Source organism: Cyprinus carpio, chromosome B5 (assembly GCF_018340385.1).
Source record: "Cyprinus carpio isolate SPL01 chromosome B5, ASM1834038v1, whole genome shotgun sequence".
NCBI lineage: Eukaryota > Metazoa > Chordata > Actinopteri > Cypriniformes > Cyprinidae > Cyprinus > Cyprinus carpio.
Genome location: NC_056601.1, coordinates 24045778 through 24106285, shown reverse-complemented (window position 1 = coordinate 24106285; position 60508 = coordinate 24045778). Strand labels below are relative to the sequence as shown.

Sequence of the window (60508 nt, the reverse complement as noted above, 5' to 3'; positions counted from 1 at the left end):
TTTAAGACCACTTTGATGAGCTTTTTTGATCCACCTCACATGTCGACTGTGTTGCAATATACACATACACAGGGTTTATATCTTTATAAAGTAATTGTAGTTTAATCCATCAAGGTATGCAACCTTGTACCTTTATATTTTTCATATCTTTTAATTTTGAAATACAAATTAAAATTGCATATGGTATGTTGTGATTTATCTTGGAACTGGTCAGTTTAGTTTTTGCCTTAAAAAAAAAAAAGATCCTTATGGAGAAAATGAATGGGAAAATCACTGTCGCTGATAAAGTATGCGGTCACTGTTGTGCTCTACAGCGTCACAGATGGGGAGGGGCAGATTGGAGCCGAGTCACATAAGCATTCAGCAGTTTTTCTTGCGAAGCTACTGCAGGTTTCAATTCTGCTGTTGATTTCCATTTTAAACAAAAAGAAAAGTAAAATCCTACATTTGTAGATATTTCACCCATTTCAAATGGGCTCTGTTCAAGTAACACTGGGGAAAAAAAAAAAGTTAAAGCTTTGGGATATTTAGCTTTTTTTTAATGACAAGGTCATTAAAAATCATGCACGCTGCAAATAACCTCATGCAGTAGTTATGGTAAACCATCCAAGCACTTTTTATTCATTAATATTCATAAATACACACAGCAGCTTCATTAGAGAAGGTCTCTTGTTTCCCCTTCAGTTTTTGAATGTGGAGTATTTATAAGGAGAGCCTTTTGCAAGACACAGGAAGCAGAGGTCTGCCACAGATACCTACGCTCGCCTGCTAAAGGAAAAAAATTAGTTATGTGGAATTGATTATCAACTTATATATATTTATTTATATATTTATATTTCTTATTTTTTCTCTCTCTCTCTCGTTCTGTTTATCGGTTTCTCGGTTTTCGCTCACTCTCTCACACGCCTGTTCTGATGTATTTTGATTTTTTTTTTCCTCTCGCTCTCCTTTCATGGATTTATACAATGTAACAAAGGTGACAAACCTGAAATTACAATCACCAAAAAAAAAAAAAAAAAAAAAAGGGAAAAAAATTAGAGAGAGCTGTGTTTTTTGCCCACCGTCATTGGCAGTTACAGCACAGAGGACATTGTCTGCGTTGTGGTGGGATATCATCAAAGAGGAGGTGGTGGAGGCTCCTTGCCTGTGGAGCTCTCCTTCAGGTTGAGGCTCTCCAGAGCCACATCTAAAGGCATGATGTCCACGCAGCCCATGGCGCCGAAGTCAGCAAAGTCTCGCCTTTCGTCCTCGTCGGAAGACGAGCTCTCTTCTCGCATTAGTGTGGACAGCAGCAGCTCCTGCACGAACAGGCTGCGGTCCGCGCGCTCACTCTCCAGCGCCTGCCGTTCTGCCTCAGACATTTTCGGCTCGTTCAACCTAGTGGAATTAGATAGACAAATACTAAACTAGAAATCTAGAAAATGTTTTTTAGTCTATTTGATTTCTCTTTTCTGGAATTCCGTTTTTAATGGTTAATTACATACAAATAACCAAAGATTGTGTCTAATTCAAACAATTTCTACAATTACAATTTGAATGATACAGGGCCCTATAAAATTTCACTTTTTCAGGAATTCTGTTTTTTCTGGATTTTACATTACATTACTTAATCTACATTATGAAAAATGTTATTAATCAAATGTATGCATAAAAAATTGTTTCATTGACTTTTTTAATCAAAGAAAATGCTGCACAATAGAGGTTTTCAGTCTAATTATGCTGTCAACATTTACAAAAAATGTTGTGATATTCCTTAAAATTATATTTTAAATTGTACTTTCATTATTGTTGTTATTTTGAGAAGCAAGTAATATATTTCTGTCATAATTTCAAGTGAAACCAAAATTTTATTTTGGCAGGCCATAGAAGACTTTGGGCCAGGTTTACTAACAGCTTGCGCCAGCGCAAACCATCATTTGGAGTTAAAATAGTTCTGTCAGGATTTACTAAAGACGCACAGTGATAAATTTACGCTGAATAGTGTGGACAGTTATTTTTGTGACTTATTGAATATGCATTTGTAGGAGTTTCCCTTTCAGACCAAAATTTATGGGAGGAGAGTATTAAAATGAATCATGGAACGCGATTTACTAACATTTGCGCTATTATTTAACACCCAAAAAAATGCATGTCTTAAAGCAGGCAGTAATTTGTGCTGCTCTTGGTAGATTGCGCTCTTCATTATGGTAATGATCTGGCTGCGTCTGTGTTCTGTAATGTGCGCATTGTCAGTAAATCACCCACAGAATTTTCCTCTCCCATTGGTGCTTTTATGGAATTGCGGTCTAATGCTAATTTGAGCTATTTAATAAATCTGGCCTTTTTAAATCTTAAATCTTAACATTTTCTTGTTAAATTTGATTATTAATTTATATTACAAAATTTTCCTTGCTCTTCCAAGCTTTATAATGGCATGGGCAGGTGTTTTTGTTCAACAGTCCAAAAGTAGTCAAATAAAGTGCATCCATCCATAATAAAACATGCCTCACATGGCTCCAGGGGGCTGGGGGAGGGGGTTGGTGATGAATGTGGTCAATGTGTTTTTGTAAGAAAAATATCCATATTTAAACCTTTATAAACACCTTTCTTTCACTTCTCCTAACTGTAGTAGATGGAAGCTGTTCCGGGCAGATGAAGTAGGACATATGCATAGAGTAAGTGCCGGTGATTAGTGACGAAAATGGAAGCGCAACACGCACATGTGCTATGCCTATATCCTACATCATCGTGAACGCACATACAACAGTTAACGGAAGTTACACAGGAATGTTTATATTGTTTTAAATGTAGATATGTTTTTAAACAAAAACACATCAATTTGCTACAGCAGGCCTTTATTCACCCCCCGGAGCCATGTGAGGCACATTTTAATATGGATGGATGCGATTATTTGACTACTTTTGGACTAAAACACCACCATGCCATTATAAAGTTTAGAAGAGCAAGGACAATTTTTAATATAACTCTGATTGGATTCGTCTGAAAGAAGAAAGTCATATACAACTAGGATGCCTTGAGGATTAGTAAAACATGGGCTAATTTTCATTTTTGGGTGAACTAATTCTTTAATAATACATAAACAACCTTAAGTGTATGGTTAAGTCCGAGCCATACCGTGTGAGAAGAAACTGGGAGCTGTGGGAGGCCAGCGGGTTGCTCTCAGTCATGGCTGTGTTTGTGGCGGTGCTGGGTGGCGGGATGCTGGCGCTGATGTTGCTAGGGTTGCTGCGTTGGCGTGTAGCGTTACGGGCCGTCTCCAGCTGTTGGCGTGCCGCCTGTGCCTGCTGGCGCTCCAGCTGAAGCTGCATTTGTAGCTGCTGCAGCTGTGAGGCCGAGGGGCCAGAAGAGTTGAGCTGTCCTCCTGCGGAGCGCCGCACACCTGACAGCTGAGAGAGCAACTCTGGTGATGTAGTCACAGTGAGAAAGAGAAAGACGGCAAAAAAAAAAGAGTGTGTGAGAAGACATTCAAAACAGCACTTGCATCAACAAAATTAAAGTCCATAAGCCAATTAAGTTAAGGCCTGTATTACACACCTGCTATGGGGTCCATGGCTTCCCTATTGCTTGGAGAGTAGGAGGAGCTTTGTGAAGAGGAGAGCCCACCAGTGGAGCTGCTGGTAAAGTGCATGTTAGTCCGGCGTGCCCGCGGACCTCCCAGTCCCCGCCCAGGGTGAAACATCCGACGCACGTGCCGTACGCCGCTGCTCTCATCGTGCACACACTGGTTAAGGAGCAACTGGTTAAGAATGTGTCACAACACACAAATCACCTCTCATCCTGAATCATCTAACATAATTTCAGGCTTGAGTCTGATAATGTATCGTGATTTTATTGCTTTTTTGGAGAGTTCACCCAAAAATGAAAATTCTGTCATTAAATACTCACCCTCATGTCGTTTCAAACCTGAGACCTTTGTTCATCTTCGGAACACAAATTAAGATATTTTTGATGCATCCCCAGAGTTCTCTGACCCTCCCAAAGACAGCAAGGATCCTGACACGATCAAGGTTTACAAACATAGCAAGAACATCATTAAAATAATCCATGTGACATCAGTGGTTCTACAGTAAATTTACAAAGCTACGAGAATACTTTTTGTGTGCAAAGAAAACTAATTTTGGAGAGTATCCACTGAACGTAAACGTTTGTATGCGGATACGTAGTTTACGTTCAGATCAAAGTGTAAACAACGTAAAAACACGGTTGAACCGCTGAGGTCACATGGATTAATTTAACAATGTCCTTGCTATGTTTCTGAGCCTTGGCTGCAGCTGCCGTTAGAAGTTCTAGTTGCTATAGAAACAATAGGGACTCTTGCGATTGCACATGCACGACTTTAAGTGCTACTTAATGACGTGAACATTGTAACGGTCTACTACGGGAATAAAGCTAATTTGCCGTAGTCTCTACTACGTGACAGATTAAAAGGTGAATATATTTTGCATGATAAATCTTGCTGTTGCTTAGTGATTTTTGCGCTCTTTGGGTACACCAGTTAACAGTTTACGTCAGATCGCTGTTGCCGTTCTATCAGCTGTTGTTGCTTAAAGTCCCTAATCAGCGTTCTGAGACATGCGTTCAGGACTGCGCATGGTGATCTAGCCTGAAAAAATAAGCTTTTTATGTTGCTATTTGAGCAAAAGAAACATTTTTTATGAAGTTGTTGTTGTATTTTTTTGTTGGTTTTTTATATTATATGTTGTAGTAGTATTATTGGTGAGTTTTGGAGAATTTGACGTTTCCCCATTCAAAGTGATAGGAGCTGCACTTGTATGCCCGAGAGGCGTTTCAAAGATGGCCACCGAGTGACATGACTTGCCTTAAAGTGACTCTGACTATACTGGCCACAGTTGTTAATGGATTTATAAGCTGTGACTAAATTGTTCAAGATTCAAATAGGACACAAAGACACCACTGAAATAATATAACGATTTAAAATTAAGATTTAAATTCACTGACAATCTTCAGTTCCAGTGAGTTTTTTAACCAGATCAGGTTGAGTGAACTGAAGCTTGATGTGCGAATCAGCCCAGTTTGTGAACAAATAATTCAGTAAGTTTTTGTAAAGATCCAATTCAAAATCATTTTCATTCATGAATTAGACATTGACATTCTTTTAGAAGCTTCCCCCATTCTTTCTCATTGCACAGAAAAGAGCAACCATAACTACTCTTTGAAATATTTTTTGTAATACATAGAAGTAAAATCATAAAGGTTTGGAGTGACATGAATAAATAGCAGAATTTTAAGTTCTGTGAGAAGAATCTTTACATTTCATAAAGATGTACTGACACAAAACCTCAATAAACCTTTGTAAGGTTATATCTGAAGTGACTTGAACACACAGTCCTCAGTCATTATACATGAGCAGAACCAATGAGTGTAAACTGAAAAATCGTTCTTACGTAAAGAATGAATTGAGCACCCAATGGAAGGGTTTTATGAAAGAAGTCCATTATACGTATACTCGGACATATACACATAAGGTTAAGATAAAAGGATATTAAATCTCTAGGTGCTCTGTGTTCAAGTGTGAGATGAGCAGCAAAGTCATCTGTCACATGATTGGGGTCGCCACCAGGCAAAGCTGCACAGATTGGGCAAATCTGAAACAGAGAATAGATACATATTAGTAATGAATTATCGCAACCTCACATCGGATGGACATGCTTATTCATGGTTGCATTATTTTCATTACAATTAAAGCTAATATTTAAAGGTAACAGAACATGGTTGAGCTGTAGTGCATAAATAGTATTTCATGGATTCACTATTCACTATAATATTACTAGTCCACATCCACCTGAAACTGAATTAGGTCTACAGGGTGGATTCACACAGAGTGTAAACTGAACATAATGCATTGCTATGGAATCCTCCAAAAAGTGGGTTAGACACAAAAGGTTTGTTGTTACATAGCATGGGCTTTATTTAGAAAAAATAAATAATAGTAATAATACTGGAAAACCAAATCTTTGTTGTCATGTGTCTGTAACCAGGGGCCCGTTCTTTGTACGTCACTTATTACATCCGAGATGAAATGTCACATCCAGGATGATATCATTGCACTAATCGGGATCTGGCTAATTTGGTTCTTCGAACGCACCTGTTGTTGATGATTAGTATGGCTGGATTGAGTTATCTGAGATAATTGCATGTTCATGGGTTGGTTTAAAGTGGGTTATGTATCAATACTCGAAACCACGATCAGCAATATAGCGATTGGCTTGCAGCATGACCGCAATGTGATGACATCATATAATTATAAAAGACACCTGACGAAAAACTTGACAAATTTCTAGACTTTTATAAGGAAACAGCCAAGCGAACAAAACTACATAAATGTTATAATAAGATAAATGAAATGTGAAATGTGTTTAAATTTTTATGATTCCCAATTATTTATATTCACCATTTCTAATATTTGTCCAGGCTTTACACTTTTATTTCAATGTAGTAATTAGCAATTCATAAAAAAAATTATTTTAACAGATTTGTTATGTGAAAGCATTAATTAAAGTTTCTGAAGGGTCAAGATCATGTAATTTGCATCGCTTGTGCTCCATCAAGCCCCTCCCATATAGCTGTCATCACTCAAATTGATGCACAACTCTACATTATCTGTATAGCATGTGTAAGTCTTCAATACAATTATAATTACGACAAATAAATCTTTCAGTGAGTAAAACTGGCTGTGTCTATAGTATTAAAGACTACACAACATAATTATATTATCTTTAAATTCATTTTTAAATGATTATTATTTAAAATTATTGTCGCTGGATCAGTAGGATACACTTATAATAAAATAGCTGTGGCTGGGACAGATTTTAAGTATCAATTCTGAATAAAAAGATGCAATCTAATCCTGTTTACATGAAATAAGCTGCTCCCGAGCAGGTTTAAGCTTACGGACCAGTTGCTATAACAGCAACTCCGAGATGAGCTTCGAAGAACCAAACAATCCAAGATCATGCCAAATCATCAACAATCAAATCCAGCTAACTGAGTTAGAGATGTACGAAGAACGGCCCCCAGCACACCAGACAGACAAGAAGCTGTTGATATTCTTATAATTTTATGATTGAGTGTAAGGTTGTAGAGTCAAGGAGTTAAAAGGTGTGATATGAGGTGATATAAAAAGCAATTGCAGATTATTATTATAGACGAGTATCATTATTTTGCGGTAATATATCCCTATATCTCTCTATTATATTATCCATCTTCCATTCCAGGAGAGCTAGAACATGTTTAACATTTTAAAGCAAGTGCATTTTGCATTAAAGCACATAATGACTAGTTCAGGAGTTTGACTTTTTGTATTTCACTTTCTTAGTAAATATTTTTGGTATAAATTCCTGCAGATGATCTGTGTTTGCTGTGAGGAGGCATTATTTTAAATACTACATCAAACTTTGATGGTAAGGTCTTAAGAAAACCTGACATTGCTTTATGGTAGGGCTGGGTTAAAAATAATGATTTTACGATTTTAATCTATTCCTATTTTAATGAACCAACATTGATTTTTTTAAATCCCAAGACTCTATTTATGCTGAGGGAACTGAGGGAAATTAGTAGCAAGCCTCCCATCCAAGCTTTGTGCTTTGTTACTTCTGATATGACAGTTTCATCTTTCAAATTCTGTCAATTTTATTTTGAAAATCAAACAATAAATACCATTTTGGCACTCTTTAACAGCATGATATGACATTACCTTATTTCAAGCATGAAATCTCTTACTCTTCATTATCAGTTAATGCACAAAATAACCATGAATGAAAATCAGAAGGTATGCTGTGATTTTAAAACACAGAAAGACATCATCGAAACAGTTCACGTCATGTATTAATATTACATTTTCCTCAGAAAAGCTATTTAACGTAAAAAAAAAAGCTGACTTGACTGACTGTATATCCAAATTAACTAATTGATATCGAATCAAATTGAGATGAAACCTGAATCAAATGCTAAAATTTGTCTCGGTACCCAACCCTACAGTACAGTAGTCATCATGGGATAAAACCATGTCGTAACCAGACACAACGCGACTCTGTGATGCACGATAAAAGGTTTCTTTACCAGTTGCAACAGTTACACTGTGCGAACCAGGGATTCTATTTCTGAAATTGTTTCTACTATCTCAAATACGGATTATGTGATTTATATAATCTTAAAATGATTTAATTTTAGTTTAGTTTTATTTTTTTTGTATCGTTGAGCTTGACTCAGAAACAGTCAATTAAAGTGACAATGGATTATTTATCTCAGATACTGAAAGTAAATACAACTTTACATGTCAAAGCTGTGAACTCTATACAAAGATTGTATCAGTAAATATGTACATAGTTTTAATTTTTAAATGGTTTAGTTTTTATTGATTTATGTATTCTAGTGCAAAACAGCAAACATTATCCTTTTGGTTGATTTTGTTGCATCTAATGTGGACAGACAATGTGCTTATCACTGGAATCTTACCACATCCCATTTAGTTAAGACACTGTGTAAAACACATGATTTCAACAAAGACAGCATGTGTACTCACCACCTCTGTAGAGGTCTCTGCGTGCTCTGAGGTCACGTGCTCCTGTAGAGATGTTTCCGTGTAGCCCATTTTACCACAGTAAGGACAAGTAAATGACTGAGGCTGCTCTACTGAGAATGCCTCCCCCCCATAATACAAGTCTGCAGAGAGTTCAGATAAAAGTCAAACACAATCTCTTCATTTACCATCACCATCATTATTATGATCAGGGCTCAACAGTCAGGATGGTCTGTTCATATTCAATAATGTTTTGAACATTACAATAATATGTTTAAGAAACATAAACTGACACTGCGATATTTAGTTTTTCTGTGATATAAAAAAATACAGGAATGAACCATTATAGAATGAGTTGGGTGATTTTGTTCTGTAGTGCAAAATATAAACGGTAATTAGTAAAAAGAGAGAATCTTTTTTTGAGGGGGTCTCCACACTTGTGTTTACTTCTTACAAGATCCAACTAAAGCCTCTTTCAGTAACTACAAAGTAAAGTTTTAAAAATCACTCTGACAAGTTTTCACAGGACACATTCCACTGTTTTTAAACAAACCTATAACATATTAGAATTAGAATATAATAATAATGAATTTATTATAATTATTAATACAAAATATATTAAATCGTATATTGTAATGCTGTAACTTCTGAAATGTATAAAAATATTTTTTTTTTGTTCAATTAAAATTATTTTTAAAGATTATAACTAAATACATCACATAAAATTACAATACTAATATTTATGGCTTGATTACTTCATTTTTTTTTAAATGTTCAACCAATCACCATTTTTTTGACAAGTCGCCTGCAAAGTATACATACATATACATACAACAGAGCAATTGAGCCATTAAAAAAATTAAGTTATAAAGAGTGAAAATTATGGCATTATTGGAGATCACAGCTTACCAAAGTCTACCCTGGTTAGTATGCACTGCATTGGGTGCTCCGTGGTGTGTCTAGTTGTTGTGGCTCCACTTTCGTAGCAAGATGCACAAAGGTCGTAGTCGTAGCAAATTAAACACTTGTATCGGCGCCCTCTGAAGTTCCCTTTTAAACACGCATCACAGCTCACACCTGTGGGAGAACATGGAGGCATTTAACTCAGAACAACAGCAGAAGCCCCTATGAAGACTCCGATCGCATTGATCACAGACAGGGTACGTCTGGTTAGTTTCTATCCATTCTAAAAAATAATAAAAGATCAACATTTCACATGACTCGCAGCAGACACCAGGGCAGAAAACTCATTCAAAGCAGCTCTGCCTTGTTATGGGTGACGTGCGTGTGCGCGTGTGTGTGTGCGCGCACAAAACAAGAGAAAACCATATCACAGAACTGACCACTAGATTTTTTGGACATTTGGACAGTGTACTAAAAGACGGTTACATTTACACTGTCAAGTAAATGAATAAGGATTCTTATTGGAACTCTCAAACTAGGGCTGTGCATAAAATAAAAAGGTTTAAAAATTTAAACTATTAAGTCTTATTATCCGGTCCTACTGAACACTGTAATAAAGCAGATATGTACCATGAACTTCTGAGTAAAACTGATCCAGTGTTGTGATCCAAGTGATGGGTTTTTTAGTGATTATAAAGGGAGTGCTCTTTGTGTGATTTCTAGGATATATGTAATCCATTCAGAATTTGTATAAAAATTAGTTTTTCAGCCATATACACGCTGAAAATGGGGAATGAAATCCTCCATATTAATGTGGGATTCACACTCGAAAGAGCAATGGACGGGACAAAAAATGTTAGAGCACACTCTCTAATTTCTGAAGCACCCTAATTATTCAATTCTGGAACCGGGCCTGGATAAAACTGTGTTTGAGCAGATTTCATTATCAGTAGTTTTATGTGGCAGCAGGCTTTACTAGGCTATACTTTGAAGTTGGAAAAATAAGCAGTGGTGAAGAGGAAACCAGACCGCTGCTAAACACACACTGAAACATTTAAATAAATATTCTCATCAGGTGTGAACCTACTCCAATTCATTAAAGCCAAATTAAAAGAACGTCTCTTTATATTAATCAACACAACGGCCAAAATGACTACAGAACTAGAAGAACCAAGAATGAATCTTTCTGTAACCAGAAGCAACATTTAAAACACTTAACTCTTAGATTAGACTCTGGTGTTGACTAGGCAAAGCCTCTTCAGTAAAGTTAAAGTGTTTCAAGAAATAATGTCATACTGCAAGTTTGCAAATGAAGGCTGCAGCACAATTTGCATTTGTTTACTATGCACAATGACCGTTTGATAGCTCCACCCCCTTTGGCTACTGATGTTCAAACAACTTTACAGAACAGCATGAACAACATGAGTCTTTATTTATTTTGTCAAATTATTAATATCTCTAAGCTACGGTGTCTGCCAATTTTTTTTCATACTATAGAAGTCAATGGGTACCGTCAGCTGTTTGGTTAACAATATTCTTCAAAATATCTTCTTTTGGTTTTGTTGTCAAGCTGTTCAAGTCTTACATGCACAACCCCTAAGAAATGCTTCTGATCAACTGAAGGTGAAGCCCAAACCCCGAATTATACAGGGCTTTTTTTAGAATGATTAGTCTGGGTAGCATGTGAATTAGGATGCATCGTCAAGTCTAATGTGCATCCGAAAGAATGAGACAAAAAGCAGACAAAAGATTATGAAAAAACAAAGCAGACAAAAGCTTCTGACAATAATCGCTGGGAGAAATTAACAAAGGGAATTAATCCCAGTAGTGATGACACAGTACCAAAATTTCAGTATTCAGTACCAATACCAGTGAAAATCCACGGTTCTCTGTACCAATTTCAGTACCAAAGCAAAACACAAGAAAATGCTAGTTTATATGTTTGAATTTAATTTCATTTAATCCAAACTGTGTACATATTTAATTTTAAAGGGATTTTGAATTTTGATTTTGAAGAATAACAACTAAGTTAGCTAAAAAATGTAATTTAAAAAAAGCCCAGAACTGCTTTTCTGACCGATATGACACAAACAATGTTAACCATTTGTAGATTCTCTAACACGTATATTTTAGATTCACAATTCATTAAAAAGCCTCTGGTGTGCAAAAATAGTAAATATCATCATGCCACCCAGTTTTTTTACCCTAATAAAAGTTCTAGGAGCATTAAATAGTTAATAAAGAAACTTAATTATAATGCTCATTATATTAGCGTTAGCCACACTTATGCTAACGATTAACTACTCTAATAACAGGGTTCATTTCAATCCGACATTCAAATTAAAATATTTCATAGTATTTATAACAGAAGCAGCATTTCCCACAGCAGCATATGCAAATTCATTCTCTGTCAGCAGGAGATGCTTGTAGAGTGTGCGAGAGAGCAGTTTCCCCGGTAATGGCTGTAATCAAATAAACGCTGAGCCTGCGCTCACAAACACTGCTCAGGCATTACAGGCAAGATGACATCCATAATTTTCTGAAGACAGTCGGTTTTCTTCAGAAATACAGTGATATAAAAACACCTGCACCGGGTTTAGACTTTAAGTACCACTGGTACTTAAAAAAAACTGGTACCGTAACATTTTGGTTTTTTTAGTACCGACTTGGTACCGAAGTACCGGGTCTTTTGACAACACTAAAACCCAGATTCAAATAATGAAATGTTTGCTTGTAAAATTGAATCAGATAGCGTCTTATATCCCGAGAGAAGAGATTTTCATTGTTCAGTACAGACCACATTTTTAGTCTGGTATTGTGGTTTCACATATTTCTGGGTTGGAAATTAGGTTTGGCGAGTTATAACTAGCATTTTCCTTTCTAACCTGCCAAATGACCTCTGTGGTCTTTTCACAGTAAAGTGTTTTTTTAAATGCAGAGTAAAAATTAAATATAAATTAAAAAAGGAAGATATCCATTTGCTCCAACTGAAAAATGTGGAATGGGCTTTCTATGCATTTCAGTTTCCTTTTTTTTCCATTGACAACATCAAAGTAAAAAATGCAATAACTTCAGTGGTTCACAATGTGTTTGACTCCAAGGTCCCCCATAAGAAACCATATTACAGAAGCGTTGTCAGATTTAAGTTAAACCGCGTCCTAGCGAGTGCCGAACCGTGTGTGAAGAACCAAACAGTTAAATTTTTTTCACAAACAGAAACAGAATAAAGTTTTAATGCTGTCCATTGCTATGATGCAAAGAGTGCTCCATTTATAATCACTTAATTATGTCTGTCACTCATTTTTTTATCATTTTAAGATGTTTATATTTTGTTCATTGAAGTTTTATATGGTTATCAATGAATCTCGTTTACATTGCATTTACACTTTGTTAGAATGAGATGAATCATGATGAACATGACACCTGAACAAAAACTCCAGTCATTTTACCAGTGAGTGGATTTTAACTTAAAGACATCTGATTGGCTGTTGGGATCAAGAAATCAACAGTTATGTCTGTGATTGGCTACACTGCTCAACACTGCAAAAACACGCTGAAATAGAAACCAATCTCCAAAGTGCAAATGCACTGGATAGTTTGCCAAATCTGCAACGAAATGCCATCATTACAGCTTTAACTGAGAGTGCTATTGATTTCGTTGGAGGAACCGGGTCTGGCTAGGGCTAGGTTTAAAAAAAAAAAAAAAAAATTCTCAGATCAAGTGAAGTGACAGTGCATGTGAACTGATCATCTCTTTCGCTTTACTAGTGGATACTCGCCTGTGCATAATCGAAGGCATAGCAAAAGACTCATGACAGTTTTATTTTTGTTCTGGAGGCTGATGATCCCGCACTCTCTGCTGCCACACTGGAGCGCACTCGCCACCAACTGGACAGGAGTGGCAATTACATAATTTACAATAGATCACCCTCAGTGTAATCTGTCAAAGTGACGGATGGCCTTCAGATTTTCCGTCACTGCTAAAAAAAAATCTGTAAATTATAGAAAATTTTTGGTTAACGCGACCTCTAATGTATTTGTATATGTGTGTGTAGCAGTGTTAATTTTGGCAGGCGTTTTTGATTTAGTCTTAGTCTTAAGACGAAAATGCTTAATAGTCTTAGTCACATTTTAGTCATTTGAGTCTTTCATAGTTTTAGTCTAGTTTTAGTCGACGAAAAGTCATTGCATTTTAGTCAACTTTTAGTCACTACTTTTAGTCAATAGTTTTAGCCAAACTGTAGTTACCAGAATTTATTTTGGTAGCGATTTTATATGTAGTTTTCAAATTAAATTAATCATTAATTCTTCTCTCTTTAGACCAAATCAATTAAGCTTATGAGAAATTTGAATAAAGGACTGAATTTGGAAAATCTTGAATAAATTATGACAATTTTCATTTTTGGGTGAACTTTCTCTTTAAGTGAAAAAGGAGTAACTTATATTTATAGTATATATATATATATATATATATATATATATATATATATATATATATATATATATATATATATATATATATATTTTTAATTTTTTCACTATCCCTCTAACAGCAGTGATAAAGTAGAGATTTATATTAATGTATTTTTTCAGATACAGTGGGTTTTACTTAACATGTATACATTTATTTAACATCTTTTGTTGGTTAACATTAAAGGGATAGTTCACCCAAAAATCAAAATCATGTCATTAACGACTCACCCTCATGTCGTTCCAAACCCGTAAGACCTCCGTTCATCTTCGGAACACAGTATAAGATATTTTAGATTTAGTCCGAGAGCTTCCTGTCCCTCCATTGAGAATGTATGTACGGTATACTGTTCACGTCCAGAAAGGTAATAAAAACATCTTCAAAGTAGTCCATGTGACATCAGAGGGTCCGTTAGAATTTTTTGAAGCATCGAAAATACATTTTGGTCCAAAAATATCAAAAACTACGACTTTATTCAGCATTGACTTCTCTCCCGGGTCTGTTAGGAGCATGTTCACAACACTGCAGTTTAGTGATATCCGGTTCGCGAACGAATCACTCGATGTAACCGGATCTTCTTGAACCAGTTCACCAAATCGAACTGAATCGTTTGAAACGGTTCGCGTCAACAATAAGCATTAATCCACAAATGACTTAAGCTGTTAACTTTTTTAACATGGCTGACACTCCCTCTGAGTTCAAATAAACCAATATCCCGGAGTAATTCATTTACTCAAACAGTACACTGACTGAACCGAGCCAGATAACGAACAAAACATTGACTCGTTCTCGAGTCAAGAACCGTTTCTGTCGGACGCGTTCGGTTCGAGAACCGAGGAGCTGATGATACTGCGCATGCGTGATTCAGACTGACACACAGTGCGTCTGAACCGAACTGGTTCTTTTGGTGATTGATTCTGAACCGATTCTGTGCTAATGTTATGAGCGCGGGTAAACCGAAGGGTTGAATCAAGGGCAATCATCGCCAATGAAGTCATTACGTCGAGCGCAAAAGAACTGGTGAACCGTTTTCGGCAACCGGTTTATTGAATCAAACTGTCCGAAAGAACCGGTTCGCGGAGAAGAACAGAACTTCCCATCACTACCGGTGATCCGAAAACCGATGCAACCGGTTCTTGACTCGAGAACGAGTCAATGTTTCGTTCGTTATCTGGCTCGGTTCATTCAGTGTACTGTTTGAGTAAATGAATTACTCCGGGATATTGGTTTATTTGAACTCGGAGGGAGTGTCAGCCATGTTAAAAAAGTTAACAGCTTAAGTCATTTGTGGATTAATGCTTATTGTTGACGCGAACCGTTTCAAACGATTCAGTTCGATTTGGTGAACTGGTTCAAGAAGATCCGGTTACATCGAGTGATTCGTTCGCGAACCGGATATCACTAAACTGCAGTGTTTGTGAACTCGCTTCTAACAGACCCGGGAGAGAAGTCAATGCTGAATAAAGTCGTATTTTTTGATATTTTTGGACCAAAATGTATTTTCGATGCTTCAAAAATTCTAACGGACCCTCTGATGTCACATGGACTACTTTGAAGATGTTTTTATTACCTTTCTGGACGTGAACAGTATACCGTACATACATTCTCAATGGAGGGACAGGAAGCTCTCGGACTAAATCTAAAATATCTTATACTGTGTTCCGAAGATGAACGGAGGTCTCACGGGTTTGGAACGACATGAGGGTGAGTCATTAATGACATAATTTAGATTTTTGGGTGAACTATCCCTTTAATGACAGATAGGTATTTAATTTGGAATGCTGTCCTTTTAAGACGGAAGGCATGCATGAAATACTGACACACGTTCAGTTTTCACCCACCTGTTCACGTTCACTTAATCCATTACCTACTGTATTTACGTGAGATACTCTACACGATAAACATTTGGACTGCTGTGTGTATTTGAGCGCTGAGAACTGATCGCGCGCTGTATTTGAGAACTGAGGAAGTGGAGCGTGCGCGCGCGACAGAGAGAACACTTTTATCAGCGTGATTTCGCCTATCCCGCCTTCACTAACTTTAAGTTAATCGACAACGAATTGTGACTCCCGGGAAAAACGGGACGTCTGGTTACCTTATCCATACCCCTTCGGGTGCTGAGGCCATTGTTTCAGATCGCTAGTTTGCGTTTTTGTAGTCTATCCATCCACTGCGGCTGCTATACTGACTAGATATGCAAACGCCCCTTATCCGATCGCAATCCAATGACAGGGACGCACATTTTGAAAGACAAAAGCCTATAGGATGCATTTTGAATGTCTGGTAGTCCTCAAATAACATTATAGTCCAGTCTCGTCTAGTTAACGAAAACGCGGCATAAATTTCGTCATAATTTCGTCATCAGATATTATTTTTAGCTCGTCAACGTCTCGTCTTCGTCACAGAAAAAATGTTCGTTAACGAATATTTTTCGTCGTCGTCTTCGTTAACGAAATTAACACTGGTGTGTAGATCGATAGACCAAACTTGAAATTGTTAACCAAGAATCATTTTAACCCTGGGTTCTCATAGTCATGGGTTTTCTTGTTCTATCCCTCACATTTATAAACCTTGAATATTTACAAGGTTCATACCAACAACGATAATTCTCCAAGTTGTCCATTAGTGGGAATGTTGCAAAGTTATTTCCAATTTTTTTAAACAATTTAAACTTTTTGTTAAGGGGTAAAGCAAGAAAATACACTTTCTGATAAACAAGCTAACATAATGGATGCCACTTGTGGAGGTAGAAAAACAAAGTTCAGGATTTCTTGCAAAATAAAAGACGAAATTTGCCTTTTTCTGTCAATTATACACTGTAATTTATATCGTTTAACAAGAAAAGTAGGCTATAGACTGTTCATATGATTTTCAACTTGCTTGAGCAATTAAAAATATAAATCTACATACAGTAGAAGTCAAAATCATTGAATAATACATTGTTTATATTCACTGCATTTAAACATGAATAGGTCTATGAAATATGGTACTGCAGAACTGTGTAAAAAGAGAATCTCAATGCTGAAAGCATTTACAGTAACAACATTTGGATTTGAAATCAAAATAATGGGTAAATGTTGTGTTTGTGCAGCACAAAGGGCCCGTTCTGCTTCCGCACCGCATGCCTACTGCACACGGACTGCATAAGAACAGCATCATTTTTGAAACAGGCATTAGAAATGAAAAGACAAAAACAGAAACAGAAATGTTTGTGGTCACCGTTCAACACTTAACCCCTTTCCTTTAAACATTAAAAGTATTTAGCAAGTGAAAGTTAATGTGACCGTACAAAGTTTGAATATTTAATGAGCCAAGCATGGTGCATGATTGGTTGTCTGTTGCACTTTAACTTTACAGAACTGCTTCACACTGTTAGCACGATAATCTCTCTCAGGGAAGTTGTGCCTTCAAATTCATTCTCTTTAAAACATTACAGCTGTCATCAAAGCACGAAAGTCTCTGGCCACTGCATCTCGAGGCAGCAGTGCTGCGATTCACAGACAGCATGTCAAGTCAAAAATAGTTTAACTTCTAAAAACATGTCACACAATCTACTGGCTAGATGATTATGAAAAATAATTTTGAGCATTCTTTGTCTGTTATCTTGTTTTCTTTTAGACTAGTTAGCTAACTTCACTATAGCTGTAACACTGTACAATAAGGTTCTTTTTTTAAATATTAGTTAACTACATTTTTTAACATGAACTAATCATTTATTCATCTCAGTTTATGTTCATTTCAACATTTTACTAATACCTTATTAAAATCAAAAGTTGTAGTTTTAATATTTAATAGACCTGACTGAGATAAAAACATTAGCTAGCAATGAAAAGTATTTTTATTAACTAACATTAACAAAGATTGCTAAATACTGTAACAAATGGATTGCTCATTGAATCAAAATTAGGCTGTGCATTTAATCGCAATACAGTTTTGATTTCGGCCTCCAACGATTCTGAAAATACAATAATTGAGAGAAAACTATTATTGCGCCCCATTCCGCTTTTTTAGCCCAATTTCATGTGCAAATCAGCAAAATCATGTAACTTGACTTTTGCAAAATGGGACGTGCTTGATTTATTAAAGTTGATTAAATTTATTCATGTTTTTAATAAATTTAGCACAAAAAAGCGCAAAAAAGAAATTGTGCTGCTCCTTGTGAGACATGTAAAGTCATCTTTTAACTCAAGGTGCATGCCTACATGATCAGATACACGTAAAAACATGCCAAAATGCGGTGCTTAGTGATTAATCACGTAAACCCTCATCGATTATGTAATAAAAATCTACGTAAATGAAATGAAAATACGTGTGTAAGAGTAAATTGGATCTGTGCGGCTCTTAAAGTGACAGCAGGCTATATTCCTACTGCAGAATAAATCATTCCTATAAAGTTTTGGTCATATGGCCCACTCACAATCGAGTTAAATAATCGTTATTAAAATATTGACCAAAATAATCAAGATTATGATTTTTTTCATAATCGAGCAGCCCTAATCAAAATGATAACTAATGGGACTGAATTGTAACCTGTTACCCAAATAACAATTAAAACTGCCTGGACAAATCACCATTACAGCAGTATTATGAACTTCAAAAACTATTATTTTCTAAAACTATTATATTAAGTACACTGCCTGCCGGCTAGGGCTGGGTGATGAAAACAAATTATATCTCGATAGTCAAATTTTTTATGATATTCGATATATATCTGAATATGTTTGCATTTGCATTTAAATAATAATAAAAAAAATTTATTTTGCCCCATTAAAAAAACAACAACAAAAAATATTTAGATTGAACAGCTAATTTAAGCTGTTAAAAAAAAATCTAGACCAAGTGATAACTTACTGCTTTTTATTAAATGAACACATGTAGGCCTATATGTAACTGAAGTAGTGCAAAACAAGTTCAGAAAGTGCATTCTGTCAACTTTTTCACAACTTAAATTATGCAACTGAAGGAAATAATTAAACAGGGATAAGTATTTAATTTTTTTACAAGTTTTTTAGCTAAGAACACAAGTCTGTCAACTGTCTGCAGTTTTAAGAGAAGCTCTGTCGCATGAAACTATGTTTCCACTGACACTAAAAACCCTCTTAAATGCAGAGCGCTAGTTGCTGAAGCACATAGCTATTTCTTATATATATAAATGAATACCAAAGACTTTTGCACTCTCTCTGTCTATATTATGAAAGCTGGTAAATAAAACAGTAAAATTCCCTAATAGTAATTCCAAATGGCCATAGCCTATGTTTCTCTATTCAAACATCAGTGGTCGAGTAAGTGCATTTATTCAGTGATCACAATCGCAAACAATACAGTCGAGATCTCATGACAGAACACAGACCGGCTGACAACGCTAAACTCCAGCTTGTTAGTGTTTTCAGATCATCGTCAGCGCTTCCGCAATGAGTTACATGTTCCTTTTTTGAATGTTCAGCATGTTTTTTTACATCATCGTCAAAATTATTCCGATATTATCGCTAATATTCGATATATCACCCAGCCCTACTGCTGGCATACACTGCAGACACCCAGCCCTGCTATTTTAATGCCAAGGTTGTGTGGCACACTGGCAGAGGCTTTGTCTATCTCACCTGTTTTTGTCATTTGCCAAATCACATTTGATCTAGATGTAATGAACCTCAAATGCATCATAGCAACTTGCCCTATCAACCACAAAAACCTTTAACTACCCAAGAGTAACAGGGCAAAAGTAAAGTTAAGAGTACCTGTCTGTGCTGTAGTGGACACATCTCCCGAGAGAGTCAAAACAGCACCATGGCTACAGGTGAGCCTGGGGGACTTCCTTCATTCACTTGCTTATTTCCCAGTACAGAGGTTGTGAGTTCAGTTCTCACTCAGAGCAAAATGCAGTCTGTAACATTGGTGCCATGACCCAGATGAGGCAGTGTGATGAGCACTGGACAGGGTTTTTTTTTTTTAAATCAAATTTAAGACTTTTTAAGGACCTGCAGAAACCCTGATGGGAACAAGCTAATGCAAACAAGTTTATCATTTACTATGCACTAAACACAACAAGACACTTGATTCATTGGATACTTACTCAGCCTCACATATCAAAAATCCAAATTTTGCTTTATGCAAAAGTGAGGTCGATCATATGACATCATCTCTTTTGGCTTTCAATGAATCATTTATAAAACAGACAGTTCCAAATTTACATTCTGACTGTCCAAATTCTATTCTGTATCAATGTGTTAAGTTGATATAGTTGAATATAGTGCTAGCAGTGGCAGGGTTCAATTTCCAGAAAATTCCTACACTGACAAAATTTAATGGATTCAAAATTTGGATAAAAGCATCTGACAAATGTATAAAATGTAAGGGGTGTCTTAGTATCCATAGATAATCCACACTAACTAGTGTAATATAACCTAGTAGAAAAACTGTGTATTCTCATATAAAATTGGATCATTTTGTGTAAAAAATTTTTTTCTTGTTTTCTTCTTATTTGTTTGTATATTTCATTATTTGTAGTTAATTTTCTCTTATTTTTTTTTTTTTTGCACAGTCTAAAAACAGTATGCCAGACCTACATTTCACTGCTTGTTGTATGCCATATAACTTGTACATGACAAATAAAATCTTGAATCTTGAATTTACAAAGATAATAATTTATTTTTTTTTTTAATCAAATTGCTGTTTCTGTCATTATAAAAGTAACAAGGTTTTAATAAGGCCTGACATGACTCCAGATTGCATCTAGGGTTGTGGTTCTCAACCAAGGGTCAGGGGCCACTAGAGGGCCTCAGTAAACTTTCAAGAGGGGTTACTTAAACATATTTCAATAAATTATTATTAATATATTAAAATAATGAAACTCGGATCTAAATTAAATGTCAAAGAGCTAAAGTCAATTATCTAAATTAAATTATTTTTTTCCTACTCAATAATTACAGCTTTTATTGAAGAACAGAGTCCTTGAAACTTATGAAATCATGTTTCAATAAACTGTTCTTAATTTAATGTATAAACTCTCTCAGTTTGTGTTACTAAAAAAAGTTTGAAAACAAGCAGAGTTTTAATAATTGCAGCAGAAATCATGAAAATTTATAAGAGGCTTCAAAATATTGTGCTGGAGAGTGGGATGACTGAATCAAAACCATTGGTCTCGGGTATGAAGTGTACAACATTTGAATATTAATAATTATTATTAAGCATGCCAGGCTGGCAAAGTGACAAAAACACAGGTAAATATGGTGCAAATAATTGATCAAATCGAGACAAATCTGGCTTATACAAAATCAGAATACTTTCATGTAATGATATAGAATTTTTTTTGTTTACGTTTGTGGTCCTAAATACTATATTCTAAAATAATAATTAACTAGTTATATTTGTGCTTTAACCCCTTAATTGTAGAAAAGAATTTTTTATTGTAGGCATTAATTTTTTATATAGGAATTTAAGTTGTTTTTTTTTATTTAAATTTTTGTATTTTGTGAACACTTTGGTATATTTTTAAAGAAGAAAATAAGCAGATTTTGGCAAAAGTGGAATTTTTTGTTTAAATGTACTGTAAATAAAATGCAATATATTAATTTTATTTTATTTTATTATAAATATTTTACATAACAGGTTTTACTCTTAAATTGGTATAAAATTAAAGCCTTGTGTCTAAATAAGTTATGTTCCAAATTGGAAGTTGATATGAAAAAAATTGAGGTTCCTGTGAGATTTTATTTAGGGCGTCATACCACAAACAGCCACTGGGAGCCATCAAAACTCCTTTGAATTTTGTTTAATGAAATTTTCCCTAGATTTCTCTGTCAATTTTACTTCAATACTCAAAATAACCACCAAATATGGAATCCTGAGACTCAGGCCTTTCCAATGATATGTTTGTTGCCAAGATTATAAAAAGTTTTGATCCTAAAGGCCGTAATGCATTTTGTAATATGACACTTGACACTGCCCACTAAGGGGGAGGAGACCGCCATAAGATTTTAAAGTACCATTTCCATGGTAACGCAAGGTCCGATTTCAAAATGGTTTTCACAGGATGAATCTTGGGCTTCTAACCTTTCAAATGATATATAATTTATGATCATTACTAAAAGATTTTATAGAGAAAAAGGACAACAACAAAAAAGAGCACCAAACGTCCCAAAGGTGGGACGGTGACAGTTAAGGGGTTAAACTCCCTCTCCTCCATCATCTCAGGGTGTTGTTAGTGTATTTATGTTATAATAATAATGGTTTTTTTTTTGATTGTTTTTTTCAAAAAGTTTAACTTGTATATTATATTTATTCATTACACACAGACTGATATATTTCAAATATTTATTTCTTTTAATTTTGATGTTTATAACTTACAACTAAGGAAAATCCCAAATTCAGTATCTCAGAAAATTGTGAAAAGGTTCGATATTGAAGACACCTGGTGCCACACTCTAATCAGTTAATTAACTCAAAACACCTGCAAAACCTTTAAATGGTCTCTCAGTCTAGTTCTGTAGGTTACACAATCATGGGGAAGACTGCTGAATTGACAGTTGTCCAAAAGACGACCATTGACACCTTGCACAAGGAGGGCAAGACACAAAAGGTCATTGCAAAAGAGGCTGGCTGTTCACAGAGCTCTGTGTCCAAGCACATTAACAGAGAGGCGAAGGGAAGGAAAAGATGTGATAGAAAAAAAGTGTACAAGCAATAGGGATAACCGCACCCTGGAGAGGATTGTGAAACAAAACCCATTCAAAAATGTGGGGGAGATTCACAAAGAGTGGACTGCAGCTGGAGTCAGTGCTTCAAGAACCACTAAACACAGACGTATGCAAGACATGGGTTTCAGCTGTCGCATTCCTTGTGTCAAGCCACTCTTGAACAACAGACACCGTCAGAAGCGTCTCACTTCAAAAAGGACTGGACTGCTGCTGAGTGGTCCAAAGTTATGTTCTCTGATGAAAGTAAATTTTGCATTTCCTTTGGAAATCGGGTCCCAGAGTCTGGAGGAAGAGAGGAGAGGCACACAATCCACGTTGCTTGAGGTCCAGTGTAAAGTTTCCACAGTCAGTGATGGTTTGGGGTGCATGTCATCTGCTGGTGTTGGTCCACTGTATTTTCTGAGGTCCAAGGTCGACGCAGCCGTATACCAGGAAGTTTTAGGGCACTTCATGCTTCCTGCTGCTGACCAACTTTATGGAGATGCAGATTTCATTTTCCAACAGGACTTGGCACCTGCACACAGTGCCAAAGCTACCAGTACCTGGTTTAAGGACCATGGTATCCATGTTCTTAATTGGCCAGCAAACTCGCCTGACCTTAACCACATAGAAAATCTATGGGGTATTGGGAAGAGGAAGATGCGAAATGCAAGACCCAATAATGCAGAAGAGCTGAAGGCCACTATCAGAGCAACCTGGGCTCTCATAACACCTGAGCAGTGGCAGATTGATCGACTCCATGCGACGCTGCATTGCTGCAGTAATTCAGGCAAAAGGAGCCCCAACTAAGTATTGAGTGCTGTACATGCTCATACTTTTCATTTTTATAATTTTTAGTTGGCCAAGATTTCTAAAAATCATTTCTTAGTATTGGTCTTAATTTATATTCTAATTATCTGAGATACTAAATTTGGGATTTTCCTTAGTTGTCAGTTATAATCATAAAAATTATAAGAAATAAACATTTGAAATATATCAGTCTGTGTGTAATGAATGAATATAATATACAAGTTTCACTTTTTGAATGAAATTGATGAAATAAATCAACTTTTTGAAGATATTCTAATTATATGACCAGCACCTGTATGTGGATCATATATATAATAAAATATCTTTATTTTTAATAAATTCCAGAATTTCTCAATTCTGAACAAAAATGTACGTCTCTGTAAAAGAATCGCTACATAGAAGACAAAACTGTACATTTCTTGGCAGCTGACATGTGAATAACCCAAGGGGACTACTTAAGTATGGACTTTTCTAGTCATATCTTAAATATCTACTGTATAAAATACCTTCAATCTGAGTGAACTTTAAGCATTAATTACAGAATCCAGGTCCTCTATTCATACGTCAGAGTGATTCTGCCATTGAGCTTGAATCAAAGAGCTGAACAGCTGCCAAACTATCACCAATCCAGATATTATACCAATAATTATCTGAGGTGTCACACAGCACTAGGATCCTCTGATTAAAAGCTACTCTCAAGCACTGTGTGCTGTTTGCAGAGAAACTAGACGCATATGTAAGCAGTCTTCATTCACAGGCAGGTGACAGCCACCGTCTTGAAATCTAGTGAGCTGCCAACCCAGACAGCATATTTGGGAATCACAGGCACATATGATGCACAGATATGCTGTCTAGGTAGGCAGCTCATTAAGATTTGAAAAGGACATTAAGCAAGCACTTAACAAATGTCTAAAATTATACCTTTAATAATTCACATTAAGTTACTAAGAATTTGGTTCAATTCAGACGTATGTAAAATAATAATAATTAATAATATGTTCTAGGATTAGTTTTGGACATGAACTTTGCAGTATCATTAATAATATGGTACATTAATATCAAAAAAGTATGGTATTATTACCATCTACCACGCAATAAGCATGACAAGATTCTCAAAACGAACCACTACAAAACAATACAGTGGAAATACCATGGTGAAACTAAAAGATTCCAGTGTAGAGTGTCCAAAAACATAGTTTTACCATGGTACTATGTAAAAAAGCGGTAATTATTTAATGACATAAACTATGACGGACTCAATCTGATATGTCACCGCAATGTCAGTGGTACGTTATTAAGTATTACTATCTTATTAGTTGTAAACTTACAGTCGTTACTGAGGTTCTACCGACGTTTACATACACTTAAGTGCACCCAAAGTGACTTTTAACAGGACAAATGTTTCTGAAGCCACATGTTCAAGCCAGTACTTAAATTCTGAATCTCTTCCTTGTATCCAAAGGTACTGGTTTGACTAAATACTGAATATCTTATTCACAAAGGGAGCTAAAAATATAAACGCGTTTCCAGAAATAATAGAGTGAGATTGGTAAGCAATCAAAGCTATGGCTTCACTGGCACCGGCTAATGCTAAATCGAGACGTGCAAGTCATTCACTTGTGCTGGCCTGAAACATGACATGACTCAAGACGGCTCAGATACGGATTGAGTGGCTAAGGATAGTTCTGGATCGGGACAGACCGAGCTCCACAACCGCTAAAGCGGCTGAGTCCAGGCCCTCGGTCGTCATTCTAGCAAGGCAGGGTAACTTAAAGCAGAAAGCTTTAAAAATAAGTGTCTTAAATCAGGCCCAACCGAAGCCCTGACCTCTCCACGGGCTACCTGCGGGAACACACTCACCCTCAGTCCCGCGGCCGAGGGAGCCGCAGCAGGCCAGGCCTAGCACACAGGCCCAGCTCAATATCACACCGAGCGGCCAGAAAACGCCCTGTGCGCTACCGATGCGGTGTAAGTACATAAAATGTTGCAATATTCACGGCGGCCGCCATGATGAGTCTTTCCCAGTGCATTTGAATTGAAAACATGGCAACCCCGCGGGTCAGCACTGGCCTACAATTCAAGGCAACGACGCAGCGATCGGCGGTTTTTTCGCACCTACCTTCATGTCGGGACATCCTACAGACAGTGACACAGCCCCTCCACGGGCTCCCTAACGTCTATGAGTCGGAAAGGTGCCGCTAAAAACGAAATAAAAGTGGTACGCGGTCTTTCTTTCCTATTTTCTCTCTTGAAGATGGATCCGGGGCTTACTTCTCTCCGCTTCCCCCTCCCCGTCTGTCATCGAGCGCTGTGTGAGAGAGAGAGACGGAGCGGACGCGGTCTGCCGACAGGGGCGCCCGGCAGGGGGCGCAGGACTCATGTGGTTTTTGTTGTGTGGTGTTTTAGTGTAGCTCTTGATTGGTGTTTCTGTTGGTTTTGTTATTTTAGTGTTGTGTTGCTAAAGGATTTTTATTTTTATTATTATTATTCAAATGTAGAAATACATTGGAGCCGAACGTATGTGGAATTTATAAACGTGTGAATTCAAGCGCACTGATAAAAAACAAAACCAATTGGTTTTTATTTTAAGACTGCACAAGCACACCAGTTTTCTCAAAAGAGTTTGTTAGGTTTTAATAAATAAATGAATAATAATAACCCTGTGTGAAGGTTGTTATTAAAAATGTCAGACAAGTACAGTTAGTTCTGAGAAAAAGTCTAGAATGTTTGCTTACAGATGGTTTCATATTTTATTGCAATAAATCTCAGACTATTTTAGTCTCTTCTGGCTTAAACTTGCACTTAAATGTTTGGGCCGGGGCCACTGTAGATTGAAACTACAATTTAGAAAATCCATAAAAACTATTAAATAAAAACAAAACAAAAAAAGTCTTCATAAATTAGCCTACTTATTTGGATTTTTTTTTATGAATATGCATAAATGTATATATTCATTTAAGTTTTAAACTTGAACAATTTATAGTTTTAATCTGCCTTTTCAAGAAATGCTGGTTAAAAAACACTGGGAGTATAATATCAACCAGCTACATATACATATAATTAATAATAGTAGCCTATATATCATTAATGAATGATCATAAACCCATTCAGAACTTATGCAGTGATCCAGAAACAGTGACTTTTTTTCTTCTTTATTTCTGCAGGTAATATTCAGTGCTATCTTATTGGCATTTTGAGTCCTTAGATAAGAAACAGGCAGATAAACAAAGTTTTCATGTACAAAGTGACCGTCAAATAGCCTCCAATATCATTATGTTAATTAGACAGCGAGTTTATCTGTAAAATTCAGTGCATTTAAAAAGACAATTGCAGCAGTTAAGATAACATTCCTACATGCAAAACATGAACCCCTTTATATCCACATTACATTCCTTACATGTGATTATCAGATTATCAAACAGCATTCCCTCATACCATACATTACAAGCATGCTTTAAAGAATATTGAATAGGTTAAAAATGATCCTCCATGTTCTTCTATGTGTGTTTAAATCACAGACTCATTAGTAAAGCACAGAATGTTGAGATGAATTGTGTTGCCAGTAAGGCATTTAGATAAAAACCAAATAGTTTTTAATTATTTTAAAGGAAAATTCCTAAATTAACAGAACTTTTTATATGAGATGATAAAAAGTCTGCTTAAAATGAAGAACATTTTGGCACAAGGGAGTGTTTTTCATTGCAATCTGTGTGTGTGTGTGTGTGTGTGTGTGTGTGTGTGTGTGTGTGTCAGATAGGCCTAATATCATGTTCTCAACACAGATTTAAATGAAAGTAAAGAAGAAATCGGCATATCCCTATTTAAGCAAAGTACAATATGCTTATTGTCTAATTTTAAGATGATTTGCTTAGTAGAATTTTTTAAATGTTAATTTTGAATTAATTATAAAAATTTAATTAAATTCTAAGTTGTTGATTTTGTATAATTTTGTTTTAGTGTACGGTTCTTTATTTAACATTTAAAAATATTATGTAAAAAACCTTAACGAATAAAATGATTTCAATAAAAAGCAGCACAAATGTGATTTATACAGCTAAAAAGCTAAATATATCCTTGAAAGTACTATGATAATTTGGCAATTATCTAAAAAAAGCATGATAATATAAATATTAACTGCCATAGATGTAATGATCATCTGAAGACATTTGGTTCTTCTCATTACCATCTAATGATGTTCATTCACTGTACAAAATCCCAAGTTACGGACTTATCAAATGTTGGCATGGTATGGCAACTGGCTGAGTCACAATGTGGGACGTTTCTATAGACAAATAAGTCCGCATGCAGGAGAACCAAACAAAGCCCATCGGTTCTGTCCTTTATGAGCCCCACGCCCAATTGCGAAAAGCAAGGTTCCTTTCTTGAAGGGAAGAAGTTTGAGTTCCAGTGAGGCTCTGTGGAGATCTAAGAGCCTTCATTCTGAATTTGAGGCTGTTCAGTGCCTGGCTGATCCTCTGCTGTCTTCTCTTTGATAGAGGAAGGGCTGCTGTCGGTTTTGTTGCTGTCCGGGTTGCCGTGGCTTCCTGCGCTGCCCAATCGAGATGAAGCTACCACCGCTTTGACCGCTGCCTGCGGAAACATAAACACAGGGGTGTGCATTGTTTAGAATTTCGTAACTTTTATATTCAAGCACATTTTGCTGTATTGATTATTATTTGTTAATGTTTGGGTTTAATTCATGTTAAACAAGCAGTTCGACCAAAAATAGAAATTTGTAATTGAGTTTCTCCATCAGAACAGATTTGGAGAAAAATTTGCATTACATCACTTGCTCACCAATGGATCCTCCACAGTGAATGGGTGCCGTCAGAATGAGAGTCCAAACAGCTGATAAAAACATCACAATAATCCACAAGTAATCCAAATGACTCCAGTACATCAATTAATATCTTGAGAAGAAAAAGAGCTGCGTGTTTGTGAGAAATAAACCCATTATAAAGGCGTTTCAACTTTAAAACATTGTTTCTGGCACACATGCGACTCCATAATCCATAATAATGTTTCGTCCAGTAAAAAAGTCAATCACCTGTTGTCCTTTCCCATCAAAATCCACCAAAATATTTGTTTAAAACTGTTCTGGGCTATTTTTGCTTGTCAACAGTGCTTGATCTGGGTATATTTCACTGAAGAAAGCAATATAGTGGATAGAGGACTCCAAGCTAAGTTTGAAAAGTCTTAATTATGAATTTGTTCATTAGAAACATGCAGCTTTTCATTTCACAGGACATTAATTGATGGACTAGAGTCATGTGGATTATGCATGAAGCTTTTGTCTCGTTGTCAGTATCCACTGGTGAGCAAGTTATATAATGCTTAATTTTTCAAAATCTGTTCCACTCAAGAAAGAAACTCATCTACATCTTGGATGGCCTGAGGGTGAGTAAACTCAGCAAAGTTCATTTTTGGGTGAACTATTCCTTTAAGGAGATGTGTAAATTCTAAGCCACCAGTAGCATCAAACTTGAAAAAAAAAACGTAATTTTTACATTTCTGAGGATGTGTGAGTGATACTTGCTTGTGCACTATGTTTGAATTTTTTAAGCCTTTTTAATATGTTTCTATGTGGCTAATAGGTTATTCTGGCCCCAGTCAAATGTACATATTTCTGATATTCTGGTTTATGGTCTAAAGTCTATGGAACCTTTTTTTGCCAGGAGCAATGCTTTGAGGCTTTTATACATGTTTAAGTTGTGAATAAATTTATCATTGTCAACCATATAAAGCCTGACATATACATATACTCATATAGTATGATAAAGGAAAATATGGAGCTCATAACTGAGGAAAAAAAACCCCACCAAACTAAGAAAAAAATATTCAGTTTTGTGCAGTTGCTAATATTTGTATGTCCAAAAAGTAATATGAAATTCTAAAAGCTAGTAATGTAAATCAGTAAGATATTTATAATGTAGCAGACTATTAACATTAAATGCAGGTAAGTATAAGCTGTCACTCCCCTGTCAAAAAGTCTTAAATGATACTTCTTAGTTTTATGACCAAAGCTCTTAGTTCTTATTGTGGGGGGCAAAACCTATATGCAATACAGTAATGATTGACAGATGTAAAAATAAATGTTCCTCAGAAGCACATCATATTTGATCCTCACATTTTAACTTTAATTTTCCAAAAAATTAAGTGGTTATCTTGTAATATTATTGACTAATTATTTCTTACATTTACTTAATAAAATTCTGTAACCATTTTTCACAACAAAATACACATGTACATGTAGACACCGGGCCAGAGTAACACACAGGGCTACCGGGCACATACTCAGGGCACTGGACCCAGACAATCATGTTAAACATTTAGTGGCCTTAGAAATATGGGTATCAAATATGATACAGTAGGCTTTTGAGGGTTAAAACCTTGATGAAAATGTGTAATTTAGCCAAAATCCTCAAACCTTGAGTTTTCTTCGAGCATTGAACTCCAGGAGTTTCTTCTGAGCCGTGTCCATATGGGTGAAGTTAACAGCCTTTCCAGTCACCCAGGGGTGCTGCAGTGCCTGCTGTGTCGTCAGCCGTTTCTTTGGATCCTGGACAATCAGTTTCTTCACCTGTGAAGCCAAGAAAGATGAGTAACACTTTCAGTAACACTTTCAGCTTACAAATATAGATTTGAAACCCAACATCAGGGTTACTGAACGAGCAAAATGACTGGCAGGCAGAGATGTTTCTGACTGGCGAAATGTTCTTTCCTCCTTTTTTCTTTTTTTCATAAATATGTGTTTTTGGTGATTACAAGTGGTCAGTGCTAAATACAGGCTGGGTTTTCTCATTATTAAAATATTGTGTCTTTACTTGCATCTATGGTTCCATGAAGAATCTTTAACATCCATGGAACCTTCCCATTACCAAAAATGCCTGTTTGCTGAAAGGTTCTTTTTGGAACCCTAAAAGTCCTTGAAGAACCCTTAAAGTCTAATATAGCAATATTCTCTTTGTAAGTAATATTGATTTTACTGTGGTTTAGGGGTGTTGTTAGGCAAAACATGTAGCAGAAATTTATATATGTGTGTGCGCCTAAATAATTCTTCCGCAAAGTTATATAGTTCATTAACATAACTGTAGGCAGTTTTACTGTTGCCAAGCAATGTAGCGGCTTGGTGTACTGAAATAGAATTGAACTGATGTGCTCTCACAGGTGAGTGTTTTTCATACAGTGGCGAACGCAGACCTCCAATTAGAGCTTAACGTTTGAACTATTTTAAAGTATAGAACATAATATACTGTACAGCAGATATTAAAAGGACTTAAAATGCATCAAAATGTTCTTTTTCTGTGTGTGTGTGTGTGTGTGTGTGTGTGTGTGTGTGTGTGTGTGTGTGTGTGTGTTCTGGTATATATGGTTTATGAGGATGTACATATCAGCCATCCTGGTGAACTTTTACCAGTGTGCGATCGAGAGCATCCTGACCAGTTGTATCACAGTCTGGAATGGAAAATGCTCAGTTGCTGACCGTAAGGCACTGCAGAGGGTAGTGAAAACCGCCCAACCCATCACAGGGACACAATGCTGTCTAAGTAGAGCTCGCAGCATTCTTAAGGACTCCCCTCACCCTAACCATAAACTGTTTAACCTCCTGCCCTCTGGGAGGCGCTTCAGGAGCCTCCGGACAAGGACCAGCAGATTCAGGAACAGCTTTTTCCCTACAGCTGTCTCCTTACTGAACTCTGCCCTCTGACAACCCCCCCGCACACACAAAACACACAGACTCCTCATCACTATATCTGGTTTACAAACAAACAAAACAGTTCACTTGTTATTACTTGCACTACTGTCTGTTCATCCAGAATACTTAATAATCCGTTTGCACACTGGAATATTTTCTATGCACGTTATACTGTCCATTGCACTAGTGTAATGATGTTCATAGTTTCTGCTTATAGTGTACATACACTTATTACATAATCCATCTGTGTAGTATGCTCATAGTACACCTATCTGTATATCGTGCTGATAGTATTTAAAATTTAAATTATGTCCATAGTACTACCATATTTGTATATTTATTGTACATTTGTAACATATTGTAAACACTGTATATCCTGTACTTACTGCTTATTGCACTTCTGGTTAAATGCTAACTGCATTTCGTTGCCTTGTACCTCACATGTGCAATGACAATAAAGTTGAATCTAATCTAATATATAGCATCATGGTTACTACAACATAAACATGATGAGGACACTTCCTGTTTTTTGTCCTGCTATTTCTGAAAATCTAAAAATGCTGAATTTTTTGTGTAAGGGGTAGATTTAGGGGTAGGGTAAGTGTAAGGGGTTAGAAAATACAGTTTGTATAGTACTGTATAAAACTATTATGCCAATGCAGAGTCCCTGTAAACCACATATGTAAGTGTGTGTGTGTGTGTGTGTTTGTGTGTGTGTGTGTGTGTGTGTGTGTGTGTGTGTGTGTGTGTGTGTGTGTTTGTGTGTGTGTGTGTTATGTTTTTATACTTAGGGATTTCATGAGGGTTATTAGTGAGTTTATATATATTGAGATTTACTCACAAGGTCCTTGGCATTGAGAGACACATTGTCCCACCAGGGGGAGACAAATTCATATTCACAGTTCAGGATGCGTTTAAACATGTACTGGTCTCCTCTGTCATCAAAAAAGGGCTCAAAACCACATAACCTGTACAGAGAATAGAAACAAAAAAACAGTGCGAGTTTTAACATCAGCTTCACCTCTACAAAGTGGCACTGAACTACAATTTTAAAGAATTATTTTCTTTTTGAATATATTTTAAAATGCAATTTATTTCCGTGATATCAGAAATGAATTTTTAATACCCATTACTTCATTCTTTAGTGTCACATAATGCTTTAGATTTCATTCTAATATGCTGATTATTATCATCTATTGTTTGAAAATGTTCAATTTTTCAGTGAATAACTACTTAAATTCCAGTAAGTCCCTTACAAATGGATGAAATTACACCCAGAAGTTCAAAACGTGCTTCACGCTTTTCACCAGTGAGGCTGATCTGAGACAAAACCAGCGACTGATACAACAGAGAGATTGAATGACTAAGCACAGCATTTGTGTGAAAGAATTACTTTAGACAAGTATGTTGTGTCACTCACAAAATGTACGTGATAACTCCCACAGACCACATGTCAACCTCAGGGCCATAGGCACATCCCCGCAAAATCTCAGGAGCTGAGGGAGAGAACGAAGACAGAACATCAGAAGAAAAGAATAAAGGGGGAGGCGACGCTCTGCTGCACTAATGCAGTAAAAAGAAATTGATGGTAATATGCTGCGCTGATGCTGTGATGTTACTAAATATTTTATGTAATATTCTTTTTGATGATGTCACCACAATAGCCTGGAGTCCCACACACAGTCTTCATTGTTACCTGATCGTCTACAATTTTTGACAGACCAAAATCTGCTGTAAAGATAAATCACACCAAAGAAAATCAGTATAACATTTTCTGAAATGGCTCTTGCAAAAGCAAACCTTGCTAACACATAGTAGAGCATCGCTAAGCAGCCGATGGGGTGTTCTGGGTGGTTGCCAGGGGTTTGCTCAAGTCTCTATGATATACTGGTCCCCAGATATGGCTATGAGGTCTATGAGGTGAATCTCATGATGTGTGGAGAGCAGTTCATATTTCATAGTTCATATACAAATAAATGATAAATAAAAAACTCTATGAACAAGCACCAATAATCCTTCCTTTAAAGTTGAAAGTGAATGATCATCTATATCTACAACAGGATCATGTTGCTTGTTTGGAGATTAATTTGCAAACAAGAGAAGTTTAGCTATACTGCTGTTCCCCTATCAGGCGAATGAAAAGCCAGCCTTACCTATTTTGAGCGGAGCATCTGGCGCTGAGGTGGCGTACAGCAGGTTCTCAGGTTTCAGGTCTCTGTGCACTATACCATTCTCATGCAGGTACTGCAAACAGACATGTAGACACAGGGGGTTGCCTTTTATTAATCTGAGGTGTACAGAGACACGTGTGACTGTACAATATAGCGACACTAATTAACGTGTTGCTTTCACCTTCATGTGTGTAATAATATTTATAAGGCTGGAAATAATATTAAGGCTGGTATCCCAAGACCCATGTGTAGCTCAAGTAGCTCTGACCCTTAAAACTGGAAGTGCGGTACAACAGGCTAAGTCATCTCTGAGGCATCGAGACATCATTGGTCATGGACAACAAGGGAGAGGAGGTTTTGGACTTGGAGAGAGTAGACCATTCTGGCACAATGCAACCCCATTTCAGTGTCGAAAATTGGTGGTTGAAGAGGTGCGCCGGTAGGAGCAAGCAATGAGATGTGAAAGCAATCTCACAGGTAAAGCAAGGGCAGTGAATGAGATGGGAAGGAGTGGAGAGGCGTAAACTCTCTAGGAAGGAGCTGTGGGGCATGGAAGCATTCCAAATCAGCTTCCTTTTACAAGCAACTTATGACGTCTTGCCTTCACCAGTGAACCTCTCTGTCGACTTAAATCAAAGGCTCTGCTTCCCGGCTGAAATTTAAGTTACCTACCTTAGACCAGACCTTGTGTTGTGGTCCTCTTAATTACATACTGTGTACATCACAGAACTCACTGTGCCTTGGGAGGATACGATGGAGGAGGCCTATGAATGCAAGAGCCTTAAGTATTCTGAGCTGGCAGTTGATGCAAAGCAACATGGCTGGAAAACAAAAGTTTGTCCAGTTGAAGTTGGCTGCAGGGGCTTCGTGGGGAGATCTGTCATTAAACTGCTAAAAGAACTAGGAATCTGAGGCCAATTCCAACGGCAAGCTGTCAAAGCCCTTTCTAGTGCTGCTGAACAAGCGAGTCGATGGCTCTGGATTAGGAGGAAGGAATCCATCTGGCCCCATAACACCAGAGGTGAAAGCAGAGAGGGGCACAACTGGGACGCCAAGTGGTGCAGATGAGCCCTCTGGATGTGTAGTGGGCTGATATCATCTAGACACCAAAGAAAGGCGGGTGCCCACCTGATGACCCCAATAAAGATGAGACCTCTTTCCCTCTATACCCTCTCCCCTCTACTCCTGGTGCTACCACTCAAGATGCACTACTTTTTTTCCCACTTATCTCAGGCTGGTGTAATTGTAATATGGGATAGTACCATCTAGTCCTAAAATGTAACTAAATAGTTTTCAAATTCATATGGGAATCTCCTCTATGGTTGGTAAACAGATTAATCTTGGCCTGATAATGAGCAAAATTAAAGTAATGACCAAGCTGCACTGAATATATTTCATAGACTAATTTCGTTTTACAATGCTTACAAGGCAGCACTGTTTTGATATTCCTCAAACAATATTATTATATCTTTGATGTGTTTATTGTATTGTTGACTTTCTGGGTTGTTGTTATGTGTGAGAAGTCATTTCATATACATAAAACAAATGTACCAGTTACACTAAAGTGTTAGGACTTTGTTCAGATCGCTATTCCTCAGTATGAACAATGCTAAAAGTGACGCTTGCCTTAGCAAACACCACTAATTAGACCAACGTCCACCGTTCACAACAGATCTGTGTTTATAATCAGCCCCATGCACTTGCCAGTGCCTTGGTGAGTGTTACCACGGAAACTCATTAAACAAAGTAGCACGGGCCATAAGTCTGCCTGGTTACAGAGAAACAGCATGTGGTCACCATCTAACGTGTGCTAGTACAGAGGGAACTGATGAACGTGATGGAACCAACATGAGGAAGATGTGAGGAAGGTTTTAATACATATATTAGCCAGTTCTGTTTGCTAAAGAAAGTATAACCATTACTATTGGACATACTTAATTGTTAAAGCAATTTTGACTTGGCCAGTAAGCGAACTCATTGCAACTATGCAGAACAAGCAAGCAACTGTATAGCTATATATGCTATAGAGTACAACAGTCTGATTACAGAAGAAAAATTCCCATTCATTTTTCTCATAGTGAAATATAATCCACTGAAACACAACTACTGTAAGCTATAAGGTTGTAAATATACACTATATGCTTTTGTGTATGTAGCCATCAGCCAACAATATTTCAACTTAGTTTGCTGTTTAACAGCTGAACAGCTGAAAGACTACATTACCCATGATTCTGCAGCGATTCTCCACCAATCAGAGGTCAGAAACAAACAAATCACCCCTTCAGCTTCTACCCACTCTCCTGAAGCAGTGCAAATGACATGATAATTTGAAACTTTCAGTTTTATATATTGTTACTTTCTATAAGAAACAAATTATGCCACTTTTTTCAGGAAATTCACACTATAAATGCCTTTTTGGTGCACATTGATATGGTGTGACAGATTGCTGTAGGTGCCTCAGTTCAAACGGCAGCACAGAACGTGAGTGAACGCGATCATCCCTTCCTCTTTACTACTAGTTATAACATGAAATAAATATGAATGATCATCTCATGTCTCATGTAATCACTCAATCAGTGTTTCAAGGTATAAATTTACCTTAGTCAAGTCATTATTTGTGTCCACAGCCTGTAAGTCTAGAGAAGAGCATTTCGCTAAATATTAGTTTATATATTTGTTATATTTTACTTAAAGTATTAGTGGTGTCTAAATTGTTTTAATGTATGTTTAAAGTCATGACAGCCATTGTGTAAATTATTATATTTCAACAACGAATAGAAATTTTATAGCCTAAATAGATTTAGTTAATGCAAAAACTGCCTTATTTGCATATATTTGAGTTATATATTTTTTTTATTTGAGTGTTATTATTCTGCTTCCCTTCATTAAAGTTAAGTTCAAAGTTTTAAAACTTTGGCTTCTTATGCATTCTTGCTTCTTGTTTCTTTCCATAAAAAGTAACTAAGTAATGCAAATTAGTTACTTTTCTTATGGAGTAGTTACTTGGCGTAATGCAATATTGTGATGCATTACTTTTAAAAGTAACTTTAACTAACACTGCCAGAACATTCTAGCAACTACACAGCAACACCTTGCCACTTTTTTTGCAACAATGTTGAAAATTCTTTCTTTTTTTTTGGTTTGAAAATCTTTATTTGGAATATTTACTTTGGTTTGCAATTAAGCATGCTTAGCTAAAGCTTTCAAAAGGCCTATTATAGTCTCAGAACACATCTGTCATCTCTAAATATGGATTGTCAGGTTCAAATGTTCTCCCATATATCATTCACATGGGAAAAATTAAACTTTATAGTGACAAGTACTTCTCTTAACTGTCAAACTATTATGCATGACTGCCCATATGAAGGCAGAGTCACCACAGTCCCCAGTTTAAAAGCATTCCAACTGGTTTGTTTGCAATAGAGCCGCAGAATGATTCCTCAGAGGAGGAGCAGTACAGTGTGCCAGCTTCCCAACACCAATTATTACGGTGACATGAAGGAGTGTTATCTTTTACTGGGGTCTGGAGGGAATACTTCCATCCTGTTCAAAACTCAGTGGAGCTGACACACATAAAGTACATAATCTCTCTCCTTCTCTTCCTCCTCTCATCTGACAAGAGCAGGAGGTCTGTAGCTCGCTACTGCTGCCATCTGTGTCCCCACGCCATGAAGATTATTTTAGCAACTAGCCTCGTTATGTAGGTCCACACAGTTAAAGGTGAAGCGTATCATTTCTGTGCCACTAGTGGCTCCAAATGGAATTGCAAAATTAATGATTTTCAAAGTTTATGCTTCTGGTTGTGTAAAGCCTATTTCACATTGCACCGACAGACGCCGACCAGTGGCTACAGAAAAGTTTGTGGTTTTTTTCGGACCAATGTGTTACCCCTGTTGGCGCCTGTTAGTGTTAGTCGTCGCTTGTTTTCGCAGACTGAACAATTGGAGTTTGTTGGGTCATGGAATGTGTTAGTGTTGTGTTAGTGTAGTGTTATTGTTGTTGGTTGTTTTTTGGTTTTGTTTTTGATGTGTTGATTAGCTTTAACTTATTTCAAATAACAGTTTTGCCCAAGATGATTGTCTTATTTCAGCGTGAATCTCATAAGAGTTTTGTGTAGGATGGTTGCTTTCTAGACACAATGGCTGGTTGGGATGCATAAAAACTACTGTAATGTTTTGATAGCACCACAGTGTTTGCTCTTTTCAGGAGAACCTAAAATGGCTTACTTATAGTTAAATCTTAATGGTTTGAAAAAATGACAATCACCATCAAGTGGTTCAAAGCTCATGTTACTATGTTTCATTCACAGAACACAAAAAGAGATATCTAGAAGAATCTTTACCAAATAATGCAAATGATGTGGACCCACCACATTGTACTAGATTACTTTTTTTGTGTAATGCAAAAAAAGTAAAATATTATGGACATCGTTGAGAGTGACATGAGATTGAGTAAATAATACTTCCATTTTATGGTGGATTATTCCTTTAAGACAGAGGTATTCTGAGAAAAAAAAAAAGACCAGTCAAAAGTAAACTCAGATTTGTGAGTAAAAATTTTGAGATAAACATTTTTATTTTTTTAATATGTGGCAGAAACAGGCTTCTATATTCAGTTACTTACAAATTGTCCATTACTAATCCCAAATTAAATGGCAAAAATTGTAGTTAGTAATGTAATCCATTACATTACACATTTTAAGTAATATAATCAGACTATTTTTTTATTACTTTTAGATTACTTTAAACTAACTCGTGTATCACATTGATTTAATAAGATAATCTTCTACCATATTGATAAAAAACACAAAGAGTAAGAAAATATATTCCATTTGTCGTTATTAACAACATGAAGTGCATTGAACATTAACGTCAAGGTTTCCCAAACTGGGAAAGAACTGCAGGGGGTTCGTGCATTTAATGAAAAGCTAATAATTAATTAAATCATAAAAATGTAAAACAAAAATAAATAAATTAATTAATTAATTAAATAATTTTAAAAAATGTAAAAAATCTTCTTTTTTTTTAAATAACAAATTTCTATTTGTTTACCTGCACGTCATGTGAAAATTAACCCAGGGGTACTTCAAGTTAATGAATGACTGCATTAAAAATCTGATGAAGGAGGACCATTCAGAAGTTGTTGTATGTTCAATGACACATATTCAATTTTTTTGTAAACAACATTTTACTTAGTCTTTGAAAGTGAAAGTGACGTGACATACAGCCAAGTATGGTGACCCATACTCGGAATTCGTGCTCTGCTTTTAACCCATCCAAAGTGCACAGACACAGCAGTGAACACACACACACTGTAGACTATTTTAGAAAGGAACATTTAAAAGATAAAAAAGAGGAATTAGGGGGAATCAATCAATTATGAACAATTTATTGCTATTGTGTGAATAATATGTAATCATAAAAGTAACTGTAGTCTGATTACAAGTATTTTAAAATGTAATTGAATCTAATTACAAGTACATTTTTGGAATCTGATTACATAATCCAGATTACATGTAATCAGTTACTACCCAGCTCTGTCTATAATATAAAGCGTGTGCTGTCTACAGTGATTTTAATTAGTAGGTGAAAAATTGTGCAATATTCCACAACAACCATTAGAAACAGTATTACTGTATGTTACATGCTGGCTCTTGACAAGGTAGTATCAATTTAGTGGCATCAACTAGTTTCAAACCTCAGCAGCAAAGATTCTCAATTCCAGCAATAAAAAATGCATCACCTTTGAGAGCTCCAGACTTCAAAAGGAAAACTGCAAAGATATTGCAAAGTCCCAAGCCATTGAAGACGTCCCAGTCGATCAGACTGGCAGAAATCTACAAAACACAGATCCAGAGGGATGCCCCACAGCCAGCCGGCTTTGATGTGGCAGACACACAGAATCTGCTCTTGTGAGGGAAACTATGAAACTCTTGACACAATAACACGGTAAAAAACGCTCCCTGAAAAGGTGGGCCACTTCAAAAGGGACTCACAGCATTCACGTTTCCGTTCCTCTGCTCTGTTTTATGCCCCGGTGGGAGCTGGAGAGTTGGCGTTCCCTTATTGCAGCCCACCAACTGAATCCAGCCCTTGAGAAATTTGCACACTTTCTTACTATCTCCTTGGCAACCGCCATCTTTGATGAAGTGAGAGCCAGTGTGGTGGAGAACACACTTTAAACGAATATGCTTTTCAAATACATTCACAAAGATGAAGAACAGGCCTACTTTCTAATTCAGGCAGCTATATCACTAAAGCACACTGGATACATAATGGATATAAACAGAAACTGCATGCACAAGATGTGGTAAAGTAATACTTTTTATTTATGGAATATTTATAAATAAAGCAAGGAATGGAGGGAGGGAGAGAGGGAGAGCAGGAGAGAAAGGGATATAGTAGAACGGCTTGTCCATTCCAGCAGGGAAAAAACCAATAAATGGTCTCCTGTGGTCTTCATATGCAAGTTAGATCCACTTATGATGACTTCATACTGGAAACAGGACTCTCTTAATGGTTTGATAATAATAATGCTTTCACTGATAATGGTTTCACTGATGATTTAATATATGCATATAAGGTCGATGGACACAAATATTAAATACTAAAATGGTTGCTAGGGTTTTCAGAGTAGTTGCTAAGGGCAATTTCAAAAGTCTGATAATGCATCGGTATCTTAAGATCTGCTCACACTTGAAATAGTTAATCCATGGTTTTTCTAAATTAAATCCTAGCTTATCTCGCTTCACGGTTCACACTGCTCATAAATCAAATTAACAAAAAATGTCGGGTATTCATTAACTGACATTTCACACTGTACGCTGTTCCGAAACACTGGGTTAACATTCTTATTTGCATATTTGCAGAGTGTCAGTGTCATTGATTGGATGAATGCAACGTGATTTGCTTACATTGCGTACCCTCGTATTATATATTCCAGACAGTAAAGTTTTCTCTACGTGGACTATAAAGGTAATAATAAAACAGTCTCTTCTTCACTCTAATTCATTTCATATTTTCCCTCTCAAACACTGAAACAGCTGTTTATACAACACGCAGTGTTTCCGTAACTGTCCAAAACATGTGAATATGAGGACTATATGAGGAGAATATGAGGACCCTGGTGAATAAACCAGAGCAGGGTTTCAAAACCTCTGGAGCCCCTTTCACACTGCACGTCGGACCCGGCAAATTGCCGGAACATTGCCGGGTCGACTTCTGTGTGAAAGCAAACACGTCCCGGGATTGATTCTGGGATTGAACCCGGGTCGGGGACCTAGTAACATTGCCGGGTTCAGTCCCGGAACGAGCGCTGTGTGAACAAAAGCCAGAACTAATGCCGTGTCGTAGTGATGACGCGCGTTATTGCGCGACTCTTTTAGCGTGTTTTGAAGGCAGATCAACGTTCGCGACGAAACAAACATGTGCAAACTGTAACGAAGCAGAGATCAGTTAGTTCCTTACTTTCCGCGCTGAAGCGGAGATCGTTCGCCAGCTTAAGTGAAAGTTAACCTGAAGTTAACGTGCCTAGTGTTTTCGACTCGTACATTACACGTCACACTCTGATATCACGTGTCTTCACGAGACCTTCACGGGTTGTGTGTGAACGCACGCACATATTCCGGGTAATCACTGGCTGTGTGAAAGTGCAAAATCTAGCGACCCGGGTACAAATGCCGGGACACATTACCCGTGTATTTGCCGGAATCGCAGTGTGAAAGGGGCTTGGGTAAAAAGTGGTGCTAACACCGCTTCTAAATTACAAGTGTGAAATGTATCTTTACCTTGGGTTTAAAGCAGGGTTTAGAACAACAATAACCCAGGGTTAAGTGCGATGTGAAAAGCCTGTATTATGATCAGCCAAAATAAATTTTATGTTTAATTATCTATGGATAAATTTGTGGTTATGCTTAACTAACATTTATGTGTGGTTATGTGTTACCAAATTTAGTTATTGGAGGTATTTTAGCGATATTTTGAATGAGCTATTATGTTTTTAAATTTCAATTTAAGGTCACACTTTATTTTAAGGTCCAATTCTCACTATTAACAACCCATTAACTATAGCCCCTTTCACACTGCGATTCCGGCAAATACACGGGTAATGTGTCCCGGCATTTGTACCCGGGTCACTAGATTTTGCACTTTCACACTGCCAGTGATTACCCGGAATATGTGCGCGCGTTCACACAAACCCGTAAAGGTCCCGTAAAGATACGTGATATCAGGGTGTGACGTGTAATGTACGAGTCAAAAAAGGTAGGCACGTTAACTTTCACTGAAGCTGGTGAACAATCTCAGTGTCAGCGCGGAAAGTAAGGAACTAACTGATCTCTGCTTCGTTACAGTTTGCACATGTTTGTTTCGTTGCGAACGTTGATCTGCCTTCAAAACACGCTAAAAGAGTCGCGCAATAACGCGCGTCATCACTACGACACGGCATTAGTTCTGGCTTTTGTTCACACAGCGCTCGTTCCGGGACTGAACCCGGCAATGTAACTAGGTCCCCGACCCAGGTTCAATCCCGGAATCAATCCCGGAACGTGTTTGCTTTCACACAGAAGTCGACCCGGCAATGTTCCGGCAATTTGGCGGGTCCGACGTGCAGCGTGAAAGGGGCTTAGGACTTCTGCCTTGATAAACTCCTTATTTGCTGTTTATTAATAGTTAGTAAGGTAGCTGTTGAGTTTAAGTATTTGGTTGGATTAAGGATTTAGAATATAGTCATGCAGAATATGTGCTTTGTAAGCACTAATAAACAGCCAATATGTTAATAATAGGCATGCTAATAAGCAACTAGTTAATAGAGAATTAGTCCCAATATTATAGTGTTACCCAATTTTAGTAATTTTCTTGTTACTTTTGCTTATCAATCTTTTCATAAAATGTAAAATTATAAAAATATATATATATATTTTAATGTTCAAGTTTTAACTTATTTCCAGTTAGTAATTCAGTTAGTTGCCAAGACAACATTTCTAAATTTAATTTAGCTTATTTTTTTCACCTAATATTTTACTTTATTTCAGCTTATTTTAATCAGCAAAAATATTTTAATCATTTTCATTTTAGTTCACAATAATAATCTTGGTTACCTGTGGGTGGAGTCCGGTCAATGTAAACAGTATTTAGTGGCTAGTTATGATGGTTATTCATGGCTCTTTTTGTTTAAAAACATTTGCCATATTTTTTGTTGGTGAGGTCGAATGTAGTGCATCCAATCAAACCCTACAGTATCCTACAGTGTCATCTGTCACTTGGCACAAGCTAGCCAAATTATCCAGGCGCCAACATGGACAGGTTGCATGGCATGCTCTGATCTCAAAAACCTTAAAAACTGCACAAAAGAAAATACGAAAAATTGTAATAATAATAAACAAAGTTTGAAATAAACACAATACTGAAATCCTCTTGATATGTCTATGCAGTTATTGGTAGTGCATTTCTCATGTTCAGAAGAATATAATACAACATTTTACCCAGTGTTTGTTTCATGTGTTAAGCTGGTAAATAACACCTCTGCTGTTGTTTATGCATCTACAAAACAGTCAGTTTCCTTATTTAGCTACGTCTTTTACTAATTTTACATTTATGCATTTAGCAGATGCTTTTATCCAAAGCAACGTACAGTGCATTCAGGATATACATTTTTTTTTTTTTTTTACCAGTATGTGTATTCCCTGGGAATTGAACCCACAACCTTTTGCACTGCTACTGCAATGCTCTACCACTGAGCCACAGGAAACATTTTACACACAATATAGTTCAGGGCAATATTATTGACAAAAAATTCGGAACTTTGTTGGGTTGCCACTCAACATACAATGTAAAATCTGCGCCCTGAAGCAAAGGGAGTTAAGAACCACTAGTGTATCACATTCACAAAGCTACTAGTTCAGGAAAAGCAACCGATTTCAGACATGAAGTGTGAGACACTCACCGCCACTGCCTCCAGCACTTGCTTAACTGCATCAGCGGCGTCTCGTTCGCTGTAGTAGCCCTTCTCCACCACCCTGAAAAAAACGGAAGGCACCATTTGGTCTCCAGTGTAACTCCATTTTGAGTGTACAAACACTGGCTAACTCTTTTTCCAATTTTCACTTCACTATTTTCCAGCCTTAGTGTGAGTCGACCACACCTCAGCACACAGGATGAATGGAGATGTTTCTATCGATTGTTCTTAAGAAGAGGCTTTTCTTTTAAATGACTCATGTTGACACAACTGTATGAAAATGGGAAATAAGATAACCCTGAATGAGGATCAAATGGAGCGAATAACAGTAAAATCAGTGGGTTTCACAATAATAAGTGTTCCTCTATTAAAGTGTTGTTTTTCTATGTGATTAGTTCATGGTTACAGACAAGCACATTTTATTCTGTAACAAATGATGAAAGTAATTCTTGTCTCATGACAAACTAGACTGAAACATTTCCAGAAGAACAACTGATTGCCAGGTCATTACTTTGTGGTTGCATGTAAAAATCTGCGGTTGTTATCTTTAAAAGCTATTTCTGCTGGATATAACCACCAACAAAAATTTATTTTGTTGTTATAAAATAATTTAGGTTGATTAAGTAATAATAAATACTATTTTGACTTGAATAAAACCCATTAATTGAGATTTCAGGTTACCACTTTTTCAGTTTTAGTGCTTTTTAGCATGCCATTTTAGCAGGTTCAAATAGGGTTGCTGGCACAACTTTAATTATATTTTACGCAATCAATCAATCAATCAATCAATCAATCAATCAATCAATCAAAATATTAATAATAAAAGCTATTTTAGGACCATATTATTTTGTTTGCATTTCAACATTATTTTTATGAAACCTCAGCACTCCCTTTCCCTTTTAGTATAATTCAGCTAAATATAAAATAAATAAATAAAATTTGCAATCTGATAGTCTTTCCATTTTAAATGTTCTAGTGTAAAAAAAAAAAAAAAAATATATATATATATATATATATACATTTTTTTACACACTAGTGAACATTTATTTATTTTATTATTAGCTATATATATATATATATACATATATACATACATATATATATATATATATATATATATATATATATATATATATATATATATATATATATATATAAAATTGAAAAGTATTTTTAAGTATTAAAATTATTTAAATTAAAATATACATCCCAGCTGACAATGCAAAAAATCTTTAAAGGAATGTTAATGGTCCTAAAAACAGGCTTAACAAAGGAAAATCATCAAATTAATTCAGTGCCATGAAAATGTTAATATCATTATATACTTTAATTCTGAGTGGCATGAAAATGATTTCATGAGATTCTCCATCACCCATTTTATCATCCATTAAAAGTCTGCTTGCTTTCCTCATCATGGTACCATTTCTGTAGCTCAAACAAGTCAGTGCTAATGAAAAAGCGCTAACTCTAAGTATGAGCAATAGAAATAGTGATTGTTGCCTTAGCAGACACCCTTAATTACAGTTCTAGAGGAAAGTGTCAATGCACAGCATGGAGCTTACAACTTAATCAGCCATTATTTGCATGTAGCACTTTACCCCCATGGTGGACTGACCTGTCAAATAATTCTCCGCCGGTAACAAGTTCTAACACGAGACTAATCTCCGCAGGGGTCTCAAAGATTTCCTTCAGTTTGATCTGACAGAAAACGGCATGAAAAAAAGAGAGAGCATTTCACTGGAGGACTTCAAAAACAATACATGATTAATTATTGATGTAGACTATGGTAGCTATAATGTCTGACTAACATTTGCATAACTAGAGCTTACTAAATCAAACACAGACAGTACTGCAGAGACAGGATGAACATCTAAGCGAGTGTTCTTGTAGATTTATGCATATTTTAGGCTGTGAAACACTGTAACTGCCCCTTTAGACTTACTATATTTGGATGAGAGAGGCGCAGTAATACACCTATCTCCGTTCGTACAATCTTCTTGTCAACCTGAAACAACAACCAAGTCATTGTCTGAGTAGTGAACAAGGTGCACAATTATAAAGCCATTATGATCAGCTAAAGTGCAATAGCAACATCAACTCAGTACAGAGGGAAAAACAAAGTAAACCAAGCACTTTCCACATTTAGAGGAAATATTCTGTACCAAACTTGTATGATTTTCTTTTATGGAACACACAAAGTGGATGTTCTTTGTCACTCCTGGAGCTCAAGAACATTGTATGGAAAAACACCAGAACATTCTGCAAAACAACTTTCATGGGGTTTGAACAATACGAGGGTGAGGAAATTAAAGTTAAATAAAAGTTTTGTGTAAAACATAATGTTAATTATAATTATTATTTTATATTTATTCTTAAATACTGTTTTTGTATATTACAGTGAAATAGTGTTATTACAATAGTAATATTTCTTATTTTGTTAAATTTTTTATAGTAATAATAAGAAGAATCATACTTTTATATAATATATAAAAACAAAATCTTTGTCCAAATTGTGCAGCCCTACAAACAAGCACAGCAAACCTGGTATTCTTTATAATTTTTGGCCTTTATATATATATATAGATTTAAAACCATTTTTTATTGGTGAAAATACTGCTGGCCTAAGACTTTTGCACATTACTGTATATTGAATTGTTTATAAACAAAAGCAAAAAAATAGTTCCCATTGTTTTCTCTATCAGCCATCTTTAGCAGTTCTTGCAGTAACTTTGCATGATTACAACATTTATATGCAGTGACTAACAATGTAATGCATTACATATTATAGCACAAATGTAACATAATATAATTACAAATGCATTAAAGAGGCTTAAGATAGCCTTAGTGCTCCCTACACAGGCCCAAAAACCACAAACGATGGTGTAAATATAAATGTATGTACTGCTCTGGAAACAGTTTTGGCTGACAGCAATTATTATCCATCATTCATCAGACTGGTGTGGAGAAATGGAAGACAACAACGAGGTCTTTAAGAACTTAGCAGCTGGAAGTAAGTCCTGACCAGAAACTCCTTGGCTATACAAGGACAAAGAAATGTGTCAAATGCACTTACTGTTTTTTTCAGCATTTTCACAGCATAGTGCTTCTGGGTGCCTTTCTGACGGCATCGGAACACCACTGATGTGGCTCCCCTGGAAGAGAGAAAAATAGAAAATGATTCAGTACCAAATAATTCATCTTTTGAAAGATGATTTGTATTGATATAAGTGTTAAAATATAAACTCAATAATAATAGCAAACTCTTAGATTTAAAACTATTTACGCAATATTGACAGCATATAGTATGTGACATGCTGTCTGGTTCCAAAGACAATCTGCGTTTTCACACATACAACAACATAACTAGCGAATATCAGCTCACATTTTTGTTAAAGCATTAAAAGTGTTTCTTTCATACAAGAATGGTGTTTTAAGATGTGCTGGAGTTACTGTTATAGGTGGATGAACATGTAAGGAATAATTGATGACAGGCCGTTAAATTATTAGAAGATAATGCACACACGAGGTGGTGATGCAGCCACAACACAAAGCGGGTTACACCTCAGGTGTGCATTATTTTCTAATAATTCAACAGACCGTAGTCAATTATTCCACTTATACTACAGTTACCACACCTGTTCAGATTGTTCAGATGTTGTATTTAAAGACATTCGTCAGGAGCACTATTGTGAGTAGGATTAATTTCTTATGCATTTCATCCAACACCTCTGTTGCTAATTCAAAAACGTAATTTTAGACCTAGTAACAGAGGTTTGAGCTAAACTAATGCAAATATTATTTCAGTTACGAGAGACAGAGAGAGAGAAAGAGAGAGAGAGAGAGCAGTAGGGTCTCTAGTAATAGCGAAAATGTAAGATTTAACAGTGTTAAATACAGAAAATGTATGTAATGGTGCTGTATTGCCTCGATATGGGGCAAATGTCAAGTAGCTTTTAAGTTGCTAAGCTATTTTACTGATAAAATGTTCAGAGCATTGCTGACAAGTGTGCGTGTGTTTCTGTCTGTGTGTGTTTCTGTACTATGTGTGTATATTTGTATGGGAGAGAAAGTGAGAGAAATAGAGTATGTGCCTTCTGTACATAATAAAACATAACATGGAAATGGAAACAAAACATGGAAATAATTTGCCATTTTTATCCTATTGTTTGCTACATTAATTTGCTTGGTCACTGTCTTTGTGGGTTTTGGTTCTTTTGTTGTTGTAGTCTATAAGGACCTTTAAAATAACTGAAATCATTTGGCGATGTGATATCAACATATAATGAAGACAAGACCTGCCTGGAACTACTTTAGCTGCACATTTGCCTGAAAATAATTGCACTCCTTAGAACATTTGTCAACCAATATGTTTTAAGCATTCAACAGCTCTGTAGTATAAGTAAACAATAATTTACTATCCCCACTTGAATTATCAAAAAATTACTTGTATATTTCACATGTTAACATGAGATTGTTGTGATGGAATCTCTTGCTAACCTTGTTGTCTAATCAGAAAACCAACTGTATATTATCATACTCCTTGTGGTGCAATACATTTTGTTATTTTGATGCTATATAATTCTAAATTGACATTGGTGAATCCTAAACAGGATCAAACTGTAGTTAAGTACTCAATACTGCTACAACCATATCATCAGAGAATAATCAGCAAGTAAGCAACTGCATAAAAAAAATCAAAATGGAATCGAAATATGTTGCGTACCTTATTCTGTGTAAGAAGCCACATCATCTCACAGAAGGATTTATTTCAAACACTCGACTGACATTATGGAGTGAGTTTGGAGTAAAAATATGTTATTAAATGTGGTATTTTCACATGCTTTCAGATGCAGCAGCATTTACTACACAGAGCCGTAGTTCACTGAGCAGCTATGCAAACAGCCTTCATTATCGCGAACGATTTCTTTGATTTCATAATAAGAAAATCGTCAGCAATTTTTTTTTTTTGCGTAACTTGTCAGTAAATGCAGCTCCATCTGAAAACACCTGATGATGATTTACTGCTGATTACAGAACTGGCTTTACAAAAAAAGTGCGCATGACAATCACATTCGATTAATCGTGCAGCCCTAATAGCTACTATAAATTGAAAGAAGCCAACTAGAAAAATGTGCCTCTTTGAAAACATTATGAAAACCAAAAACGTATCTATCCATAAACTAGTGGCAATAAAACACACTGAAAGTGTTGCAAAAGACACAAGAAGCAGCGTAATACCATTTTGCACAATGTTTTACCAATTAGCCTAGGCTGATAAATTGTCGGGCCGATTCAAAACAGTTTTAACTCAGAAACATACCTAGCACATTTTAGTAAATGCACAGCGATGCACTAACAAGAGCTAACACAGTACTGTCGCACAGTACTGTCACAGTAGTAGACTAAGTAGTGATGCAAACTACTCAACTTTTTTTACTCAACAAATTTTGCCATTTTGAATTGAAAATATGCATCATAATGAACTTGACAAAAGACATTTGCATTTTCGACTATTAGACATACGAATAAGAGTGAATGTGCACATTTTAAAATAAAATATTATTTTCAAATAGTGTAAATTTATTACTGCTTCATATAACTACGAACCTAGAACTTATTTTAGCATTTTTATTTACTTATTTATTTGCTTTATTATTATTATTATTATTATGCAGTAGATCGTACAATTCTTATGATCGTGTGCGTGACTGTGATTTGTGCGCATGTCAGTGAGCACGGCATCACAATCGATCAGATGTATGTTAAAGTTGCGTTCGTTAGCACCACCCCCACCCCCCCCACACACACACAAAATTGCAGAGGGCCTCGCACATCAACTTCGCACAGGGCCTCACCACCCCCTTGCGACTGCCCTGAGCTCACAACACCCTTGTTAAAACAAGTTGTTGTTTAGCTTTGTGAGCTTTCATTCTCTTAATATCTGATTCATAATCAGATCACTTAATACGGCATTTCACTGGCACAGGACCAGTGCAATATGTTGGAAGCAAGTGACAGCCAGCAGTTACAAACAAGCATCTCAGCTGGAAAGTGTCCAGTGTGCAAATATGTTGGAAGCAAGTGACAGCCAGCAGTTACAAACGCACTCCAAGAACTAGCATCTGGGTACTCATTAGTAGACCGGTGCCAGATCCACACAGCTATAGATCACCTCCCTCTCTCTCTATGCTGACCGAAAACTCCCACTGACTCTACATGTGAATAGACATCAGGAGAGTGTAGGAACCGGCTTATGGCTCCAATCTGCTTCACATAATCCCCATGCAGGTCCCAAAAATATTGATTTCATTTGGTTATATAACCACATTTGAAAGTATTCATGTACCTGCCAAAATCAGCTGGCAATTAGCAAAGTATCTCTGTGCATAGAGAACCCTGTTTAGACTTTCTCTGGATCCTTAGCACTTAGACTTAAATTACTTGAGTAAAAAATACAGCCTAATGTACTGTGTTAATATGAAGGCATTTTCCATATTTATTTTTCACAGATGTTACATCACAATTTTTTAATTATGCATTATATTGTGTTTTGTTTTAGAGTTGAAGAAAACGTCCATAAAATTAATGGAAATGGTGGTTTGGCACGTCAAAAATGATCTATAATGGACTTTCAGTGGAGAGATAGAAAACTTTCAAGCCTCCGATCTTTAGCCTGTGATTGGGACTCATAATGCTTCAATTCATTTAATCAATAAAAGTTAATAAAACAACATGGCAGAAGGATCTATATTAATGAGGATCCTTGACTTGCAATGTGATGACAGGAAATGGACTGTCCACTTCCCCTCCAGATGCTAAATATTAAACATGGACTCATTCAAAACACAACACACATAACCGTAATGCAAATATATAGACACCTGAGAATACCTTTGGTAACTATTTGACTATACTTGACTTTAAATTAACTGCATTATACAACAGTTGCCTCATTCTATAATAAGCTATTAGCTGTTGATTAAAGGGGAGGTCTAATGCTATTTCAAGCATTCTGATTTACACTGTTATAGAGTTGGATTCTCATGCTTAACATGGCCAAAGTTTAAAAAAAATGAGCTGGACGTATAACAGAGTATATCTGACCCAAATACACTCCTTCAGGGTCCATTTTTTTTTCGAGTATGGCCCTGTATGACATTACAAAGGGTGGATTTCCTTGCATGGGCACGGAAGACACACACACACATCAACCAGAGTGAGAGCGAAAGCACGTCCATCAACACGCTTCATTCTGGTTTCAGAAGTCTTTGGCAGTGCTGAACAGGACTTACTCAAGAAGAATTTCATTTTGTTTTTAGACTACAAAATCAACAGTGAAGTGTGTTTTTGGTTGTGAGGGAAAGATACCTTTGTTCAGCTTCCCAGAGAACCCAGCATTAAGGGAACAGTGGATGCAGTTTGTTTCACTGGGGCCGCAACAGAGTTGTGCAAGTGTGTTTGTTTGTTCCCAGCATTTCGGGGACAAATGTTTTCTAAACAAATTAAATTAAATTTAAGTCAGTAAAGTTTTAAAGTTTTTGTTCCTGTTTTATTTATATCGATGCCACAGCTTGCAGACAATCGTTACACAAAAGCTGAGCTTGCTTGTGGCTCTTTAGCTCCTCCTACGGCACGCCTCCAGGAGCTTGACTGTTTTCGGCGAGAATTTAAGCTGTATCTGTCTTTTATAAATCTGAACACTAAACTAAACACTCTTGGAAAATATGAAGGATGCAATACTACTCTATAGGTACTCAAGATTGACATGACAAACAACGAACTGTGTATGTTATGTCCCCTTTAAAATAACATAGAACTTTCTTGTTTTCTGGTAGAATATGCAAAATAATACCAGGAACGTGTTTAAAAAGTTAAATAGGGTCAATTTTGATTTAATTTTGTCAATGACACAGTATCGATGGAACAAGATAATCCAGGATTATGGTGACCCAGGGTTATTTTTTATATTTTTTTATTTACCTATTTTATTTTATTATTTAAGTCCTTGAGAATATGTTTTGAAAGCACATTTATCTTCAGTTTCAAGTAAAATTGTCTTATCTTTTTCACAGGATAAATGATTCGTTGAGATCTTAATAAATCCTCCACTGATGAGTCGCTCTATCTTTATTAATGAAGTCAACCTCCTTCTATTGTAGCATTCACTGAGATGAGATGCTAGAGGGATTTCCATCTCATTACCTCCCAACTGGACTATTTAGCATTGTTTGATTAACCACCTGCATGAGATTAGAGGCATTTAATTGTAAGGTGATTAAGCAGTTTGTAACAGAGTTCTCCAGGAGCGATAGCTAATTTGGAAAATGCAGTTTACAACTAAATTACAAAAAATAAGGTATTTTGTGGCGGTCACTACTAGCACAAAACCTAGAGGAAAATAAACAGCTGACAGCTGACTATAGCATTATCTTAAGCTAATGTGAAGAGCAGAGAAATGTGTTTAATGCTATTCTTTTCTGAAAAACTGAAGGTGCTTAATTGTTCTGAATGTGCATAATCTTACACACACACACACATATATATATATATATATATATATATATATATATATATATATATTAAGAAAAGAGAATAATATTTTAAAGAAAAGAGAAGTAATTATAAAATTGCATGTAAAGATGTATATAAGTCCTAAGTGGCTCAAAAAGTGGCAATCTAAATTTCAGCTAACTGCATATGATATAAATTTAAATTATAATTATATATTTTCATTTAATTGCAGTTAGAATGCTATTAAGTGTCCAAAACATTTATTTCAGCTCACATTTAAATATATTATTTTCCTAATGATCACTCTTTTAAAAAGATCACGATCAAGATCAAGAGACTTGCAGCAAAACGTTTGACTATCAGCATGAAGTCTGGTCCACATTCCAACATATTCTAGCCAAGAACCTCCCACAAGCTGTAGCAGCCTGAGAACTTGTAAACATAACTTGTTTCCTGGGTGAATTGATAAAACCTTGTACACTTTGACTTCTGTAAATTGAAAAAAGCCTGCAAATTAGATTAGATTTTAAGACGGTCTACAAACTCTCATCGGTTGAGCTGTCAGAGGTGCAGAGTAGTTAAGATCCACCAAGCCTGAACTTACAAATTTAAAAAAAAATAATGAAAAAAAAAAAACAATGAACTGTAGTGCACTCCTTTTGATAGCAAACAGGATGGCAGATGGGAGCCCTTCCTATTATAAACCTCAATCAACAGCTCAAAATAAACCAATATTCATCATATTAATAATATCAGATTGTGAATGAGAGATAGATACACAGAGGGCAAAACGACTACATCCAGCAGCTACAGCATATTATTACGAAACACATATGAGGTGATGATGATTACTCTGTCCATGGACTAGCACACTATACAGCACCATATATGTGTCCAACATGATTGCCATTTTCAGATCATTTACAAAATGTGATAAAATGTAATGGTATGATTCTCACATGGAACTCAGGCTATGACTGAGAGAGAGAAAAAGCTTTATGACAATTTTTAGAAGTAGGGTCACCAGATGTCCCATTTTACCCAAGACAGTTCTGGTTTAACAAGTTCTCATACGTTCCCTAACGTATTTGTCTACTGAACAAGCAATTTTTCAAATCATTTAACACATTTCTATGTTCATGGTTCTTGGATATTGGTTAATGGTCACATGACATGCAGGTGAAATATTTAAGATTTTTTTGTTTTATTTTGTTTTTTGTATTTTAAAATAATAAATATATTTAATTTTTCAATATTTATATTAATTTTATTTGTAGTGTTAATGTTAAAGGTTTTTAATGGTAACGTTGTGTGTTTTTGGGCCTTTTTTTAATGAGACTAAATATAAGCATTTCTAAAAGAGGGTCAGAATGAGTGTGTTTTGCAAAAACAAAGTTCTGGTATGAAACTCTAGATGACACAGTCCTATAGATCTAACTCAATATGACATAATGACATCATTATCACATGTCACAGCTGATTGGTTCTCTCTTGTATTGTTAGCTAATGAGCTCGCTGCTTAGCATTCAAATATTTGTCTAATACTTGCTGTAGCAGTTGCAGTGCACTTCAGAAACCCCTCACCTTCCCCAGCTCCACCTGTATAGATCTGCTACCAGGTGATCATGTATGCTATGGGGGTTATTCATATATGTTATACCTGCAGCAGCAATATTTCTTACATGCTCACAGTCTTGTCCAAATAACAAAGTTGTCATGACTCATGACAGAAATCTTGAATCTTGTTTTGCAAATATATGACTGTTTTACCATTATAAGTGAATCTCATAGAACATAAAAAAGTGAAAATATATCAATAAAAAAACATATTAAATGGTAAATATATTTAATTTAAAAACATTTTAAAATAATAAAAAAGTGTGATGACCCCTCTAATTTTGTTTATAAAATGGATAGAGTTCCAGCCCTGAATACTGACTGGTTTATGCAGCACTGCAGTCATGCTAAAATACACCACATAGCTAGAACTATATTCACAACATAGCAAAACCTCTCATATGTTATTGCTTAAATAACACTGTTTCAATTTCTTCCACTAAATTCAACTGCATTCAATTGCAACAATTCCATGCAAAAGGTTTGCAATCGTAAAGATATTGTGTGGATTAATGTATTCTTGATCTAACTGCAGTGCTGATAGCATATGACTGTAAATAATGTTTTGGATAAATGCGGCTCTCACTGCAACCGCATCCATCAAATGGATTCATTACAGTAGCGTTCTTGTGCACTTAATGACACAAGTCATTCTGGTGAGTCAGTGTTGGAAGTGTTTGTTATGTTTGTTGCTAGCTGTTTCCGAGCATTATATAATCACAGCAGAGACAGAGAGAGAGAGTGAGTGTGAGAGGGAGGAAGAGTAGCTCTCTGGGGAGCACGGTAGGCTTCATTATTCAGCTCATTCTGCCTTCTTCAGGACCTGGGCGGTTTGCATCTGGCTCCATTTTACAAGAGTCCAGCATCTATGCCCATGCACTCCAAAATGGATTGGCCAACTGTGAGCTGATAATGCTAATGTATGAACTTCTTTAAACCTCTATTCATGGCATTCTTTGTTTCAGATCCATGTTAGAGATTGATCTAAAGCACAAATATTACTAAAGGAAAAGTTCAGTCAGAATTACACATTCTAACATCATTTACTCACCCTCTTTTTGTTCCAAACCTGTACGCATTTCTAGTAACACTTTAGTATAGGGACCAATTCTCACTATTAACTAGTTGCTTTTTATCATGCCTATTATTTACATATTGGCTGTTTATTAGTACTTCTAAAGCACATATTCTTCATGACCATATTCTACATCCCTAATCCAACCCAATACCTACCTTATTAACTATTCATAAGCAGCAAAATAGTTTATTGAGGCAAAATACAGAGTTAATGGTTTGTTAATAGCGGGAATTGGAGCTTAAAATAAAGTGTAACTGCATTTCTTTATTCTGTACTCTGTATTATTACTATTGTTGTTGTTGTTTTTCATGTTATTGTTTATTTATTTATTGTATTTCATATTTTTATTGTTATTATTATTATTATTTATTTATTTATTAATTTATTTTTGCACTTACAAATAATTCATGCAACGTAAAGTTGTTAAACTAAAGCTAGAAATATTACCAAATATTTTAAATAATACAAATATTAGTTGGAACCTAAATTTATGAAACTTACATGATAATTAAAAATGTAGCCTTGGCAACTAACTGACATAAATACATTTAAGTTGAAGTAATAATAAAAGTATTACACACACACACACACAAACACACATATATATATATGTATATATATACATGTTGTATATAGTGTATATGTGTGTGTGTGTGTGTGTATATGTATATATATATATATATATATATATATATTATATATATATATATATATATATATATATACATAAGGTGTATTTTATGGGGTATATTATGATATTTATTATTTTTGCTTTGTGCTTTATATTTGATATATATACATATGTATGTATGTATGTATGTATGTATGTATGTATGAATGTATGTATATATATATATATATATATATATATATATATATATATATATATATATATATATATATATATATATATATATATATATACCATTGATAAAGCACAAAGCAAAAATAATAAGTAGCATAATTACAAAAACAAAAATAAACTAAGACTTAAAATATTAAAAAAGCTAATTCCAAATATTAAATATATTAATAAAGATTCTTCAAAATATATTTTTCTTTATCTTTAATTCGGATTTTGTATAAACTATCTATTTAAGGCAAACGTCACTGTTACTTGGGGCCACGAGTTTCAACAAACTCGTAACTGTAATATTATACTTTGCCACAAGCTCAAAACCATTTATGCCAAAAAAAAAAAAAAAAAAAAGGCAAAAAAAGATAGTTTAAGATCAGACTTACTATTTTTTTCAACTAGCAGGCCAAGTTTAACCAAAATTACTATCAATTACATGCATTGAGGAACCCGGGCCATATCTAGAGAGTAGAGAACAGAATATCATAAAAATTTGCAGTGTGCTCTTTATACCAGTAAGTATCCACTTACTTGAAAGCCTCTAAAAACCATGCAGAACACCCTGGCAAACACAGAAATTGCAAAAATGTGCACAACACCATGGCATACACAAAAGGCCCCAAAAGGACCATAGTGCTATGGTATTCTCAGAACATTGGAGTACTGTGCAAATATTATGGTATGCTAATTATTTGATATATTTACTGTTGTATGTTACTGCCACAGTACTGTTTTGCCCTGGAAACCACCCACAACGCAAAAGCATCTTGCCAGTGATTTTTTTGAATAGGATTTTTCCGGTAAATTTTTTAAATCTGATTTGTTTTTTTGTGATGTTGTTCAGCTCTGTCCGGTAAGTAATCACGTCAACAGATATATTACACCCCCGTCAGCACAGATGCATGTGATTTATTTTATTCCAAGATTAATTGCATTAACTGAATTTATGCTTTAAGTGCCCGCAGATACACATCACTATCAGCTGAGCGGATGGCAAAGTTGATTTGTCTTGCTTCCGCAGGCTGTACCAGCTCCATATGCGTGTGTTGTGCTCTAATTCATTCATGTGCTTGCTTTTATTTGCTCATGCTATGCTCTTTTTTTGTGATTGTTTGGGTTTTCGTTCTTAAAACTTCACATGCTAACAAACAGCTTTATAATTAGGCCATTAATTAATTTTTACCAAATGTCATTTTTACTCTCTAAAAAACATGAGAAATCCAACAAAAGGTTTTTGTAGGATACATACTGTATTTTCATTCACTGGAAAGATATTGTTTTACTATACATTTTATCCAGGAAAACACAGTAAGCACATATTCATGTACCCTAATAAGTGTCCATTCTGTGTTAGATTTTGGACAAGGTCTCTCTGAGCACCAAGAAAGCACACACTGTAACTCTCATCTTGGCTGATATAGTTGTGTGGGGCAGCCATTGTTAGAGAGGCAAACAATTTATGGGCATTCAGCATCAATTCATGGCCCACCCTTCACAGATCGATGAATGTTCCCCCTCCTACGCACCGTGCTGTGCCCAGTCCGGAGATGCTGAAACACCACAATCTGATTATCCAAGACAATTTAGGTTCAGCACGAACACAAAATCTTGCATGTCAGATATTTAAAAAAGCCAAAAAAGTCATGATATACCATCTAATATAATCACACACTCTTAAAAATAAAGGTTCCAGAAGGAGGGTTTTGCAGCAGTGCCATAGAACAGCAGTTCTCAGTTCCAGTCCTCACGCCCCCCTGCTCTGCACATTTTGTATATCTTTCTTATCGCTTCAGACACAAAGTGGACATCACAGGATATTCCGCCATGATTCCAGTTCAAAGCTAACGTAAATATTCAATTTAAAGTGCATTGCTGTGTGCGAGATGTGAATTTAAATTGTATTTATTTACAGAGGTATATGATGTCACACTTGTCTGTGTGTGAAGACGTTGTGCAGCGCAAATCCGTGAATTAATGTTCCGAAGTGAAGTAAATTTCAACAGATTTCCCCTGATCAGGGAGTAGGGAGCAATGAACACTGTGTAGAGACCATGTCAATGTGATAACAAAGAGAGACATACAAAATGTGTAGAGCAGGGGGTCGCGAGGACTGAAATTGAGAACCGCTGCCATAGAAGAATCCTTTTAGGTTTCCCAAAGAACCTTTCAGTAATGTTCTAAAAGGGTTACTCACACCCCAAAATGAAAATTTGTTCATCTTCGGAACACAATTTAAGATATTTTGGATGAAAACCCCATTGTCCCAATGGTCCCATTGACTGCCAAGTAAATTACACTGTCAAAGTCCAGAAAAGTATGAAAAGCATCGTCAGAATAGTCCATCTGCCATCAGTGGTTCAACCATAACGTTAAGAAGCGACATGGATACTTTTTGTACACGAAGAAAACAAAAATAATGACTTTTTCAACAATTTGCCTCTTCTGTGTCTCTCCACATCACTGTAGCACCATTTTGGAGAATATTGTTGAATAAAGTCGTTATTTTAGTTTTCTTCACTTACAAAAAGTATTCTCGTCGCTTCATAACGTTACAGTTGGCAGATGGACTATTATGACGATGTCTTTCATACTTTTCTGGACCTTGACAGTGTAATTTACATTCAGAGTATCATAAATTGTAAAATATCTTTTAGGGGTTTGGGACGACATGGGGGTAAGTGATTAGTAACAAAATTTTCATTTTGGGGTAGAGTATCCCTTTAAAAGAACTATTTTTTTCTTAGTGTAAAGAACATTTTAATGATCTAAAGAACTTTTTTGTACTCTAAAGAACTTTATGAGCAGTGGAAACTTTTGTGATGTTTGACATTAAAGGTTCTTCATGGAACCTTCAATGCCATTAAAAACCTTTATTTTTGAGAGAGCATTGGAGCAATAACAAAAACATTAGATACTCTACAGCACTATTGTGTCTGAACAACTAGCATCTTGTCATATATGTTGTTATTTAAACCTGTTTCCAAGATCTCACTAACAAATATTACCATGATTTAACCATAATTTTTGGACATGCACCATGGTAATATTATTGTTTTATGTGTATTTTGGATATACTGTACAATGTAAATATCAAGGTACATGAATATGAAGTAACAAGAGTCACACTTTTCAGATTGTTTTTATAAAATATGCATAAATAACAGTCAAATACATTTGCCTAAAATCTTCCTAATATCTTAAAAGCTTTTATTTGCACAAAAGAGAAAGAAAGAAAAACTCATGTTTCTAGGCTAAAGCAAGTGGTTTATGCATCTTGTCCTAGATTGCTTGCCAAACAAAGTGCACTATGAAGTTCTGCTGATTTAATGAAACTGCCAAATGTTTCAGACTCCGTGTCCTGGAAACACTTTGTCCTGTACTTTGAAGATGTCCTCTCCTACTACACATATCGCCTGGTGACAATGTAAACACCACTCAGGTTTAGACTAATGAGACTTTTTTCTAATGATGTAACATTTTCCATGAGTTTCGTAGAAATATTTCAACAGACTGCAAATGTCTGACTCGTATACAGGAATTCATAATGCTGACCAGTAATTGCCCTGCTTGAGAAAGAAAATATTTTTTGTTAAATCCAGCTATCCTAAATATCCAGATCCCTAACCAAATATAGAGAAGAGCAAACGCCTATATGAGCAAAAGACTGTGTAGTAAAATATAATAATATAATATATTTCTGCAGAATTAGATTCAATTTAAAGAGTTTTTTTGTTTTCCCAATTTTAATATAGCACTTTCCATTAAAAAATTCCATTGTCCCAAATTGAGACATCCAAACTGAACTCAATTTTAGTGTTAACTACATTGGTCCAAATTAACCCTGTTACCAATTTTTTTTTTTATAAAAAAAAATGCAAATTAATATTTCTTTAGCATTTCAAATTTTCATCAAAAAGTATCAAAAAGCATAAAAACATAACCTTTCTGAACTGACTGACCATGACACCAAGTAACAACAAATCTTTGGCTAAATCATCTCATTCTTAATCCTCAAATATGGAACAAATTAGTAGCTCACCTCTTAAAGTAACAAATGCACAAATCCCTCTGAAAAGAGGGAGTACTTTTAAATATGTTATATTCTTGTCTTGTTCATTTTTACACAACTTTTTGTTGCTGACTGTATTTGGCAAGCCCAATCCAAGGGAAAGTGTCAATAAACTAACATTGTAACTGTACCATCAATACCTATAAACTAACATTTCCAAAGTAGCCGGCCACTGTGACAGCTAAATTTAGACTAAATCATCTCAGTGGAGTAAATAACTTCCAAGGATATGGCACAAATCGGTATCTGAAAAAACACAAATCCCATTTTCTTTGGATTGACAACAGTTAGAGACGAGTAGGCTACTAATATCATACATTTTACATACATTTTAGTGTTGACTATCTTGGTCAAGCTCAACCCTGTTACCAAATAAATATTAATAACACACTCTTTTTTCTAAAAACGAATATTTATAGGAAACATAAGTTAATTAATAACTATTATCAACATTTGGTCTTATACCTGTCGGCCCCCACAGCGTTATATCTTAAATTGGGCGAAATCTGCAACCCTGTTACATATTTTGGTATAGGGCTATTTTGTTAGAGGTCCAAGCTGTGAATATAGTCTTCAATAAGCGTTTGAAAAGCTGCTTATGCACATAGGCTACTGCTGCACTTCCACTTACCGTCCCAATTCAGACTCCAGCTCATAGAAGTCCGCCAGGGTCTCTTTCTTGGATCCGTCGATCCAGTATTCAGGAGCGGCTCTAGAGGCGGGCATCGTCACTTTCAGCATCTCCAGCGCTTCACTTCACTGTCAGCGCAGCGAAACAACAGCATCACCAAATGACATGGAAGAAACCGAACACACAGTCTGGAGAGGCAAACAACATGCATCTTTGTGGAAAGAGTTTCGCGTTACCTGTACTGAGTGTTGGGTGGCTTGTATGTGTAGTGTATGTCGGTGGGGTTTGTTGTGTGGCTGTGTGTGTAGCGTGAGTTGGCGGCTTCCACTGGGTCTTACTGTCGCCTATGTAGGGCGCGCTGATTTTCTGTGTGTGTGATTTACCTGGATTCAGTGGACGTCACATATTACATAACAATACTCCGGTATATTTTTTGGCAGATGCATTACTGCTAGATATCATTATGGCAAATGATAGATATATTTCAAGATATAGCTAGATTTCATTATTTCCTTCATTAATGGAAGACG

The 60508-nt window shown here is 35.9% G+C and overlaps 2 protein-coding genes across 5 annotated transcripts; both read right to left on the bottom strand.

Annotated features, from left to right (window-relative positions):
• Positions 1–592: 592 nt before the first annotated feature.
• On the bottom strand, positions 593–25733 carry kcmf1 (potassium channel modulatory factor 1). 4 transcript variants are annotated; one of them, XR_006154905.1, is made up of 8 exons: positions 25256–25449; positions 9449–9616; positions 8543–8682; positions 5505–5606; positions 3535–3712; positions 3115–3400; positions 1062–1377; positions 593–768 (listed from the first exon to the last, which is right to left on the bottom strand). XR_006154905.1 is itself a non-coding variant. In XM_042724999.1 (7 exons), the coding sequence occupies exons 1-7, from the start codon at positions 25528–25530 to the stop codon at positions 1116–1118; spliced, it is 1152 nt and encodes a 383-aa protein (XP_042580933.1). In that variant the 5' UTR covers positions 25531–25733; the 3' UTR covers positions 593–1115. The 4 variants fall into 4 exon arrangements, 2 of the variants coding, with proteins under 2 accessions (XP_042580933.1, XP_042580931.1); XR_006154904.1 differs by having other exon boundaries at positions 593–765; positions 25256–25448; XM_042724999.1 differs by lacking the exon at positions 25256–25449 and adding an exon at positions 25515–25733 and having other exon boundaries at positions 593–1377.
• Positions 25734–27753: 2020 nt separating this feature from the next.
• Positions 27754–60281, bottom strand: camk4 (calcium/calmodulin-dependent protein kinase IV). The gene is made up of 12 exons (XM_042724996.1): positions 60215–60281; positions 59979–60106; positions 46290–46368; positions 45159–45221; positions 44832–44914; positions 43205–43277; positions 33245–33335; positions 32748–32822; positions 32512–32587; positions 31933–32059; positions 29823–29975; positions 27754–27985 (listed from the first exon to the last, which is right to left on the bottom strand). The coding sequence occupies exons 2-12, from the start codon at positions 60086–60088 to the stop codon at positions 27821–27823; spliced, it is 1095 nt and encodes a 364-aa protein (XP_042580930.1). The 5' UTR covers positions 60089–60106; positions 60215–60281; the 3' UTR covers positions 27754–27820.
• Positions 60282–60508: the final 227 nt, after the last annotated feature.

What these genes read in the sequence shown, in the direction of transcription:
- kcmf1 (XM_042724997.1), bottom strand. Translation starts at nt 25,373, where the DNA reads ATGTACTTACACCGCATCGGTAGCGCACAGGGCGTTTTCTGGCCGCTC. An exon ending in ACTAACCAGGGTAGACTTTG is followed by an intron (nt 8,683 to 9,448) that starts GTAAGCTGTGAT and finishes AACTCTCTGCAG; the next exon opens with ACTTGTATTATGGGGGGGAG. An exon ending in ACAGAGCACCTAGAGATTTA is followed by an intron (nt 3,713 to 5,504) that starts ATATCCTTTTAT and finishes CAGTGTGTGCAC; the next exon opens with GATGAGAGCAGCGGCGTACG.
- camk4 (XM_042724996.1), bottom strand. Translation starts at nt 60,088, where the DNA reads ATGCTGAAAGTGACGATGCCCGCCTCTAGAGCCGCTCCTGAATACTGG. An exon ending in AAGTGCTGGAGGCAGTGGCG is followed by an intron (nt 33,336 to 43,204) that starts GTGAGTGTCTCA and finishes GTCTGTTTGCAG; the next exon opens with TACCTGCATGAGAATGGTAT. An exon ending in GGAGTTATCACGTACATTTT is followed by an intron (nt 32,060 to 32,511) that starts GTGAGTGACACA and finishes TTCTCTGTACAG; the next exon opens with GTTATGTGGTTTTGAGCCCT.